Source organism: Schistocerca gregaria, chromosome 1 (assembly GCF_023897955.1).
Source record: "Schistocerca gregaria isolate iqSchGreg1 chromosome 1, iqSchGreg1.2, whole genome shotgun sequence".
In the NCBI taxonomy this organism is placed as follows: domain Eukaryota; kingdom Metazoa; phylum Arthropoda; class Insecta; order Orthoptera; family Acrididae; genus Schistocerca; species Schistocerca gregaria.
Genome location: NC_064920.1, coordinates 1,159,346,918 through 1,159,419,006, shown reverse-complemented (window position 1 = coordinate 1,159,419,006; position 72,089 = coordinate 1,159,346,918). Strand labels below are relative to the sequence as shown.

Sequence of the window (72,089 nt, the reverse complement as noted above, 5' to 3'; positions counted from 1 at the left end):
GATTAAGTTATGCTCTGTGCAAAATTCTAGCAAGCGGCTTCCTCTTTCATTTCTCTCCCCCTATCCATATCCACCTACTACATTTCCTTCTCTCCCTTTTCCTAATTGACCACTTTAATATGTGGTGAAACATAACTGTACCTATGCTAAAAGAATAGAAGCCTGTTTACGGTGAACATTACTGGTTGGCTGATGTGAATATTCAGTTCATGAATGTAGGTAACCAATTAGTTTGTATAGTGGGTGGTTAATAAAATAAAATTATAATTTTCTTTTGACTCTGAAGGGAATCTCAATTTCTTACTATGTCTAAGGGTACAATTTTGAAGTGCAGTACACCTCATTTTGAAAGTCTTCTCTTATGCTGCACAAGGAATGAATCTGAGTCTTTATGCAAATATTTTTGTCTTGTATTGTGCTGAATCACATTGAGTGTCAGTAAAGCATGGCTGTTTTCAGTGTTGTAGACGTATTACTTACTTTCATTCAATCCCACAAATTTTTGGACTGTATAAACCCTTAGAATAAAGATAAGCTCAAAGATTCAAGAAGTGATCTGTGGCATAAGTGCATACCGTTCTTACTCGAATCTAAGCCGCACCTTAAAAATGAGACTCGAAATCAGGGGGGGGGGGGGGGGGGGGGGGGGGGAAATCCCAAATCCAAGCCGCACCTGAAATTTGGGACTCTAAATTTCAAGGAGAGAGAAAAGTTTTAGGCCGCACCTCCAAATCGAAACAAAGTTGGTCCATTTTAATATGAGACATAATTTAGGTCGAATGAATGATGATACAGCTAGGTGCTCCGTCCGTATTTATACGGGTACCTTTCCTTTTTCACGTGCTTCATATGGCTTGAATTGTTTGCTTATTTTTCTTTGATTTGATAAGTGTTGTTCTCTTTGTTTTAGGTGTTTACATCACTCTAGGCTTAAAATGCATTACTGTACTGTGTCATGTATTGTTTGCCGCATTCTGATAATGTGTGTTTACAACCTGTCGCGGCTCGCGGCATGGCTTGCTTTTGTGCGTGCTACCGCCGCATACAATTAAAAAAACAAAAGAGAGGAATCGTCTCATTAGCGAAACAGTGGCAAGAGACTGCTGTTTGTTGTTACTTACACTGCTGCTTTCTTCGATAATGATCAACAAGAACCAAATAATAGACTGTGTATGATAGAAGATGTTCTGAATGAGAGTTTAGCGAAAAATTTTATCCGTTTGAAAATCTTTGCAGACGCCTCTTTAGTGCATTATATTCTGCACAGATATTGGAGTCATCTTAGATTTAAAAATCTAGTCAATTGCCGTGCTTCATTTCTGACTGTACCACTATTAGGCATAAGAATAATACAAATATAAACATGACATGATATGTATATTCTTCCTCGTTTGCTGTTGTCTCACTCAAGTTTCCTAGTTTATTAGGCAGACAGGATTTAAATGAGATAGCAGCAAACACGAAACAATACATGGTAAAATGTTTATATTCATATTATTCTTATGGTGAAGAGAATACTGCATGTGATTCACAATACATAAAAATTCCTCTTAGCAACCATCTCTTCTCACAGATAGGAAAAAATTCAGAACGTAGAGTTCTGACAAACATCCCAAACAGTCTTGCCAGTCGGATTTTCGTAGTACATTGAAATGCTGCTACATTCGAAGATGAACAATACGGAATTTGTATTTACTTCATTGGATAATGTATGAAAATGCAGTGGTCAAAACTTGGAGTGTAGAAAAAAAGCTCGTCTTCCACCTCTCTCTCTCTCTCTCTCTCTCTCTCTCTCTCTCTCTCTCTCTCTCTTTTACTGACACAGAGGTTTTGGCGCCAGTATTTATCTTTGTGTAGCGCTACATATCTTCGACGGCAGAACTTACTTGTGGCGGCACCTACCAACATTTTTCAGAACTTCTGCTTACTCTGCACTCGATTCTAAGCCGCAGGCGGTCTTTTGGATTACAAAAACCGGAAAAAAAGTGCCGCTTAGATTCGAATAAATACGGTAACATTAATTGTTAATGAACCATGTTTGTGTAACTGATAAGTATCAGAAGAAAGAGCAGTACTATCTTTTGTGTTTACTAGTTAGCAATACAGTTTTATTTCTCAATACATTTTTTTAATAATATTCTCTTGAGCTTCCAGCCGCTTCAAGTTGTTTAAAATCCATGAGCTTTTGGGTGAGTACTCCTTGGCCACTGTCAGAAGGTGACTGTTTTTTGGTTGCTACTGCTGTCATTACATAGTCCACTGATTCTGTGACATTGTTGGTGCCTGCTTCAGTGCCATATGACTTAATGTTTTCATTGCACATCCTTTCAACCTTCCAGTGGCCAGATCCCAGGCTGTGCTTATCTATAGGCCTCCATCATTATTGAGGGTGTTGTCACAAATTTTTCAGTGGAAGAGAGTTTCATTAAGAATCTCCTCCTTTGGGCACCTCGACCATCGACATTGTATGTCCTTCCACAAGTTCATAAGAACAACACACCTCTACATGCCATTGTGAGCACCATTGTTTTGCCGACTTACTGATGCCTGAAATGTGTGGCCATTTTCCTTAGTCAGCACAATGGTCACTGTGTGCACCACATCAAGAATACGACTGACTTCATCAATTGAATTAAATGCTGCATCTTGGAGAAGGAGATATTATAGTCAGCTTTGATGCGGTGTCATTATTCATGTGCATTCCATCAATGATGCCACAGTTATTTGATGACACTGTTGTGGATTAATTTCAGCATACTCTTATGTCATATTTTTTATATGATGGAGAATATTTTAATCGGACAGACTGTGTCGCATATTATTGAACAGCTCTGTATAGAACTTGAGAGATGCTTTCGCCTTCGGTCTTAGAAATCTTCAATGGCAAAGTGTGCTCTAGAAAATGGATGTTGTATTGGATTCAAAGAGACATTCATTATTCTGTGGATTAGTAGTTTCTGGGATAGCATAATTAAAGAAGTAATAGAGATAAAAATTTGTGACAGTGTGCTTGATAAAGACGGTGGCCTACAGCTAAGTACTGCTTGGGACCCGGCCGTCCGAAGTTTGAAGCGGACACACAATGAAAGCATTACCTCATATGGCATTGGGGTGGGCACCAGTGAAATCGCAGTAGGCAGTGTGGCTACATAAGGACAGTAGCAGCAAACAAAAAACAGTCACCACTTGACAATGGCTGAGGAACAATTGGCCGAAAGCTCAACATTTTAAACAACTTGATGCAGCTGGAAGCCCAAGAAAATTTTATCAGTACATATTGCCACGAAACCATACATTCATAGATAGATGCTTTTTAGCCTAAATTTCATTGTCTCCTCTTATGAGTGGGTAAGCATTTCTTTCTGCCGGTATATTAGTTACAAAACATTTTTTTCTGGATTTCTTGATATCAGGATGTAACCAAACATTTATCTATAACAGGGTAAATCCCCTGTCTATAGTTGTGCTCAATTGATTGCAAAGTTTTAATGGCACACAGCAGCTGCATCATGATTTGTCGTCAGTTCTGAGCTGCTCTGAAATATGTCCTGTGTGACATTTTCACTGCTCCATTCCGAGTCATCTATTCCTTTCTCTGTAGATTCCATTGGAGCTGTTTTCTGTATGAATTGTTTCTCACTTGCTTAATACTTGTCAGTTATTTGCATGTATACTATAAATTGGCAGGCAAAAGGTGTTCAGATTGCTTTGGGTGTGAAATGTTATTGTTTAGGTTAATGCATTCTGCTTTAAAGTTCATTATTCAGATCTAGATTTGTGCATTTTTATGGTACGTTGGCTGAGACATTAAATTTTGGGCATGCAGCTGTAGAAATTACATTTCTTAAGCTGCTGTTTCGGCCAAATACTTTTTAGCCATCTTCTAAGTGAGCTTACAAATTGAAGATAGATCAGTTCCTTAAACCCTTTCTTTGATCAACGTGCAAAGATGTTGGTACAGTGCAGTGCTTATTGATGTATTGATATCCCAGCCTGGGTCGAGTGTCTATCCAAAGATTCAGTTCATATCAAGTTCTTTGCTGCTGAAGAACATCTTTGGCCCTTGTGTAGTCTATGGTTGCGCGTGTAGTGACAAAAGTGTTGTAGTAGTTTGTTGGCTCACTCAGATGATGACGGAAATTTGTAAGGTTTGAATAACCATTTGAAGAAATGGAGTTTCTGCAGCTGCATGCCGCAGGATGTGGATCGAGGCTAGATTTGTTTTGATGTGTTGAAGCCTAATGCCACTTAAACTTACATGAACATTGTGAAGTACTTAGTATAAGAGATCATTCACCATTCTGTCACACTGAAAGTTGCAGCTCATAATGATGTTAAAATATTTAACACTTGATATTTGAATAATTTTTGAATGGAAAAAAGCATGGTTCACAGTTAGTAATAAAATTAACATCCATTGGGATATAGTCTCTTCTTTTTAAATCTGTTGCAATGCATAGATGTAAGTACAGAACCAAAGAAATAAATCTAAATTTAACAGGTAATTCTGTTTTAAAAACTTAATTTCTAAACCGATCATAAGAACTGAAAGAAGTTATATAGGTGTCTTGGCTCCTGATAAACAATGATTAGTATAATTATGATTCCATGCTCTGTACATGTAAGAAGGTGAATGGTAGAGGGATATGCATTAGCAAGAAGTATTGTACACTATGACAATACAGCCAATAGCATCATTCTGCGTATTTGTGTACAGTGTGCACTTTGGGGCATTCATTGAACATTATTGTTGATTGTTGTATTGGTCCAGGTATGATGAGAGTACTTGGTCACTGTAGTTTTCAACATGGGTGGCATAAAGCAAATACAATGAGGATTATGCCAAAAAGCAACAGTGAGAGTTTTACCTGCATATAAATTTGTCTAGAGGAGACAGGAATATTGCCAGTTGCAAGGGTGGGAAACAGCTGGAGCATGAAGCGTGGGACAGGGATAAAGGGCACATTTATGATGCAACAAACTATTCTCCATCCCACTTTGTGCAGAATGCATAACACAGCCGCCTTCTTACTTGTACACAACTATAATACAGTTACATTTTTACCTTTGCAATGTCCTGTAGTCTTCAGAGTTCCCAGTTTCATGGCAACATTTACAATTTGTGTCTATTTCATTGACGTGTGTTTCATAGAATTCATGATCTTGCTTTTTCAAACATGATGTTTATTTTCAGACTGGACTAGCAGCACTCTGGATTCAATGTCCCACACAGTACTGACTGCTCTGACAGCTTCTCATCAAGGCAAAGACTGGGCGCGACGTTCCCAGGAATATGAGCTCTCTGCTCGTAAGATGGCGTCTGTGCACCCTGTCTTAGTCCTCAGGTTTGTACAAATTGTGGTGTATGCTAGATGTCAGTAGATATGAAAACAAGGAACAACTGTAAAAAATGCAGGTACACGAAGTACACCTAAGTAGATATAATAAAAAAATATTTTTATTAAATGAAACAGTTGGCAAAGAACTTTGAGGTGTCATTAGCAGCTTCTTGTTTTTCCCTGTAAGAAAACATTTGCCGTTACATACTAAAATCGTAGAAACAGAAGATTGGTCAGCTTTGAAAGAAGCCCTTTCCACGTCGTGGGTGTGAATTTATTCACACCACTTAATCTACTAGATGCAAAATCTGTTTTCTTTGTACCCTCCTCCAATGGTCCTATAGATTTATACCAACTATTCTTGCCTCGTTTAGGTCCATTACATTTCATTAGGGCCTTATGTTACCAGTAGGACTAGCAATGTGCTTTGTGAATAATGTCCACACTCGGTTACTATTTGTATTTGTTATCACCCTGGTCCCACTTCTTATGCCTTTCAACACAGAGTCTGGTAACCGCATGCTGTTTAGTACGTATCTGTAGCATCATTATTATTATTATTATTATTATTATTATTATTATTATATCGATGGGATTCTGGAAACATCACATCTATTACCATTTGGGAAACAGTGTAATTTGAAACCGAACATTTCACAATTAGCGGTGTCGGGATGAATCGTGCAGAAGAATATCTGTCAGAGGTGGAACAGCGTGCAGGATTGATGGCGTGTTTATACTGTGTGTGCTGCACAAGCATGGGCTGCGTCCCTATCATTATGCTTTCGCTCAAGACCTGCATCCTGCAGATCGCCATCAGCAGATGCAATTCTGTGAATGGTTCCAACAACAACAACAGAAAGCCAACAATGACTTCGTGAACAACGTAATATGATCGGATGAAACTGCATTCATTTGTGATGGTGTCTTCAATATGCACAGTGCTTACCATTGGTGTGACGTTAACCCACATATCACCTGTAACTGTGGATATGAAGTTCGCTTTTGTACCAATGTGTGTGGTGGAATATCGGTTGATAGGTGTTTAGGCCCCTACATGTTGACTGACCGATTGACGGCACAAAGGTATCATACATGCCTGTCAAACTATCTGCCTGATGCACTGAAAGATGTTCCAACATGATGGTGCACCTCCACACTCTGGAATTAATGCGTTTCAGTATTTGGACAGAAAATTTCCGGGGAAGTGCTGGAAGATGTTCCATTACATGTTCGACAGAGGATATGGTTCCAACAAGATGGTGCACTCTGGAATTAATATGCGACAGTATTTGGACAGAAAATTTCCAGGGAAATGGCTTGGATGTGGAGGTCTAGTTGTATGGCCACCGCCTTCACCTGACCTAAATCCCCTGGATTTCTTCTAGTGGGTACACCTGAAGAAGCATGTGTGCTCTACTGCACCAACAAATGTGGAAGAATTGGTAGCCTGTATTCATGCTGCTCTCGTTACTGTGGACACAGCTTTGCTGCAAGGGGTCCAGAGCTGTACGATCCATTGTGTTGCACAATGTTTGGACGTGCAGGGAGGTCGCTTCGAGCATCTGCTGTTCCGAGGCCAATGTATTCATGTGGTCATTAATATGGACATTATTATTGCCACTGGTCGCTAATGTGTGACATCTGAGTGCGCTCATCTTACACGTAGTGTAAATGGCAAGTAGATGTTGTGTTATTGTATTGAGCTGTCCTCTTTAGCGTCTAGAAATTGATATTGTTTTTGTAGTTATTCTATCCTATGACAGGTCATTTGTTTCAACTGTCTGTTTCTTATTCTCTAATCATGCATTTGTTATGTTCAGTGTTACAAAGTGTAAATTAAGGATACATGTGACCTAAGAGATGGTGTATATTACAGTATGAAATGTCAGAATGAAATTAGCAAATAAAAATAGTGCGTCCCAACGTAGGATCGAACTCTTGACCTCCTGCATGCTAACCCAAAACTCTGTCCATTGCATCAATTGTACAGCATGGCTAATATATGTTGACAGAAGTAGTTATTTATCTGATCTCCCATAACAATAGAAATAATAATCCTTGGAAGGCGATATTCACCTGGTCTCCCATAAAAACAATAATAATATATAGCAAGAAGATTTGTAATTTGAGATTAATATTGTTAGCCTTATAACTATGAAGAACTTTTACAGAAAAAGGAAATAAAATCAAGAATTGCAACAATGTAGGGAAAGACAGATTGCTACTTACTGTAAAGAAGACACGTTAAGTTCCAGACAGGCACAATTAAGTGCCTTTTCCTAAATTGATATTCCTACCTGGAGTTTCCATTGTTTGAAAATGAAGAGAAGTCTATGTATAGCTTTAGTATTTTGTCCACATGCCATTAGTATCAAGAACAGCATGGATCCTTCTAGTCATAGAATTGATAAGTTTATGGAAAAAAATCCTCTTCGATGGCAGTTCTCTCCTGTTAAGAATGAACCAAATCCCATAGGGCACTCGCAGTTTCCAGAGGAGGGTCTGGTCTATTGTCTCGTGGTCGTCTTAAGTTGAGTCCTTACATACTCTGTGGGATTGAAATCAGGCAACTTTGGAGACCACGGAAGGCATGAGCAATATTCTCCCTTCATTGAAACCAGCTCTGAATCCTATTGCTAGTGTTTGATGGATGATTATCATTTCAGCAAATGAGATGTGCTTCAGTGTACCAAAGTTGAGCTCCAGGGATGACCACATTTTCAATAGGGTGCTGAATTGAATTTGCCTTGGATACTTTCTAAAGTTTCTGCACCCATGTAAGATGTCCAACCCAAAATTTCACACTTATGCGTCCGCTTCTAGCATGTGTGGTCACAAAGCGTGCATCATGTTGTTGCCCTTCTGTGCAGTAAACAACAGCAGGACCTATGCTCTTAAACTCAATTGTGCGCTCATTGGAGAAAATGACTTTCCTCCAATTGACATTTTCCCAGGACTCACACATGCTAGATTATCCACGGCTTGTTCATCAGACAACGGTTCTTTGATAAGAACATGATGGGATCTGATTCTATGGTCCTTTAATCTTCTTAGAGCAGTTCTCGATGAGCTCAGGAAATTTGAAGCTCTCCTTAGCTCACGGACGAGAGACAATGAGCATTGCTAGTCTACATTTTGTATCCTCTCTACTTCAACCATCGGCAGTTATTTTTCTTCCCAAATAGAAAACCTCATTTACTACTTTAAGTGACTTGTTTCCTAATCTGATTCCCTCAGCATCATGTGATCTAATTTGGCTACTTTTCATTATCCTCATTTTGCTTTTGTTGTTAATCATCTTGTATTCTCCTTTCAAGACACTGTCCATTCCGTTCAACTCCTCTTCCAGGTCTTTTGCTGTCTCCGACAGAATTACAGTGTCATCGGCAAACCTTAAAGTTTTTATTTCTTCTCCATGGATTTTAATTCCTACTCCAAATTTTTCTTTTGTTACTTTTGATGCTGGGCAGTAGTTACCTACTCCAGTGGTTACTTTTCCTGTCTCCCTTCTAATAACATTCCATATTGATTTAATTTTATTATCCCAGTTGTTAATTTCATCTCTGACATGTATTTTCTTGATTTTTACAACTTTTACAAGTATGTTACTACAATTTTTATAGTGTTGAATTACTTACGGGTCTTTACTAATTCTTGCTGCCTGACAAAGTTTTCTTGTTTTCTGAAGACACTTTAATACCCGTAGTAGTCCAAAGTATCTTCGAAAACTGTTTGGTGTTACATTTAGTAATTTTTTTGGGCAACAATGTTAAAAAAGGGATATAAATTTATCAAGAAATATGTTGCATTTATCGTTAGCATTTGGATCATTGTATACATCTCCCCAATTAACATTTCTTAAACTTTCTATGAAGTGCTCTACAGATACCAGGTTGAGCAACTTTACACCTTCACGTAATGGTTTCTGAACTGTACACCCTGCCAGGTCTTGTAAGTTAATCAATTGTGCATCATGGTCAGATAATCCAAGTATCACAGGGAAAGCATATGTTAGTTTTACATCCTCTTGGTGCACAAATACGTTATCTATTAGAATGCTACTGCCTTGAGCCAGATGGCTAAGGAAGTTTATCACTGATTCTAAGTTATATGCTATAATGCTTGTAGGTCACTTTTCCTATCAGACTTGCTTAGGAAGTTTTCATTGAAATCACTACAGATTAGTTTAGTAACAGCATAACAGGGAGTCAAACTTTTTTATGAATAATTCCAAATCTCCTAATGGGGACATGTACACTGTTGTTAATATCAACAATACATTATCTAGCTGTAGTTCAAATGCACAAACTTCAAACACTTTCCATTCCCACAATTACATGGTGTTGAGACGAAGTATATGAATCTCATTCTTACTTTTGAGAATGTCTAAACACACTATCAGCTCATATATTTTATTTTTTATTCCCCTGATATTTTGATGAAGTGAATTGATACTACCCTTAGCTTTATCCCATTTTCTGTGTGTGAAGTTTCTTTTGTTCTATTTTTCTTGATTGTTGTCTGTCCGGACTTCGGCTTTAACCTAAAAAACTGTCTACATGGTCCCAATAACCGCAGGGATCATCCCTTGTGTGACTGTGGCCTCCACCTTGCAGTATCTTCTAATAGAGAAGCTAATTTAGCTTCCTGCTTCCTATTTAGGTTCAGACCATGTGTAGTGTATTCCCACCTACCAATAGCGTCAACTGGAACAACACTTATGTGAGATTTTGCCAGTGTTTGGAGCATCCTGATCAGCTCAGTGTTAACAAGCCTTACGGCAGTGTTTACTCAAGGCTGATCATGGCGCTGACAGACCTCGACAAACCCCATGTTTGTGTGGCCAGTTTCTGCTCCTATTTTATCCAGGTAACTCTTAATACTGTATCTTGGATTCATAGCCAGGATGTTTCCTGCTCCTCCAACTATAATTACTCAAAGTCCCTGCATAGCTGACCCAAGTGTTTTCTGTCACCTGGCTAAGGCTAGCACTTGGTTCACAATACTTGTGACCTGTTACCCCGCACCTATTTTCTCCTGAAGCTGCTGGCCTACGGCCCTCCCTTGACTGCTACCTAGACGCAGGATTCTTCTTATCCTATTCTTATTTGATCCTGGCCTGTCTTTTTTTTCTTTAAGCTAACATTCTGCTTTGACCTTCATTCTCAACAATGTAAACACCAAGCTGAAGCTCCACAGACCACTAGAGTTGTGAACACTGGCACTTCTGAACTTGGGCATGCACAATGCTCTTTTCTTGGACCCTAAATTATTTGGGCTGGGCCTCGCATTTTACATCGAGTAATCATTCTAATTCAGCACAAATCAGAGTCCGTGTGATCAAATTTCAGTTTTCCATATCATTCTTCAGTCCCCAGTGATTACTGTGAGATGGTATCTGTGCAAACAGTTTTCGTGGCTTAGTTCCTCCACAACTGGCAAACACAAAACTGTGGTTCGTAGTCTGTCATGATCTTGTCATCAGCAGTATACCAAACTCAAAAAGGAAACTGTTTTTGTGCCGACTATCTGAGAAAAGCCAATGCCAAAGTGTGTGTTACAAATAAGGGAATAACATCTTTTTGTGTCCATAACTGCAATTATTGCAACAGTAAAATTGCACAATGAGTCTTCTGTTTTTGAAAATATTAAAATATTATATTAATTATATATTATATTATATTAATTAAAATTATGTTTTCTGTGAAGTGAGCACTCCTCCTGCCTCCCTCCCTCTGCCATTTTCCACAGTCAGATGGTGATGTTGGCATGTGACATTACTTTAGTGAGGCAGCACATGGACTTCGGTGTTTAAATTATCCCATGGAAAAAAGCAACACGAATGTGCCAAATGAAGTCGCCACACAGAGAGATTAAACTAGAGGTGTTGATCAATAATGGTTGCTGTTTTGGGATAATGTTACTTTTAAACACAATCAGAAATAATTTCATGCTATTTGATTTTCTTAAATACTTTCCTGGATAGCCTAGTGCATTTCACCACTTCCAGGATATGGGGAAGTGAGTCTGTCCCAGATCAGAACTGCCTTATGGATTAACAATGAGAACTGGTGAGCCAGCCTGCCCTGATGTTGTTTTTGGAATTTTCTCACGTCCACTTTGGTAAATACTGGGCAGATACTATGTCACACCTCAAATACACCTTATGCAAACATTTCAAAAACATTCTCACACTTGAACATAAGATTGAATCTAGATGCAACAGATGGAGTCCACTAATTCTGTCCCAGACAGAGTGATGATACCAGGAAGGGGACATCTGGCCACCAACTACCACTAAGATTTTTCACAACCTATATAACAATGCTTACCCCATCAAGAAGTAGGAAAAGGTGAAGAAGAAGTGATTTTCCCTCTTGTGTAAATACTTTAGGAGGAAAGCAGATCACTCGCCGAATAGTAGAAGCTTTGAGATGCCAATAGTCCCACAAAAATGAATGAAAATTTGGTAGCTTTGGTTTGAATCCTTTAATGGGCACTGTCAAGTTACTACCCTTAAATAGATTCAAAAACAGTAATTTCAGTGATTTAATACTAATTTTAAAAAAGGGTGTCACCGGATGGTGGTTGCATGTACTGTCATCCACAGTACCTATGGCTCAGTGAGGTAATACAGCCAGTGCTTTGTACCGAGTAGACTGCGAGCATGAAGCTTAGACTGCGAAATATAAGGGAAATTAACCACCATCAAAAACTTTTAAATGTTCATGGGGCAAGCACCCAACTGGTGTACGCCGCACAATTATGTCATTGTTGATAAACAAATTACCAAATCATTCTTTGCATAGGTTGTGTGAAAATCCTGCAAGATACAAATAAATTACCAGTCCAGGTGTCTCAGGGAGGTATAATGTAAGAAGCAATGAAAAGTAATGACTGAACATGGAAAGTGTTCTGTTATTAATGTCCAGTAACAGCATGTTGTTGACACCTCTGCTCCAGCTGTGATCCTCTGAAAACACTTAGTACAAATTAAAAATTACACAAAAGTTACATGGTTTTTAGTAGAAATAAAAGAAAGAATAACTTTAACTTCATATTATACCAAGAAAACCTGACCATTATTTACATTATAATCTTGCAATGAGAACAGCAGAATAGCATCTTACAAGAGTGAGATAGTGACAGACAAAATTCTGAAAAGATAACAAAACTTCCGAAGTACAAAAATACCAGATGAACAAAATTAGTCCAGCAATTACAAATGAGGTTTTTGGAGTCGATACACTCACACAAATGTGAAATTTAAAGTAAAAGCACCGGTGCATAATTTACAGAGTTTTTTCACAACCAGTTCATACATACAAAATAGGATGAAAAAAAGGAAAGATGTAGCTCCTCCCTTCACACACACACACACACACACACACACACACACACACACACACACACACAATGATAGGTACACAGTGGGAGGGGAGAGCCGCTGGTGGCTTGGAGGAAGGCAGAAAGTGCACAGGCTAGGAATGCGACACACAGGCACTGGGGGCAGTGAGTTCAAACAGTGCACATTGATGATACTTAGAGGTGTGGATTGGGAGGGGGTGAGACGACCGAGGAAGGGCAGACTGTTGGACAGATTGTGTGAGTGAGTAATGCGTTGCAAGGATAACTCCCATCTGTGTAGTTAAGAAAAACTGGTGCTAGAGAGATGGATGCAGATGGCAGAGATTGTGAAAAAAAGTGCTGGAGAGAAGGATGCAGATGGCATGGGTTGTGGGGCAGCCATTGAACTTGAGCATGTTGTGCATAACAGCATGTTCAGCCACTGTGTGGTCAACTCTGTTTGTGGCCACAGTCTGACAATGACCGTTCATTCTGGTGGACAGCTTATTGGGGGTCTTCTTCTTCTTCTTCTTCTTCTTCTTCTCCTTTTTTTTTTTTTACTGTGCAGAAATTGCAGCAGAGCTAGTATATGGCACAGCTGCTTTCACAGGTGCACTAGTGGCTCTGCCTCTGGTGGGATAGGAGAGGATAAATCAGTGACATGGCTGGAGTGGGATGTATTGGATGGGAGTATTGGGCAGGTCTTTTTGACCGAAATCTTCTGCAGGTTATAACCCTTATGGCAAGGGAGCTGGTCCAGGACATTGTATAGGTAGAGGGTGGCTGGAGGAGTAGCACTTTAGGAGGGATGGTGAGAGATGTGAGTAGGATATCCCTCGTTTCTGGACATGATGACAGTCAGAGTCCTGGAGAATGGCACAGTTCAGTTACTCTAGTTTGGAGTGATATTGGGTGATTATTCTTGGTGGTGGTGGTGGTGGTGGTGGTGGCAGCGGTGGGACGATTAGGAGTCTCTGAGGATATGATACAGGAAATCTGTTTGCAGACTAGGTTTGGTGTAGTGCCTGTGTGAAGGCTTTTGAGAGACCTTTGGCATACTGGGAAAGGAAATTCTCATCACTGCAGGTATGCAATGCATAGGCTAGGCTAATTGGGAGATTTTTTTAAGTGAGTGACTGCTGTCAAAATGCAGATATTGTTTGTGGGTAGTTGAGATGATATGGACAGAGGTTGAATGGAACCATCAGAGGTGGACGTCAAAATTTAGAAGGGTGACACGTTGGACTGAGGAGGATCACGTGAATTGAGTGGCAGAGAAAGTGTTGAGTTTGTGGAGAAATGAGTATGGATGTCATGGCCCTGGGCATGAAGATATCTTAATGAGGATGCCGTGGGTTAGGTGTATAAGGAATAAGGTGGTGGGTTTGGAGCCAGAAGGACGTTGGGAGAACTACTGTTCGATAAAAGAAAGACCGTGAGAATGAGGGATGTTGATGTGTGGGAGGTGGCATCAACAGTAACCAGAAGGGATTCCGGTTGTAATGGGATGGGGATAGCAGTGTCAGCAAAAGAAGTGACTGTCTTTGATATGAGGCTAGGCTATAGGTAGTTGGTTGGAGGGCTTGGTTGACAAGAGCAGAGATTCTTTCAGTCGGAACACAGTAAGCAGCTACATTGGGGATTGTTACATTTATGGATTTTGGGGAGCATGCAGAACAAGGACGACAAACTTGTAGTTCGCAGGGAAGCCTGTGGCCCTTAATGCAGCCTGTCCTTTCAATATAATAGTACGCGCAGGTGCACGAAACTGAACTAGCAGTGGATAGTTTGATACACAACTACCACATGATAGACCAAAAGAGTATAGGAGATTTCATTTGGGTGTTTCACAGGTGCCTCCCTTCAGAGGGTGCTGCAGTCAGGCTCTTTGTTCTCTTTGATCAGTATGATAGACATAGAACTGGTACCTAATCAAATGCAGATGTAGAGAATTGAGATGCAGTGCGATTCAGATTTGAAGGGAAAAAATTAGTGAAGTTGATGTACCTGAATTTCATAAATATGAATTTTATAAATATTTGCCAGGTTTGAAAATACTCAAAAATTTACACGTGAAACTATATCCATATACAGAAGTACCTGCTGACTTGAGCAACTATTTTCAATTATGAAAGAAAGTAATCTCCTGTCAGACCTAAAGTTTTTTAAGTAATTATTGTGAATAAGTTTTATTTCAAAGTAGCAAAGTAGTCACAGAACAGAGATATCAAATGTCAGGAAGAAAACATACATGTTGTTGTTGTTGTTGGTGGTGGCGGTGGTGGTGGTGGTGATGGTGGTGGTGGTGGTGGTGGTGTTTTTTTTTTTTTGTATAATATTTTTCCAGATAAATATGTGTTTCTATGAAAACTGAATTGGAAGTTCTTTTAGCCCACCCAAGCTTAAACCTCGTTTATTTGGCCCATGTCTGTTTTTGAGTCTGACACCTTTTATGTAAAGCAGTGGTGGAGTCATTGTCTGCAGGACAGGTTATTAAATCAGGGGCTACATTCTGCTAGATATTTCCCCTCCAATTTTTATGTTTCTTGCTTGATTAGATCTTTTATTGCATTTCGAAGTATGGGAGTCCTCTTATTTCTGCTGCACCTTATATAGCCAATGTTATTCAGATGTGACAAGATTAAATAACCCTGCTTTGTTTGGTACTCTGATATAATTGGCTGAGTATAAAACAATAAGACTTTCAGTTGGCACAGAAATATCTAATTGCTGATTAAAACTTAATTTTTAATGTGTTTTTCTCTTTCTTTCCAGACAATTGCCAATGCTTGCAGCTGCACTGTGTGGACGTGTCCATCTGGAGTTTCCAGTTTTCCGTTCTCGAAATCATCTCAACTTGTTCACTCAGGTTTTAGGTTTACTTGAGCTTCTGCAGCCACACCTTTTCAAGCCTGAGCATGCCCGTGGACTGGAAGATATATTAACGTCGTACTTTGCCCTTTTTAAGGTATACTTTTTATATTTATTAATCTTTTTATACTTTATTCAGTGGGTGGTATAATTTTGGAAATGGATATTTATTGTAAGAAGTGTAACCTTAGCTTCATGTTCTCAGAGTTGATGTCTTCACAGGTTTACAAAATCCTTTATTGATCCTTCAAGCCTTCCATATTAACAATGGTAATTGCACCTGCCTTTTGCATTTTCATGATATAAATGTGTTGCTATTTTCCCTTGATCCATTTGCATACAATGTGTGGTACAGCCGCCATAGCAGTGCCATGCATTGCCGTACAATGGTGTGTACAGCTTAACAGCACTGTAGATGCGACATGTGGCTCATCTGCTTTCTGCCATAGTTCTGCAGCCATATCATTAGATGGCACTAATTGTATGTTTGTGAAACTGGGACATTAATTTGAACTTAAATACATTTAGTCTGTGTTATGCGAGCTCAACAAATGACAATATGCCTGACCCACACAATGCAGAAATTGTGAGAATTTGGCGTTTTTTGGAAGAAAGTTATTCTGATGTTTAAAGTAAGGTGCTGCAAAGTATGACACTGCAAGCTATAAATGGTAGATTGATGAAAACTGTAGCGTTTTGATGACAGAGAAACTGGAAATATGCTACAAAGCATCGTGACTCAAGAAATGTGCCAATGTAACACCAAAGCATGCTGCAGACAATCCATAAGTAATTAATTGGAGTAGGATAATATAGCTACTCATCTTAAAACTAGCACTTGCACTGTGACATCTGAAATAGATGCAGTTATTCTGTGGTTGATGCACTGAAGACACACTTTTCTCTGTGCGTCCTCATGCTGTGCACATGAAAACCTTATGTACAAGACTTCTGGTCAAAAAGAAAAATGAGACTCCAGTGTGTGCTGAGGCAGTGCCACCGAGAAGATTCAAGACTATCTCCTGGTTTCTGCACTTTGTTACTGATTCACCAAAAACACAACATAATAGACCATTTGACAAATTTGAAGGAGCATATATTCCTGACACAGATGAAAGCCTGGTGAAGTTAAACGCAGACTTTCATCTGTTCAGTATAATGCTTCACAGCCATATTTGACATAAAATACATAAACTGTGCTCTTCGGAGAACGATTATTGCTACAATCAGAAAATATGTACTGGTGAAGAGGGTGAAAGTGGTGATATGGCTGTTAAATTTCCAGCAAGTGAAAAGGTTGTGCAAGGCTTTGTTTGGGGAATGGAGAACTATTTATCTCGAAACTTGTGCAGCTCTCTCAACTTGTTCAGAAAACTGTTAGACTGGAAAACTCATGCTGTCAGAACTGTAAGACCAATAAGAAAAAATATGTCACCCATGTCCAGTGGAATGAGCCAGATGATGAAGGAACTAACATTCATATCATTGAACACTATTATTGAAGTGAAATGGGATGATAAGAAAAATGTTCAGCTCTTATCAACACTTCAGGACAGACCAGAGTATGTGGAGGTACATAAACATGGAAAAACAAAGCAAAAATCTAATTGTTTTATTGACTACAGCCAAGGAATGGGTGGAGGTGCTTAAACAACCAGCATCTGTCCACATATCCACTTATGAGAAGATATGTCAAGGGGTATAAGAAGGTAGAAACATACCTCCTTGACATAACATTGCTGAATGCAAGTGTAATTTAACACACTCTGAATCAAGCGCTCAAGAGGATGATTTCAACAAAGTTGTGGCTCAGTGTGACTGAGCAACTCTTGAAGAATGTAACTCTCCCTGTCTACACTTGTAAAGGACAGCCAAACGAAGCAGCCCACTAAGGCTTTAAGCCAGAAGATGGGGACATTGTCGAGTGAAAATAATGCTGCTTCAGAAGAAAATTGCTCTCTCTAGAAGGTACGAAGTTTGTTATGATTGAGGGCATCATGGGGAAACCTGTTTTGAATGTAACATGAGTAAAGTTGCCCTCCGTGTGGACGAACATTTCACATTACACACTATGTGTGAATATTTATGAAAAATGAGAAACAGGTTCATGGTGTGCTATAAACAGTGGAACTGTGTGTGAATGATGACAATGTTAAAAGTCCCCAGAACAAGTGTACTTTTTAAGTTTCGTAAATAATTGTATGTGTATGCAAAAAAGATAGGGTAAACTTAATTATATTCTTATGACAACTGTTCCATAAAACCATGTGCAAATGGGTTAATGAAACATTGTTCTTGGGGGTAAAAAAAAGGGGGGGATAATTGACATAAAATTATACCTTGAGGCATTGGCTTTGAAGTTTTAACTTTCTTGCCCCTGAACTTCCTATTTCTAAAGTGATAGAAGCCTTTTCAAAATTGGAGTAGTTTATGCTGCTAGTGCCTGGACTCCCAATATTGCCAACCTAACCATAATTGTGTTATATGTGGTGGTGTTCATGTTGGGTTGGGCTAAGGTTTGATATTAATCCAAATGTATGGAAAGTTGACATCAGTAAACAAGAGCTGTGATAGCATTGCTTCCAGATAATGTACAAACTAGTTTTGATCTGCTGCAGATGTGGTACTTCTTACAGAACATGTATGAACTATATATTAATTCCAGAATGAATTTTTCAATACGCGATGAAATATGTGCTGATATGAAACTTCCTGGCAGATTAATATGTAAAATAAGCGAAAGGTAAACCAGTCACCTATAATCGACTAGTATGTGTTGCATAGACCCACATTACAGGAAAAGTATTCACATTAGCTTTTACGTTACTGCTATTTTTCTTTGAGTGTCTGTGTGATTTTTGCTAGAAAAAGGGTAAGTGCACGAAAGCCAGTGTGGATACTGTTTTCTGTTATGTCTCTCTTAAGTGTCACATGGCAGTCTGCTATTGTCTTTCACTTATTTTATGCCTGTTCCATCCAGGAATTTCTATTGCTGTTATTCCTCATGGATTAAAACTGGGTGCTGGACTGGAACTTGAACTGGGCAATTGCTCCATGAGTGAGCTACCAAAGCATGACTTGCAATCCTTCCTTGCAACCTTACTTCCACCAATATCGTCAAACTGATATCTTTTAATACCCGTAACTGGACATTAAGATAGGAAATGTAACAGTAACGATCATTTGAAATTCTGTAAGAACATTGTACAAATTTAAGTGCTATTAAGTATTCAACTTTGTCTGGTGCCTTCATGTCATCATGAGGTGGCAGGTGAGCAGTAGCATCACTTTAATGCAGTATGTACATTATGGACAGGTTAAACCTGCATACTGAAGTGCTGAAAATGTGGGAGAGATATTGTGAAAACAGTGTCACTCATCCAAAAATTTCAGGGTCAGAGATCAGTATCTATTTTTTGTGTTATGCACTGACCAGAACAAATCTTTCAGAATATGACTTTGATATTATTATGATCTAAAGAATAAAATGATGTATTATTTAATGAAGCAGGAGGGGAGCATTTAAGAGCAGGAGTTAGAACGAAGGAAATTTTGTTCAAAGGTTAAATATTTCTAGTATTGTTTTCATTGTGCCTTTCTGCAGCTTAACACCTGTATGTGAGGGATAGTAGTCTAGCCTTTCCATATTGTTGTTATTCCATGCTGGAAAATGAGAATTAATCTTCATTAATTAAATATGGTGAATTCTAGGTCATAAGTTATGCCATGTTTTTTACCTTTGTTAGTGATATTATTTGTGAAACTTCTAGCACCTAATTTATTTTATCTATTTGTTTTTTTTCAGTACCATGGCCACATGAAAGACTTGGTTGCACTTCTGAATAGATTTGTGGCACTGCTTCAAAATTTCATCTCCCATGATGCTCATCGTGCCCTGAAGTATTTGCAGAAGCATGTCAGCACACTCATGTGAGTATGTGTACACACAAACAGCTGACAAAAAATTTTGTAACTTGCTTGTCAGGGATGGATGAAAATTGCTTAAGATAAGCAAACTCATAACAATAGCAGGTCAGATATTTTGTTGTGTTGCAAATTAACATTTATCAGTACTCAACAGTTTTCATTTTTAAGTGTTGCTTGAGTAAAGTGGCTCTTTACAAATAAGAATTACATGCAGTGATTAGATCTCTACATCAAAGTTTAAAACAGAGAGAAAATTTTCGTGCAACAAGAAATTGTCTCTGAGGGATCATGGAAATGAGCTGATAGATTTCAACATGGGACTCCTGTCATGGACACTCTGAGAGAGTGAAAGAGGTAGCACACCGGGAAGGAGTCAATTGTAATGATTACATGTGGTTTTAATTCCAATTTCACTATCCTGTTTTAGCTTGTCTACTTCCTATGGTGATCAGAAATGCTTCAAATGAATGTTGACGTTGGGGTTGTTTAAAGTTGGGGCTAAGTTTACTAATGATCCTATTGTAAATAAGATATTACATTCCGTACCAGAAGAAAATTAGCATAATTTATTTAATGCTAACTGAAACATAGTAACATCCATCAGTGACTGATATTAACCCGTCTCTCTCTCTCTCTCTCTCTCTCTCTCTCTCTCTCTCTCTCTCTCTCTCTCTCTCTCTCTCTCTCTCTCTCTCTCTCTCTGGAGAGACATGCTTAATAACAAGACACTAGACTTGCATTGCAGAGGATACTAGTTAAAGTCACCATCCAGTAGTCCAGATTTAGGTTTTCTGTGTTTTTCCTAAATTGCTTCAGGCAAATGCCAGGATGGTTTTTGTGAAGGGGCACAGCTGATTTCCTCTTTCCCATCATTTCACAATCTGAGCTTGAACTCCTGTCTTTGACAGGACATTAAGCCTCAATTTTCCTTCCTTTTTTTTTTTTTTACTTTCATTTCTTCATTTGATCACTGTTAAAATGTAATCTGCTTATCTTGGTATACATGAAAGATACTTACTTTTTTGTCCTCCATCCATTTCCTTATCTTCAATTTTGTAAGTACATCTCTGTGAAAGCTCTTATGTATTTACCTATTTTATTTTTAGAGACCTACAGGTGTCGCACAACAATCTGAGCAGCCTCCGCTCGCTGATTTCTAGTATAGGCCGCCCACGATCTGGAGATGATGATTGTGGTGAAATAGTTTTAGCTGTTGGTGCGCCACCTCCACCTGCAGAAGCAACACCTAACTGGGGACCACTTCTGTCTACACTCCGCAAACTTCAAGGAGAAGGTATGTACATTCTTGGCCCAGATCATTGTAGTTTATATTAGCTGTACATTCAGACAAGTAATGTAGAAAATATCATTATGTGGTATATTGAGCTTCACTGACAAAACATGTTTTTCCAGGGTTTCTCTGTGATTGTTTTCTATTTACTTTAGTCCAGTATTATTCCAGAAACAATCTGTATTATCTAAACTTTATTATAACACCAAAAACAATTGGCTTTTGACAGTGTCAAATTTCGTTTGGTACAGTCCCCAACAACCAGTCCTTCCTTCCCATCCCATCCAGTAAGTCTGCCCTAATGTGTGGTTCTGGGTAACTATTCTGAAATCTACCCCTTTTTCTAGACCTCTCCAGTTCTTTTCCTTCACCCCTCTTCCTTTTTCTTCACCCCTTCTGCATGAAGGAGTAGACACTGTCTCTGGAAGCTTGCCTAATTATAACCTCCTTTGATGTGTTTGTTATGCTGTCACTTGATGACTAAGCTGTTATTAGATTTATTTGTTCAAGTGTGATTTGACCTTGTGTACCGTTTTCAAGTGATGGCGCAATATGAAATGTGTCAGTATGTAGTGAGCACCATAAAGAGGACTGCATATACATATCTGACTTCATCAGTATAAAAATAAAAAGATTCGTCATCATCAGCATCATTATTACTCCTATACAGATGAAGTAAATACCTAAATACCATTGAAATGTCAACAGTATCATGAAAAGGATCGATTTCTATTCACTCTAAAACAAAAACAAAAACACACACACACACACACACACACACACACACACACACACACACACACACACACATATTTATGAATAAAAATGATCTTTGTATTTGGAGATAATGTATCTGAAACAAATTTTAAAGTATTCACATCTCTTTGGTTTATCTTGTGTTTGTGATTATGACAATATTTGATTACAACAATAAATATAAAACGACTGTCTAACTGTTTTATTTGAAAATGTAAATAAAATAGAAAGAAACATCCACATGGGAAAAATATATTAAAAACAAAGATTCCAAGACTTACCAAGCGGGAAAGCGCTGGTAGATAGGCACAATAAATAAAACACACACACACACAAACAGAATTTCTAGCTTTCGCAACCGACGGTTGCTTCTTCTCCCTTAAAACCCACATCCTTTCGTCTTTCCCTCTTTCCTGAAGAAGCAACCGTCAGTTGCGAAAGCTAGAAATTCTGTCTGTCTGTGTGTGTGTGTGTGTGTGTGTGTGTGTGTGTGTGTGTGTGTGTGTGTGTGTGTGTGTGTGTTTTATTTATTGTGCCTATCTACCGGCGCTTTCCTGCTTGGTAAGTCTTGGAATCTTTGTTTTTAATATGTTTTATTTCAAATGTATATTTATGTTTCATATTGGTTCGGTCTTATATCTATCTTTTGTAGCCAACAGTAAATAGGATTTATTTTTTTCAGTTACAATAATTTGGCATTATTTTGTCAGTAAGAAAAATTATGTTTATGTTTATGTTTTAGATGTGATGCAAGCCCTTCAGGACTTGGACCACTTGTCAGCTCGCAAACCAGCTCTTTTGGACACATTTGGAGATGCAGTAGCAGCTCTCTTGCTGTCTCCATCATCAGGAGTTAGATCTCTGGCACATGTATTGCTAACACGACAATTGCGGCACTCCCCACAGCAATCGACTTGCGCCAGTCTCCTTCCTGCATACTTCCGTTGCCTTGACAGCCCTCAGCCAGAGATTGTTGTATCTGCACTTGATCATTTGCCAGAGGTAGTCCTTTGTGCACAAGGTTAGTGTATTAATTATTTATAATCTTGTACATGTCTCTTGCTGATTCTTCCAAAAGTAGTCAGTTGTTTTGAAAGGGTATAGAAATGTCAGTATTTCACATGTTACCATTGAATTACACCGCATGTATATTCAAAAATCCAATTTAAAATTCTTTCTTGGTAAAGCTACTAGAAATCGTTAGTAAATCTGAGCAAAACGCTTGCAGAAGTTCAGCAGGAAATCTGAAAGCAAACCATTTGTGAAACAATGGAAAAGAAAGATGATACTATAAAAGTGGAAGAATAAGAGAGATATTTGTAGTGATGGCACTGTTTTGAAAAATAGCAGGAATGTTTTACATGCTGTACTTGCCTTTTTTGATGCAGTTAGTAGCATATTCGAAGCAGTAAGATGGCTGTTCATAAAGTAACTTCCATTTTTTTAATGAAGACAATATGTGCTAGATGCCAAACCAGGGATGTAGGGAGGGTGATCCAGTACTACCCATTTGAAGTTGCACAGTTTTGTAAAAGTATGTTGTGCTGATGCAGATAGCCATTGCTTAACAGGAGAATCATTCCAGAGCTCAACGTGGTTTGACTTTTGTACCAAATGGTCCTTCTCAACTTTGATAGTGTGTTACAGTAACATTCATTGTTAATTGCAACATTTCTCTCCAAGAACTCTACAAGCAAAATTCCTTTTCTGTCCCAGAAGACAATTGCCATGAGTTTGCTGCTGGAAAGTGTTTGACTGCACTTTGTTGATTCTGTATGGCCTGGACCTTATTGTTTCTGATTTCATTCTGGTAGAGAAAAGCTTCACTTTCTCTTTTGTAACATACAAGAAACGACAGTGCTACTGCCATATGCTGGACCTTTTGTTCTTCAGAAAGAGTTTAGGCACCCACCTGGTGTTAAATTTCCAGTAGCGCAAATCTTCAGTAATTACTTTGTACAGAAGATTATGAGTAATGAGAGCAAAAGAAACACAAAGCTGGGAGATGGTGACTGCAGTTTTCTCTAACTGTTTCGCCAACCACACAAATTGGATCTGCATTCACAATACTCAGTTGACCACTTTTCTCTTCATCATAGACATTAGTTTTCCAATTGTGGAACATATGGCACCATTGGCTTACAGCTTACACCACTAGCTTTATGTTCTCGCCCCACAAGAAACCTTATTACAGAATGTACCTCAAAATTGATATGATTGCAGCACATATTTTGAAAGCCCACGGTTTTGAGAACAACGAAGATACATCCTTGATTATATGTTGCTCATAGCATATTGGTTCAAAGTGCATTGCAATGCAAGAGCAGTACCACCGTATATACTATTAAACATGCTATATGAAAGCAGAAGTTTCTTTATGAATAGTCTTCATTACACGGGGCTTACCAGCAAAAGGTTGAGAGAGAGAGAGAGAGAGAGAGAGAGAGAGAGAGAGAGAGAGAGAGAGAGAGAGAGAGACCTTGTACTGTGTGGTATGGGAATATAAACGCTGAATCCCCTAAAACTTGCACAGCAAATATTGTCAAAATGTAAAGTACTGTTCATGTGCGCTTATCACAGACTGAATTGGTAGTGAGGGACATGTATTGTTAGCCATTAAACAGATTGTAATAATACTTGTAAATTCTATTTTTTGTACAAACATGTGTTTTTCAAATGGAACAAACTAAAATTAGGGTAAATTGTCAGTGGCATTTGTTGCAGGATTCCAGTGTGAATCATTTACGAGACACCATATTTTGAACAGTTCCCGCACCAACACTTCTGCAATATCTGTGGTAGCACAAACTAAAAAACAACGAAGTGCATACACTTGTCATGTGGATTCTGATCAGTAATGAGACAGTTGACCTTCACAGGTTGCGTTCAAAATGACAGTCGGGAGCAGCAACACATGCTTCCAGTGTGGCATTAAATGACTTCTGCACACATTCTAACATTTCAGCAGAGATGTCTAAGCATTCGGCAGTAATACATCACTGCATATCATCGAGTGTTGTTGGTATGTCCTTGTAGACTGCATCTTTCAACTTTCCCCACAGAAAATAATCTACAGGCATCAAATCTGGCCCAACAGACCAGCCAATGTACAGGTCATCTGTGTTCAATCCAGCAATTTGGAAACAATTCGTGAAGACATGCTGTAGTACTTGGTGCACTGTGGGGTGGACAGCCAGCATGTTAGTACCGCAAGTTCCTCGTAGTGTGCAGCGAATGTCATTTAGCATCTGTGGAAGATGGTCAGCTAGGAGGGTGCAATACTTGTGCACATTCTGTGTTTCGTCTATGAAACATGGGCCTATGAGATGATAGATCACTATCTCACAACGCACATTTGCAGTCCATGGACAGTGACATTTCACCTGATGAAGCCAATAGGGACTGTCAACTGACCAGTAATGCATGTTTTGGTGCTTTACCTGCTCATACGTGGTAAATGTGGCTTCTTCACTAAATATGATACATGATACATCTGGAGTATCTTGCTTAATGCCCACATACAGAAGTTAACACACTACTCATAAACTTTTTCGTGCAACTCTTTATGTGATATGGATAGAACCTATGTCAATGGAGAATCTGTAGGATATTGCCTGACTCATGTCACTTCCTCACACGATTGCACAGGAGCCAACATGTGGATCAACTGCATCAGCAGCAAGGACGTTAATTTCTCTCCCTTCTGTTACGTTGTTTAGGTGTTACACCAACACTTTCATGTAACTGGTTGAATAGGTTGATAACTAACTGCCAAGATGGTTGACTGTCTTTCTATGTGCTCTCTACAAGAATAAACTACATTCTTCCTTCACTCTCTGCATACTATGAGCATGTCAGCTCACAACCTACTGCTTGGACTGTCACACACTAACAGACTAGCAAGTTGCATTGCACTCAAGGAACATGCAAGCAAACAGAACAACAACATACCTAGAGAGAAAGCAGGCTGAATGGCACAAACCAATATCAGTGTGGAAACTTTTCAAAATATGATATCTCATAAATGACTCTCACTAGAATCCTGCAACAAACACCACTGACATTCTAATTCACCCTACTTTTAGTTTGTTAATGTCAATAGACATTGTTCCACTTAAAGAGCATGTTTGCACAAAAAATTAATTTCTAAGTATTATTACACTCTTGTTTATTGGCTAACATAATGAGTCCTTGACTACCAACCCATCCTGTGAAAACTACCAACCCATCCTGTGAAAACGGCACATCAATAGCACTTTCCATTTTGGCAATATTTGTGGTGCAAGTTTTAGTGATTCTCCCAGTTTAGTAGCGAGCATTATTTTTTTCATGTTCCTATATTATAAGTTAAATATTAATAAATGCTACAAAAGTTCAAGAAAATTGTATTGGCGTGCGGGGGGAGGGAGTGAGTTAGTTAGTTAGTTCATTGCTTGTCATGTGTATGCTTGAATGAGTGCATTTTCTTTATATGTTGTAAACCTATTGTGTAGCAACAGAGCCACCGAGGACCAGTCCTAGATTATTCTACAAAATGTATCACATTGATGATAAGGCACTTGAAAGTAACCTAGAGGTACATGCAGATATGACTAGTATTGGTAAGAAGAAAGTTCTGAATCTTATCACATTGTGTGGTGTCATGGTCTCTATCATTTACAGCATCTACAGTAACCTAGAACTGGAAAATGTGGATAAATTGGCACTCTGTGACCTGACAGAGCAAACAGCTTAAAAATGTGTGCATTTATCTACTATTTTCAGAATAGGTGCATCTCAATATTGTGCAAAATAGTGACATAATAAAAAGTGGAAATTATTTGATAATCATTTCTGATATGCAAGATGATTAGTTGCTGATCAGAATTTAAGCATGTAACAAAACTGAGCCTTCATACAAGGGGGCTAATGCTTTGGTCGCTGTTTTGCCAGCATCAGCTATAATCCCTTCTTCACATTTAGTGCTGGAACACAGCTGTAGTGGTTGTGAGCTAATTTGCATAGATTACTTAACTGGAAATAAGTTTAGGAATCTGCTGTGGACATCGCGCAACAACTGCCCGGCTTGCAAGAGAAAATACTCTGCCTCCATCATGTGCACCAGCTCTCTGTTGGCTGACAACCACCTCCCTAAGCATTAGAGGATTGTGTTCAGTCCAAAGCATCCAACTTAAAGAACCCTAGTCCATTCATGTATTTGTGAGAGAATATACAGCATCAAAAATTCTATTTTAGTTAATAGGAGTTTAAGTCTATGATGTTACTGCAGTTGGGATTCATTTTTTATCCTCAGTGTTTTGTGTGTGACATGTGAATACTAGGGAAATGTTGTTTACCTGCATAATTGCATGGTTTTACTTATCTGGGGCTAAGTAGCATCATGAGTTGTGGAAGCAAATTACAGCCCAATGACCAGATAGCTGGCGGGAGTTATGAAGTTTCTCATTCAGATCCAGTTGTGTGCATTTCTTTACATTTGTATAATCACAGTTTGGGGTTCGATCAACCAGCTGATTTGAAGGTCAGCAGTGTTTTACTAGACTTGGTCCTTTTGTAGATGGCATACCCATGTCATCTCCTACTTTATTTGTAATGGCATCCACCAACATGGAATTCAAACAGCAGTGCAGCCTGGGCATTTTTCATAATTTGAATATGTAACGTGACATGTCTTCTGCCAACAAACCCACATATTACAATGGCATTTTGGTTGTATTACACTGCATGATATTTATCAGCGGCACTGCCATATGTGACAAAAATATTGTCTGAATACACTTATCACTCTGTCATTCACATGTGTTACACATAGCTTATTCTGTATGCTGACAGAACAGCACCACATGGGTGGAGTGGGTAAGAGGTTGTTAGTGCTATTGTCTGATGTCGTAAATATGGGTATGCCAGTTCAAAGGTTCTTGTGTGCAATTAAAAGTTTGGAGTAAATTAAAAGTTTGGAGTAGTGAACAGAGTTAATTTGTTAATCTGTGTACAGCCTTTGGGGTGTTGCTGCAGAATTATTGACAGTTGTGACTTTTTTGAATTGGTGGCTTAATTGTACATGTTTACTAAGGTTAAAACAAATTTTAAAGAAAATTCTTTTTTTTCCAGAGCATGCACTGTCTCTTCTCCACAAGGTTTTTGAATTGGGAATGTCATCAAATGTGAACACAGTACCTCACATCAGCAAAACAATTGCATTACTTAATGTTCAGACTGGTTGTTAAGACTTACATGCTGACAACTGAAGAAGAGAGACAACTTTTCTTGTAAACTACTTGTGTAAAAATAATTTTTGTAAGATATTATGCTATAAAAGGTGCATTTCCTGCTGTACAAAAGTATGGTTTTTAATTGGTATTTGTTGGGGGGCAGTTTTAATTACTGTCTTTCTGAATGAGCAGTATTGGAATAATAGATGTTTACTATGTAATGCTAGAAGTTTTTTTAAACACTATAAGCATAGTTATTTCAAACTATTACAGTTACTGTTGTAAGATTTGTAAATAAATCACAAATTCATACATTCATGATTATAATAGAACTAATTAATATTTTTTCCGTCTTGATTTCTTACACTTAAGTTGTTTAGTTCATGAGAATAAAAAGTGACTCAGGTGGCAAAATTACTGTTGTAAGGGTTGTTCAAAGTTGACCAGACTCTTCCTCGTTTTTTTTAGCCACACGTGGAAGTATACACACAATGATGCTACTGCTTCGTTTCACTTAATTAGTCCTTTCCTAATTTGGAATGACATTCATTTAACCATGAGGAATCGGACTAAAATGGTACTGATCGCATGCGGTAGCTGCTCGGTAGTTAATGTTGCACTGTACACCTAATGATAAGATGGTGAGTTACTATACTCGAAATTATGTATTGAAATTACTGTGCGATGAGTAGATGGGGTTGCTACCTGTCCGGATAGTTCCGATCTAACTTCAGTATGCCTAGGGATTGGGAAAACACACTACAAATGGGGCACATTAGCTGGAAGAACTCGGATTTTTAAGCATATGACCTAAGGCATGATGTTAACATGTAACACACACAATAGTAAATAACAAACAATGGAAACTCCAGGATGGAATGTAACAATATTATAAGAAGGAAAGTTGCTGCTCACCATATAGCGGAGATGCTGAGTCTCAGATAGGCCATTAAGGCCTTCGTCAACAATAGTCACACATATTCATATGCACACACACTCGTGCAAGTTGTGTGTGTGAGTTGCATTTGCTTGAGTGTGTGCACGTATGTGTGTCTATTGTTAATGAAGGCCTTAATGTCCGAAAGCTGTAATTGTGAAAGTATTTTTGTTGTGCCTATCTGCAACTCAGCATCTCCGCTATATGGTGAGTAGCAACTGTCCTTCTCATCATAATAATAATAAAGAACATTTATATAAAAATTACACAGTAAGTAAATATACGACTAACTTACATTGCATGAAAGGCACACTGTGAACTGTTGTGGCTGGTCATCTGTGTATTTGTTCGATTAACATTTCAATTTACAAATGACGGTTTTAAGTATTTCGCTTTGCAGCAATTAATGTGAAAAGCAAGAACCAACCACAAAAGAGTGCCCCCTTCGTCACCTACCCAGGACTAGAACAACAAGCATAGGGCTTTGATTACCTATCATCATGCCCTGCAATGAGTGAGATCACTCCCAATATCCTTCCTACACCACCCAACCTCCACAACATCCTAGTTCATCCCTATACCACTCCCAATCCCAGCCCCTTGGTACAAGGACCATATCTCTGTGGAAGACCCAGGTGCAAGACCTGCCCAATCCACCCACCCAGCACTTCCTATTCCAGTCCTGTCACTAGTTTGCCCTACCCATCAGGGGTCAGTCCACCTGTGAAAGCAGCTATATCATGTACGTGACCTGCTGCAATCATTGCACAGCTTTTTATATTGGTTATACCTACCAGCTAGCTGTCCACCTCAAAACTGTGGATAAGAGCACAGTAAACCGCCCTGTGGCACAACATGCTTCACTACCCGAGCCATCTGGATCCTCTCCTTCTCCACCAGCTTTTCCGAACTGAGTAGATTGGAGTTATCCATCCAATACTTTCTTCACTCCGATAATTATCCCGGCCTCGAGCTATGGTAACACATTTTCCTCACACTCTCCAACGAACATTGTTGATGCACTCTTCCCTATCATTTCCTCTTTATTCGCGGCCCTCTGCCAGTGTACCTCCCCATCTTTCCCTGCCCTTCTGTGCCACAGCCTCCTGACAATGTGCCTGTTGACGTTCTAGTCCATGCACATTGTGCCAAACAGTATTCGCCTCTCCCTCCACCAGTACACTACTATCCCTTACATGCCCCCACGTGATAGATGCATTCTAGTCTGAGCTAATGGAAGTGGTTCACCTGTGAATAAAGTGTGCTTGCTTGCGTGTATGAATGGTGTGTGTTTCTCTTCCCCTGATGAAGGCTGTGGCTGAACGCTTTACACAAGTGTCCTTTAATTGTGCCTGTCTGCAACTTAACATGGCTTCTTTATGGTAAGTGGCAATCTTATGTTTTCCTACATTATTGATATTCTACCTGTGGTTTCCATTGTTTCATTACGTTTAAGGTTCAAATAAGACTTTGGATGATAAAATACTTCTGATGTTCTCAAGAAAAGAAGAAACCACATTCTCCAGATTCAGATTCTTTATTATTCATTGACCACATGTACTGGAATAGCCTTTACATTGTTGGTGTAATACAACAGCAATTACAATATTGATTAATGTTGACATTACCTCTACAAATAATTTTTCCTATATTAACCAGTTGTATAGATTAGCAGTCTTAATCTTAAAATTCAATTTCTACACTAATAGTATCCAAGAATTCTAACTGAAGAGTTTATTGTTTATTAAGCAGTTATACAACTTTTAAAATTATTAAGGTATAGAATGTGGCAGTTTATTAAAAAAATTTGAAACAGTTCAGTTTGTGATCACTGTCTCTCTTTTGTCAGCTTATGCTGTGGAATGTCAATACTGCTGGTGGCATAACTGTGTACGTTCTCTCTGATATCTTTTTGCAGAAATGAGGTTGCCAATTTAATTTGGAATCAATATGTATTCCAAGCAGTTTTACAGATTTTTCATCTTTGTATTTAGATAGTCCCAGTTGCAGGTGTTGAGTTTGCTCTCAATTGCACTGTAGTTCGTTAGATGAGAACCAGTTTTGTATTAAGAAGTGTGTCTCCTGTGATATCTTGTGCAATGTTGACATATCTCAAGCTGTGGTGATTAAAGTTGTGTGGAGCCCAACAAATGTGGCAAATCGTTAACTGCAACAATGAACAACAATAGAGTACAAAGCCCTGAGGCACACCACATGTGACTTTCTTCAGGGAAGAATACATATTTTGAACTGACACCGATTTCTTCTAGTTATTTGGATAAGAATTAATTATGTATAATGTTGAATTAGTTATTCCATAATACTGTAGTTTGGCTAGTAAGATGCCAAGATGGATACAGTCAAATGCCTTACGAGGGTGTATACATGGACAAGAAAAAATCCCTAGTTTTTCTCCAAATTTCCCAATTAAAAATACACTCTCACAAATTTTTTCTTGGGTGAAAGTACATTTTTTCATGTTAAGTGACGATATACTTTTCCTCGGAGCTGGAAACAAAACTCAGCAAAATACAAAATACATAATTCTACCACAATAGCTTCTGAAACACTGAAATCCAAATGACGACGTACTTTAGTCAGGATCTATGTTTGTCAGCAAATCATAGGCCATGTCACATGATCTCGGCAGCAGATATTCAGAGCATAGGAAATGTGATGTAGTCAGCCAATAGCAACATCATTGTTAAGCAGCACAAACACACAAGTAGAAAAGTTCATGGTTTAAATTGATATACAGTCGGTATAACCACAATAAAAGCTAAGCTTTCACATGTAATATTGATTGCCAACAATTTTGTGCTGTTCTTTCCTAGGATGTGGTTAGGCAGAATCACAAAGAGTACCAGCTTAAATTGCAGCAGCTGAATATTTCTCACAAGCGCGATTATAAATTTCACAGCTGTGTACCAGATATGGTGAGTCCAGTTATGTTTCAAATTTCTAAACTCGTGTCCCACTTTTGAAAGATAACTATACTTTCTGCCGTAGTTACTGAACAATTTGCAATCTGTGAAAGACCTAAAATAAACATGGAAAAACTAATCTTTAAACTTGGTCTTTTTTTGCGTGTGTTATCTTCTTAAGATATATCAAACATAGACATGCCAGTGAAATTTTAAACAAGGGCATAAATGACTGGCCTTCTGGGCCTGAAATTGTTCTAAATGGTTGATCCTCAGCGTTAAGTTTTGAATGAGATTTAAGAAATTAATCGCACATTCTGACACGTAACATATATAGTCTAAAATGGAATTTACTTTGAAAGTAATGCTTCTGAAACCACCATTCGCAATATTTTCCAGCAACCCGTTAGAAAAATAAACAATTGTGAAATCACGCTCAACATGAGGTCCAGGAGGAAGACACATCGAAAGCAGTTTGTTGTTACAAAGTAGTGCATAGCCTCTGACACATTTTGCCCAGCAGGCAATCGTGTTTACTGTGTTTTGTTGTAAACAGCTCATTTGCTGTGCAATTAAAGTTTTATTTTAGTGTTATTCTCTTGTTTATGTTTTATTGCTGCAGTATTATTCTGCAGTAGCAGGCTAAAGTGGTTTTTGTCAGAGTATCAGTTTTTACCAATAAAAATTAAAAAAAATTGAAAATTAATGCTCCTCGGGTTCTTCCCAGTTGTCGTGGGCTGTATACATACACCCTCCACACTCAAATTGCATAGCACAAGAGAGACTGTGTTATTTCCAAATGCAGTTAAAATTTTCAGGGACTGCAGAAGTGGTATGTATTTCCTGTCAAATCAGGCTATCAGCCGCAACACAGGTTTCTTTTCCAAAGCAATTACTACGCTGTATGTGAAAATTGCTTCAAATATTTTGAACAAGATTGTAACAACAGAGAACCTGTAGTTCACAGGGAGCTACTTTTCCCCCTCTTTGTACATAGGTATAACTTTTGAAATGTTGAACTGATCAGAGAAAGCTCCAAATTCCAGGCATTTATTCATAATGAAAGGAAGTGGTTTCCAAATAAAGTGTGTTAACATTTTACTATGTAGTTAGATAGCTATCAGCAGTCCATTGTTTTCCAGTTGCAAAATTTTGAAACAGTATTTACTGTATCTGTAGGTGTGACAAAATCCCAATGGAATTCATCTGATCTAGGAAGCCGATCAGCAATTATTATCCGCAATTTAGTTATATTTTTGTTTAGTCTGGTAGTACTGTCGTTCCACGTTGATGACACCTACTTTGTTTATTTGTTGTTATATCTTTGCAATTTTTAAGCTGCTAGGTTAGTTTCGTTATTACTCCCATGCTGTTAACCATGGCTTCTCTGCTGTCTATTTGCACCAAAGAAGAGCAAGTTCAGTGATCCGTTTTTTGTGGTCAGAAGCCGTATCAGGGGCCGAAATTCATTAAAGACTTTTGGCACAGTACAGGAACAGTGTTTTGCCAAAGTGGAGTGTCTATGAATGGATTGAAAAATTCCGAAATGGTCGCACAAGTGTTATGCACGATGAAGGAGTCGAATGACCTTTTACTGCCACAAATGAAGAAACCATTGAGCGGTCAGGTGAAATGATTCTCTTAGACTGCCTACGAAATCATACACAACAGACTTGGGTTTCATAAAGTACAAACGTGCTTGGACATCTGCAAAAAAACATTTGGATCGCTATGGTAACGAAGAGGACAACTTCTTAAGACAGGATCATTACTGGTGACGAAACGCGGATCCATCTTTATGAGCAGGAGAGTAAACGGCATAGTATGGAATGGAAACATCCAAATTTGCCGTGCAAGAAAAAGTTCAAAACCCAACCATCCGAAGGAAAACTGATGCTTACGGTTTTGTGGGACACACAAGGTCCAGTACTGGAACATTATGGGGAAATGGTCACAACAATAAACAGTGTACGTTATAGTGAGATGCTTACTGTCAGGCTAAAGCGTGCAATTCGAAGCAAATGCCGAGGATTGCTGTCAAAGGGTATTGTGTTGTTGCACGACAATGCCCATCCACGTACTGCTGCCCACATTGCTGAAACGCTCCAGAAACTCAAGTACTGGACTATCCTCCATATAGTCCTGATCTTGCCCCTTCTGGCCATCACTTGTTTGGTCCACTCAAACAGGCATTACAGGGCCGTCATTTTGCCTCGGACCAAGCAGTGAAAGAAACAATGCATTCCTGGCTCGCTTCTCAATTGAGAACCTTTTGTTATGAGGGAATTAGGAAGCTTGTACAACGATAGACAAAGTGCGTTGACATGCAAGGAGACTATGTCGAAAAATGATGTTTCTGTAAGTTTCCTGTTTGATTTCAATAAAATTTTGTAACTATTTTGCGGATAATAATTGACTTACCCTCATATATCAGTTGCTGATGTGTTTGACTGGTTAATTTTAGTTCTTATTCATTTACTACAGTAATAAAGTACTGAGCTCTTCCGGCTCAAGCAGAATGTTGTGAGTTTGGGTAGAAGTGAATTCTTGTGTTACAATATCCCTGACAGCCTTACATTTGTTTGGGGCTCGTTCTACATAATTTCATAGGCAATTTGTTTGGAAAATTTGTGAGAAATGTACTTGTCTGTGCCACATTTGAATTAATATGATACATTTTGTACAGCGAAAGCTTCTTTTCAGTGATAAACAAGAGTGCCATAAATCAACATATGTCCTAAAGAAATTATTAAATAGAGTTATAAAAGTTGATTTATCAACATAATAAAGGAGGTCCCAATCTACATTTCTAAGGCAATCTGTGAATAACTTAGTACATTCCTCTTTCTGACCTCTAATCCACGTCACACTTTGCTTCTTATTTGCAGCCACATAATCACTGTCTGACTGTGTATAGTACTATGTGATGAGTAATGGATCATGATCTACAACACATTCATCTGCTAAGCTAACAGTGTAGGTCTCTTGAGAAACTAACTATAATATTGTCCTAACAGCCATCCCTATATGTAGGCTCTTGTCAGTACAATAAAAATTTAATGATCTGAGCATGTTCAAAAATGTTTTTAGACCACATCACATCTTACAAAAATGTTCCAATTCTAACAATTTATACCTAAAAATTAGAATGTTGACTTCCAAGAGAGTAAGTAATTTGCATTTGTTTTGCATTCTCTCTAAGCAATTAGGAACATGTATTTTACAGGACGTGTTTGTACTATGTGATGACTCTGGAACTAAACACAACTTTCTCTTCGAGAGAGAGAGAGAGACTGGATCCTCATTTACTGTACAATTTGTTGAACCTAGAAATGATCTGAGAAAGTGGATTTACTGGTTTCATGAGAGGAAAAATAAGTTACAGGCAAAATACCCACTACCATGACTAGTTACTTAACACTCATGGTTAAGCTGCAACTGGGATAGACTCAGTGAAAAAACTGCAATGATTCAATGACCACCATTTCTTCCTCATCAATGCTGTCATGCATCGGTTGTTAGGAGTGTTAAAATAAGCACAACATATGTTAATGATGCATGTCAACAACTGGCTTCTCCTTATTACGAGTATACTATTTTCATATTACTGGTGCTGTCACTTATGGGTATAATAATACACTAATACAAAATAATTGAAAACTAATTTCTTGTATCACAATAACAAGCTTATGTGGATAATAGCGTAACCATCAACGTGATGAACTTCATAAACTGAAATAAAATGCTAATGCAGATAATTTAGAAAAAGTGTTGGAAATACACAAACATTGGATACAAATAATGAAATGTTTTCCTTGGGAGGTGTCCCACAATGTCTACTGAAAGTCATTTTGAACAACTGCTATGATACATCACTTTATTTTGCAACCAGTTTCAACAAAACATGCCACAATTTTTATAATCATGTTTATGGATACAACCATGACATCCAAAACCAACTCATACAGTGTCAAATAACTTGTTAAAAACTTTACAATTTGATGCAAATACATTTACACAATACCTGACAATTGTAATCTTGACAGTCAATGCAGAAATATTTTAATAAGTTATTTGACATTCTGTAGGTTATTTTTGGACATTGCAGTTGTTACCCTACACAAATTCTGAAAAAATAAAAAATTTTCCCCATGTGGAGTTTGCTAGTGCCCCATCGGGTGCCTCCCCAGGTGGCATATTAGGAATGCCTACCATATATGGGTGGTACCAGAGGATTGAAATACCCAGGGTGGACCAAAACTAGCACAAAGGGAAACGTCTGACTCCAAAGGAGTCACTTACCAGCAGCATCTTTCCTCTATGTTAAGAGTGGCTGTTTACCACACAGGGAGGAAGGCAATGGGAAACAACCACCGACAATTATTCGGAAGAGAATCACACAGGCCAAAATGATAAGTACGCATAACTCAAAATTTTCTGGAGGTATAAATAGTTCCCCAATCGGAACTCCAGAGGAGGGGAGGAGGGGGGGGGGGCAACTGTGTTAAATGATGCTAAGAGAAGGAAGATGAACCACTAAAAGAAAGTAAGGATTGATACCTGGAACATACAGAGTCTGTATGATGCTGGGAAATTAGCTAACATAATACAGAAATGGAACGGTTGACGGTAGACATTCTAGGAGTAGCGGACATGGTGGCCAAAAGCTGGAATATGTGAGGCTCAGGGAGGAACAATGCATTATAAAGGGAATTAAGGTAAGAGACACAGAAAAGGCATTGGACTATGTCACAGAAAAATTATCCAAATCTGTAATAAATTTCTTCCCACATTCTGACCAAATGGCTTTACTTATACTTAATGCCATTCCAAATAATGTCAACATCAACCAAGTATAAGCACCCAAATCAGATTCAGCTGAAATTCAGGTATTCCATGAGGAACTAAAACGACAGCTTGGACTGGTAAAAGAACATGAAATAAACTTAATACTGGGAGGGGCAATTTTAACTCAAAAATTGGAGAAGAAAGATATCAAGAACTAATCGGTCCATATGAACTAGGAATACGTAATGATTAAGGTGAACAGCTTTATCAGTTTTGTCAAGAAGAAAAGATGAAGGTAACAAACACTTGGTTTAACTCACTACTTAGACATCTGTAGACATTGAGAGCTCCAGCTGATCACCCTGACAGTGTAGGGCAGAATATTATAGATTACACACTGTTTAATAAGTGCTTTGAAACGTTGGTAATGCGAGGGTATGCACCTATCCGGGAGCCTGTATTCCCTCAGACCATGTCATACAAGTAGCAGAAATACAAATAAAAATTACAAATGACAAGAGACATACACAACAGAAAATGCTTGACTTAAAAATGAAAGTATCAAAAAAAGGGTTAGCAACATAAATCAGTGGAAGAATTACAGGTACAGTCAAGCTGCAACTAGAAGAGGGAACAGACATAAGCAATGTGTGAGAGGAAATAGAAAAAAAATTATGACAGATATTGCAGAGAGTGAAATAGGTTACAAGCAGAAAGCGTGAAAGAAAATTTGGTTCACAGACAAAATTTTGGCATTATTTGAAGAAAGAAGACAATATAAAAACAAAAGATATCCAGACACGCAGAAAAGAGATAAAAGCAGAAAAAATTAACTGGCTGAAACAACAAAGTGAAGAGTTGGAGCCACTGCAGCAAATACATGACGACTTCAGTTTACACAGGAAGGTACAGGATATGGCTAGTATGTTTAAAAAATAAATAATAATAATAATAAAAATAAAAAACCTTCTCAACTTCTCAAATATAGAAAACAACCAAGGAGAAATAGCACAGGACAATCAGCAAAAGAAAATTATCTGGAAGGACTACATTAACAATTTCTTTGCAAATTAAAGAGCTGAAATAGAAAATAAAGTTGACGAGAGTCTTTCGGGTCCTGCCATCCCAATTGTCGAAATTGGAAGAGCAATAGGAACAATGAAGGATAGGGAAACAGTCAGTCCAGATCAAATGCTGAATCAGATGATAACAGTGTCCTAGTTCTCCTAATCACATTTATAATACAGTTAAATTTCCTGACAAATGGCTGTTGTCACACTTTGAAAAGAAGAGCAAGTAACAAAATACAGAAATTACAGACTAATTAGCCTAATAAGCCATACCCTAAAACAATTTCTATAGATCATTTAATATAGAATCACTGTGAAGTGTGAAAGGGGGGTGGGATCTTCACAGTGTCTAGGTATGAGGGAAGCATTGCTCTCAATTCAAGTATTGGTTGATAAGTGCTACAATCAGAGGAAGGAGATAATGCTGTGCTTCATAGATTTTAAAAAAAAAAAAAGCATTCGACAGAGTGAAACACCATAAACTTGTACAAATCTTGAGACGACTTGACATCGATGAGAAAGATATTTGCGGCATAGAAAATCTTTATTGGAATCAAAATCTGAGGTTAAAATTAGAAAGAAGCCCCAAGATTCTGTAGAGGAGTCAGACATGGATGCGTGCTCTCACCACTCCTCTTTAATCTGTACTCAGAACATATATTCCAGGAGACACTTGAAGACCGTGAGATAGTTATCAAAGCAAATGGAGTATGGGATATGCGGTGACACAGTTGTAATTGCTGATTAGATGAACACAACCTACAAGACCTTATTACTGCAGTGGGAGATTGCAGTAGAACTATGGGCTTCAGTACAAACACCAAAAGGACAAAATTTATGATTGTCTCTCATGATTCAAATGAACACAGAAATGTATGACTAAAGCATAAAAACTAGCCCATAGAAAGGGAGAATAGATTCATCTATTTAGAGCTGTGGTTATGCGAAAATTGGTTGTCGACATGGAAATCATATGCAGAATAGAAAATGCCCGCAGTGCATTCATGAAATTTAGCAAAGTGTTTACAAGCACTGACTTTGATCTTAATCTGAGAATTAGATTTATAAAGAGCTGTGTGTGGTCGATACTTTTTTGTGATGTGGAAAGGTGGATGCTGAAGATAAAAAACACTATGAACAAGTAGGAAGCATTCGAGAGATGTGATTATATCAAAGAATCCTTAAAATTCCATAGACAGCAAGGAAAAGAAATGAAGGGATCTTGAGAATAGTAAAAAGAGACAGAGAACTGCTAAACACAAACAAATATACAAAAACAGCTTACTTAGGTCATGTGACATGAAGTGAAAGGTATCACTTTCTTCAAATGATAATCAAGGGGAAGATTGAAGGCAAGAGAGGAATTGTTAGGAGGACGATGTGACGGCTCCACAATGTCACACAGTTGACAGGAATAAGAAATGTGGAGGGGGGGGACTTGATAATACTGGAAGAGAGAAGACTGGGAAAATGTGATCGCATGATTGCAAACATCCATTAATGGATTTGCCACACAGGAAGAAGAAAAAATTTTCATGTACAATTATGATCTTTTACAACCAAGGTGGTACCCCACAGCTCAGAAATATTAAAAAAAAAAGTCATTATTCACCACTAAGAGCTGATAATACATACATCTTTATTACAACCAATTTCAGTCATCAGCTACCTTAAGACATGTAAAATAGCTTACAAGGTAGCACAAAACATATGGTGTCCAATAGCATAAAATCCATCTAAGTCACTGTCCACATCTACATGGATACTCTGCAAATCACATTTAAGTGCCTAGCAGACGGTTCATCAAACCACCTTCACAATTTTCTATTATTCCAATTTCATATAACACATAGAGTTTTGATTTCCCTATTTTATAGTGGTGATCGTTTTTCCCTCTGTAGGCTGGTGTCAACAAAATATTTTCACATTCGGAGAAGAAAGTTGGTGATTGGAATTTCGTGAGAAGATTCCATTGCATCAAAAAACGCCTTTCTTTTAATGCTGTCCAGCTCAAATCCTGTATCATTTCTGTGTCACTCTCTCCCATATTTCAACTGTTAATGACTATTTTATTTTTGAAAGTGTTATATATTTAACTACTAGACAACAGTGACTTATAATGGATTTTTATGCTATCTAACACCATATATTTTATACCACCATGTAAACTTTTTAAATGTCTTATGAAAACTGATGAAAAATGCTGACTGAACCCAGTGGTCATAAAGTAGTATTTGTTATCAGCTCTGGACAATGAAGTGCAGAGTTTTTCAAAAAAAAAAAAAAAAAAAAAAAAAAAAAAAAAAAAAAAACAACGAAGGACATTTCTGTGTCAAGCTATATGTAGCAACTTCATTATTGATCAAATTAAAACCTGTAATTGGCACACAACTGGTTTCGCACTGCACATTATTCCATTCACATTTATTACAGTAATATGTCGTCCAAAAACACTCGCACTGTTAAAAAAAGTGCCAGAAGAAAGCAATGAAGATAGTTAAAGCACTGCAAGATGAAAACCTTGTAGGCCGTATTTCAAATAACTTATGGTTTTAGCAGGACACTCTTTAACTAAAGTCTTCACCATTTCAGTGAAAAAGCTAGGACAGATTTAACCAAGATTGCAACTCATTCACTTTGGCTAAACCAAAATTCATAAATTTTTCATTCACAGCTGCAAAATTCTGATAATCACTGTGTGGCATTCAAGGAAAAATACAATTATCAAATGTAAAATGACACAAAATGTCTGTACAGCAATATGAAAAACCCAGCAGCTAACAACAGCATACATTATTTATTTAGGCGTAATGTACAAGAATTATTCTCCCAATACACAACAAATACTGCTACTGTATGCATTGTTTTTCAGAGGAAAATGAAGTTTACAACAGTATCATAATTAACTTGTAAGTATTAACATTTTTTTAATGCAGTATTTCTCAGAATACTGTCATGCTAGACTGTTACGCACAAATACATAATCTGAAACACAGCACAAGATCAACTATTTGAAGCATACGTTTTTGTTTTTCTGTTCATAAATCTATACAAGTATTGTATTCTTTTCTCCAATTCATACCACTTTGTTGGTCTTGCAATTGGAAAAATACCATGCTGCAGCATTTTCCTCTTTCGAAGCAAAATCCGATATTCATTTCCACTAACACCACGGAGCCAAGACGGAACATTGTACAAGATCCTTGTTGGATGAAGTTTCTCATTTCCAAGAATATCTATATAATCATTTTGACCAAATAATGCTCGTCTCTCGCTCCAGGCATTTTTTGGTTTGTATTCAGGCATTGGAAGCCTCCTGCCATCAACATGAGGTAATGTTCCTTTCTGCAGGATTTTGTCTTTATATCCGTATCTTCTTTTCAGTGGACCCTGAGCTACCTTCTCTGCATGGTATCTATATCTGACAACTGTCAGCTGCAAAGCTGGGTAGAGTTGTTGTACAGGTTGAATCAATCTTCTCTGAAGCCAGTTCATTTTAATTTCAGATCTAGAAAGAAAGAAGACAAATTACAAATAATTTGGTTGCCCATATATGTTAAAAATGAGTAAACTGATTTTGGACAATATATACTTTAGCTATTGTTTTAGGTTTTGTTTCTGGTGCAAAATAAAATGTTTCACTGAAAGAAAAAATTGTCATTTATCATCATGGCTAAGTTTTTCCCTGTTTTCCCCCTCCCAAGAAGATGACTTGTCTAGATGCACATTTCACAGCCACTTCCGCATTTAGCTTTGATTTTTCTGACCAAGAAAAATGAGAACTACTACAAGCCTCCAGTGGGTTGAAATAAATCAGTCCTGAAATGTATGCAACAATGTTTGCTCCAAATGTTGAGCATACAATAGAATCAGGGATTTTCTGGCAATAAAATGAAATTCATATTGCAACAAATGTGTGCATTCCACACTAATTGTTGCAAAAAATTAAACATAAAAAGGTATTGTGGAGGACAAAATATATTCCCATAGTTAACATTCAAGACAGTTCATTCATAATCACAACTATGTGTGAATAGCTTCACAATGGTGAAGAAGAGTATTTGTTTGCGTGCAGTTAACATGCCAATACTCGGTAAACAGTAAAGTACACAACATTATACGATAATCTGAGCAATGACGATACCGCACTGCTGACGAAAATGTCAATATTGGTAGCTGAAGCTCTTGGAATGAGAACAGTGGGCCTGAATGAAGCTTCTGCCTCTCCTGACAAGTTTTACCATTGTACCCTGACAAATTTTGAGATTTCAAGGGTAAGTAAAGACATAAGTGGACACAAAAGTGTAAGGACTTCTGCATTTGTCCCCTGTGTGAGCAAAAAAGAAAAAAAGTTGGTGTCTTGAAAGAAATGTATAAGGCACGGAAGAGTTGTGTTAAACCAACACTATAGGTGACTTCCAATAAAATGTTGGTTCTACTATGTTCACGGTTATTACCCACTGTGTTATGTCCATTATTTTACAGGATTTTTCTTTCGAGAAATATATGCGTGCATAGCATACAAATTGCCAGGGACTGCCATAATTTTTGTGCACTTATTGTCCATACTTTCTAACATACAAACTACTTTTGAAGTGCCAAAATGTACTACAAGAAATTAAATGTCTATAAAGTGCCGCACTTGCAATGAGACAGTTGCAATACCTGAAACTCATCGCCTGTGGCCTCTGGCCTGCCGCAGAGCACCGCAGTCATGGGTCCACGGATAAACTGAAAATCCGCCGCATCATGCCACACACAAACAGACCCAGCCTGAGGGCAGATAAGTGAGACTAGATCTGACGGGCAGGGGCCGCACATTAGTGGAAAACAATGGGCTTCAGACTGGCAGGCCCAATCAGTTACAGATACCCATAGAAATGGCCTGTGGTTCTGACCCCTCACAGCAATCTACTCACGGAGGCAGCTATTCACATGTCACAGACATCATGTTGTTGAAATTAGACTGTGGTGATCAATCTATGCAATAGATAACTTGCGTAAATACTCTGAGAATCAATACTAATGATGATAGGTAGCAACTCACCATAAAGATGATAGCTGAGCCACAGACAGATACGTAGAAAAGAATCACAATGTCACAACTAAATTTTCGGCCATAGCCTTTGTCACAAAACGAGAGCACATACACATTCATACAACCACTCAGGCACAACTCATGCACACATGACTATCGTCTCCAGCCACTGCGTCAACAATCTCTGAGAATCAGATTCAAACAAACCACTCCTCACACCTCTCTGCTCTCGTCGGCAGCTGCTAGGATAGTGGTAAGAAGTGGTGGCAGCACTCCTGCAAGCTAAGTGGAGTGGTAGGAAGGGGAGAGGCAGTATGAATGAGGGAGTAGGGAAGCAGTGCGCATATTCAGCTGCGTCCAGCCAGCAACAATGCACGACATCTCAGTAAACAAACTTTCATCTGGTGAGACAAAAATGGGATTTTTTCCAGTGTTCTTTTTTTTTCAAATTTCCCTGACAAATTTAAAATTACCATATTTCCAGAACTTGTGGCAACCCTGGGCATGCAACTCATTGATGCAGTACTGGTTTTTCATTGACACTAGACTACTTTAGGACTGCTCTATCAAATGTGCACATAAAAAATCCACGTTAAAAATCAATATTGGAGGAAAATATTGACTGCTAATTACCATAAAGAAGACATGTTTAAGTTGCAGACAGGAACAGTTAAAAGACACTTGCATAAAGCTTTTGGCCACAGCCTTCATCAGCAAGAGAGAAACACACACACCATACATCTGCACAAGCAAGCACATCTCCTGCACACATGACTGCCAACTCCAGCAGCTTGGACGGGAATGCCTGAGCTGATATGTTTAACCAGTAATCCAGCAGTGACTGAGCAGTGCTGCTGCAGGACAATAGCAATCAGTGCAGGATTTATCCAAGTGTCTTAATTGTGCCTGTCTGCAATGTACCATGTCTTATTTACGGTAAGTAGCAATCTATCTTTTCCTACGTTGTTGATTTTCCTACCTAGAGTTTCTATTGTTTCACTTCAAGAATCCTTTTGTTCACTACAGGAAACAAAATGAAGCTTTCCACTGATGCTGGCCACTGCATAAAATATATACCACACATTTCTCCATCCACCTTGGTACATGTGTGCTGTGCTATTGATGTAATAGTTTTTATCAAGCAAAATGGCTGCAAGCCTCACCCCACCTGAGGAGGATATTTGGGGCTTCCCTGTAATTTTAGTATTGACCCAATTCTGTTATGTCAATCATTAGTATTCCATCAATAGTAAGCCCTTTCACTTCTAAAGATTAGGTCCGATTCAGTCATATTCACGTATGCCATGTTTCAGGGACAATGTTCTCGTTCAAGAGGAGGAATGGGAGGAGAAAGAAATAAATAAATAAAGAGAGGAATAAGAAGAAGACATCTACATTGTCGCACAGCGACCAGCATGAGGGTGATCAGATAAAGTCTGGAATATCTTTTTTGTGCTATCACGGTTGTTAAGCTTGATTATTCCAAGGATTGTATAAAGAATTTCATCAATATGCATCATACAGTTCACTGTTGACAACCATCTGAATTGGTTAGTGTGTTGACGGCGATTGAAAATGGAGAAAACAGAGTTTTGTGCTGTTATTAAACATTTTCATTTGAAGGGTTTGGCTGCCACACAAATCTAAAGGTAACTGGATGCAGTTCACACGTGGTCTCTGCACCATCACTGAAGACAATTTACTTATCTACTTTTGGATTAATGAATTTAAATGTGATCAGACAAGCACTGAAGATGAAGAGCACTCCAGCCATCCAACCGACGTCACCAAAAGGGAAACTGTTGACAAAATCCATGATATGATAATGCAAGACTGACAAATAAACATTGGTGAGATTGTAGGAATCTCAACTGAGTGATGCTTAATATCCTGCACAGAGAAATGGCTATGAAGAACCTATGTGCAAGGTGGGTGCTGCAATTGCTCAGTCGACCAAATGTGCATCCAGCACAACATTTCAACACAATCTCTGGCAATGTTTAATCACAGTTTGCAAGACTGTTGATGAAACTTGGTTTCATTATTACACACCTGAGTCAAAACAATGGAGACAAAAGCTGGCGAAAGCACACCAAAGAACACAACGACCATTTTATTACCAGGTAAGGTGATGGCCTCTGTTCTTTGGGATTCCCCATGGATAATTCTCATAGATTATATGGAAAAAGGCAAAACTAAAACTGGGCCCTATCATACTTTATTGTTGGTTGGTTGAAACTTGCATTAGCTGAAAAAAGAACAAGGTTGGAGATGCTGAGTCGCGATAGGCACAAGAAAAAGATTCACACAATATAGCTTTCTGCCATTCAGGCCTTTGTCAGCATTAGACACACATATACACACACTCATGCAAACGCAACTTGCACACACTCCTGCAGTCTCAGAGAGCTGAAACTACACTGCGAGCAGCACCAGTGCATGATGGGAGTGGGACTTGGTTGGGGGGGGGGGGGGGGGGGGGAGATAGTATGGTGGGAGTGGCGGACAGTGAGGTGTTGAAGTTTAGACGGAGGGCAGGAGAGAAGGTGTGGAGGGGGGAAGGGGTAAGTAGCGGAAAGGAAAGAAATAAAAATAAATTAAAAGACTGGGTGTGGCAGTGAAATGACAACTGTGTAGTGCTGGAATGGGAACAGGGAGGACAGTGACTAACGAAGGTTGAGGCCAGGAGGTTCGGGAATGTAGGATGTATTGCAGGGAAAGTTCCCACCTGCACAATTCAGAAAAACTGGTGTTGGTGGGAAGGATCCACATGGCACAGGCTATGAAGCAGTCATTGAGATGAGAGGTATCATGTTTGGCAGTGTGTTCAGCAACAGGATGGTCCACTTGTCTTTTGGTTGCAGTTTGTCGGTGGCCGTTCATGCGAACAGACAGCTTGTTGGTTGTTGAAGTTCTGGAGGAAGGTGAATAAGGTGTCCTCACCTTCAATCCAGATAGCAAAGATGTCATCAATAAATCTGAACCAGTTGAGGCATTTAGGATTCTGGATTTTTAGCCGTACAGCCTAGCCACTGGTGGTCGTCGCATCCGCAGTGACGAGCAGTCCTTCTCTAAATATAATGAGGGTCTCACTGAAGCCGTCACTGACAGTAATTATCCTCCCATCCTTGTACAAAAACAAATCTCCCGTGCATTGTCTCTCCAGTCTCCCACCACCTCCCAAGTCGCACAGTCTGGCCACAGAGGAGAATTCCCCTCACAACTCAGTACCATCCAGGACTGGAGGAACTGAATTACATTCTCCGCCAGGGTTTCGATTATCTCGCATTGTGCCCTGAAATGAGAAATGTCCTAACCACTGTACTTCCCACTCGTCCTACCGTGGTATTCTGCCGTCCACTGAACATACACAATATACTCGTCCATTCTTACACAAGCCCTGCTCCCAATCCCTTACCTCCTGCCTCATACCCCTGTAATAGACCTACATGCAAGACCTGTCCCATACATCCTCCTACCACCACCTATTCCAGTCTGGTCACTAACATCACCTATCCCATCAAAGGCAGGACTACCTGTGAAACCAGTCATGTGATTTACAAGCTAAGATGTAACCACTGTGCTGCATTCTATGTAGGACTACCAACAAGCTGTCTGTCTGCATGAATGACCACAGACAAACTGTGGCCAAAAAACAAGTGGACCTCCCAGTTGCAGAACACACTGCCAAACATGATACCCCTCATCTCAGTGACTGCTACACAGTCTGTGCCATATGGAGCCTTCCCATCAACACCAGCATTTCTGAATTGTGCAGGTGGGAAATTTCCCTGCAATACATCCTACGTTCCAGTAACCCTCCTGACCTCAACCTTCATTAGTCATTGTCCTCACCCATCCAGCCCCTCCCTGTTCCCATTCCAGCACTACACAGCTGTCATTGCACTGCTTCCAGTCTTTTAATTTCTTTTTATTTTTATTCATCTCCTTTCAACTACTTACCCCCTCCCACGTCCTCTCCTGCCCTCTGTCTAAACTGCAACACTTCAAAGTCGACCACTCCAACTATACTATCCCTCCCCCATCCATGTCCCAGCCTCCTCCTTACCCCCACCCAGTCGCCACTCCCATCATGCACTGGTGCTGCTGCTCACGGTGTAGTTTCAGCTCTCTGAGACTGCAGACATGTGTGCAAGTTGTGTTTGCGTGAGTGTGTGTGTAAGCATGTGTGTCTACTGCTGACAAAGGCCTTAATGGCCAAAAGCTATGATCGTGTGAATCTTTTTCTTGTGCCTATCGCAACTCAGCATCTCTGCTATATCGTGAGTAGCAACTTTCCTTCTCTGGTATTGTTACATTCCATCCTGGATTTTCCGTTGTTTGAAAAGAACAAGGTTGGCATGCAAAAAAACTGCCTTTTCATCAGGATAATGCATCATCCCACGCATTATCGATGACATGGCAAAAGTGCAGAGATTGGGCTTTGAACCAATTCCTCAACCACTCTATTCACCAGCCTCTAAGTGACTTCTTTCTGTTCCCTAACTTGAAACTCCTCCCTCCCCCCCCCTCAATGAATGATGAGCAATGCTAATGGTGGGGAAGCTAGTGTGCCTCGCTGGTACAGATAGCTGTACTGTAGGTGCAACCACAATGGAGGAGTATCTGTTCAGAGGCCAGACATACATGTGGTTCCTGAAGAGAGGCAGTAGCCATTTCAGTAGTTGCAGGGTCAACAGTCCCAATGATTGACTGATATGGCTTCGTAACATCAACCAAAGCAGCCTCGCCGTGCTGGTACTCCAAACGGCTCAAAGCAAGAGGAACATACAGTAGTAATTTTTCCTGAAGGCATGCAGCTCTACTGTATGATTAAATGATGATGGCGTCCTCTTGGGTAAAATAGTCACCCGTTCAGATCTCTGGACTATGCAGGATACCATTAACAGAAGAGACAAAACTGGAGTCCTGAGGATCGGAGCATTGAATGTCAGATCACTTACTCGGGCAGGTATGTTAGAAAATTTAAAAAGAGAAACAGATAGGTAGAACAACAAAATGGTTCAAATGGCTCTACACACTATGGGACTTAAGGTACAACAACTTGAAACTTTGACTTGCTGGGAAAAAAAATTCATCAATTGAGAAAGAGATAGTTGCAGTCTAGTATTTTAAAAGTTTGACAGAACCTATTTTGCAGATGGGAAGAAGAAGCTGGAGGATTGCTGAGCAAAGTGTATGCTCCTCAAAGAACACTATGTTACAAAACATTTCTTTTCTTTTTCTTTTCTTAAGAAGATTTATCAAACCACCCTCGCAGTACTAGGGCAATATGTTTTTCGTGACTTAAATCTGAAGGACACTTGGCAAACCAGAAATGCTTTTTATCTTCTTTTGGTACATGGCAACCACTCAACAATACGGTGAGTGGTTACCTGGATTCCTGCCACTATTTGTACTCCACCCAAGACTTTCCAGAGTAACTGTAGAATTTGATGCAACGTCACATACTCTTGAAAAAACAATCACCTTTTAACTTCAGCTAGATCTTGGGCTGCATTACAGATCCATCCACCACCAAATCTAAAATTTCATTTTCACAATTGTTGGCTTCCCAAACTTAAAACCAAACTGTCACCTTCCAATTTCCCCTATACCTAAGGTAACACAGCAAATCAGTCAGTCATCGCCAAGTACATTCAAAGAAATTAAAACAGCTGCAAAAGAAATATTATTATCAGAGTTCTAGTCTCCTCCTGTCTGCATGTACGACATTACATAACATGTCCTCATTACATCAAAGAGTGCAGCTGATCAATCTGAATCTGATACCTTTGGCCAACAAGGGTCATTAATAAACTACTATGCTCACTCATGCACTTATCTGTCTGTCCATCCAGAAACGCATCATCAGAAGTTTGGTCTAATAAATCTGACTAATAAACAGTGGATGTGCTACACATTACTCAATTTATAATTAGACTGTACTGGACTAAACAATGTAGCTGCTGTTCAGCAATAGGATGCACAAAAAGGTACATGTTTACAATAAATAGCCTACAATAATTTGAACTGCTGCAGTATGTATTGGCATGTTGCAGTTAAAAACTTACATTAGAATATAATACATATTTTGTACACTCAATGAAGACTCATTTACATTAAGAACTTGAGACCTATGTGTAAGGAATAACCGACTTATCACCACAATGACATCAAACACAGCACTACATTACCGACATAATATGTGATGTTTTATGTTAAAATGCAGATATTAGTACAACAATTTTATAATTATATTCCACAGTCACTGTTGATTTTATCATGCTAATCACAGAAACTGATATAGAGCAAACACTAATATCATATCCAAAAATAAAAATGCAGTAGTAAACTCTGAACGAATGTGAGTAGACACACAACCGTGTGAACCTACGAGTAATACAACAAAAATAACTTTGTACACAAATATGTAAATAGGGCCTTTTTCACAATACGTGGAAGCAAACAAACCTAATTTTCAATTGCAAAATTATTGTTACTAACAAAATGACTGAAAAGAAAATATGCAATGTAACGTTATCACTGTGTTATACTCTTTTTTAAGTTTTGGTGTACAAATTCGATACATCGTTTACAGTTATACTATTTACAGAATACTTCGTAGACCTCAGTTTACTAAAGATCAACCTCTTATCACAACTTTTATTTTGACGTTAGATTCGTCGACCTTGCCTCGCAACTCACAACCAAATTACCACTTTCCGAGAAAGGCGGTTCCATCAGGTTACGTATTTTGTATACTGTGTATACCATTTTGCTTTCTTCTTCCCTCATATAGATATTCTGAACCATATATCATATCTCGACGGGAACCTTTTCTGTTCTACCTAGCTAATTGTGATGATGCAACAACTGGAACTTCCATAGTGTTCAATATGCAATAAAAAGCAGCTGTACTAACAAATGACAGCAACAATTAGAAAACTTACCAAATAATGTCCGCCACTATCACTTAACATTCGATAAACTGTATACCATCCACTATCCTCCCACACACCACATAACTTCAAAACACGCTTGTTTTGGAAGCACATGCAAAGATGACAACCACGAAGACAAACTAGTTGTTGAAATACGACCACTAACCGAAATCAAACAGCTCGATGGAGTTTCAGCGAAAGTCTTACCCGTAGACATAAAATTAGTTTTACCAGACTTAAAATGCATATGTTAGACTATAGTTTTATCCACTGAGCTCACTGGTCGTACTGCGGCCGCATCTCTAGTCATTCGGTCGACTGAATTGTTTCTGATGTGGTAATAAATAAATAAATAAATTTGATCCATTATAAATGGATTGTCGTTCAGCTGTTACAGCAATAGACAACGTCAAGTTACAAATGTGTATAAATGTACAGTATACATACAAACAGGATTAGTTCATGAAAGCTAAAACTACAACAGATTACAACAAATTTCCAATAAAGTACAATATTTGAGCTAAAACAATTTGAACAATGTTGACAATGTTAAAGAAATTTTTGTATGCTCTCCAAATAATGACTACCCTTCTGTCAAATATTCACATTCACATTAACTGAGTAAAACGGATTAATGGATAATCAGCTGTAAAGTCTGTGCTTAAATAAAGCCCAATTCAACCGGCCGTAATTTAGGGAGACGATAAGTGTATGTGAGCCCTTATATTTTATGAAGTAGGAGCTTTTTCATGAGATTAGAAAACATTTTATTTTTTAAGCACAGATCAAAAACTAACAAGAATAAACAACTCGTAACCAAGCCGACTACGCCAAAGATAAATATCTATCAGCTGCAGCTTTCACCCGCTGTTTTTGGCGCAGTATATAAATGACGTCGCCACATCAGCCCCCCTCCTTTTGAAACCGGATGCACCAGGTATGTGGGGAAACTTGCACTTGATTTTTCTACCAGTTCTCGTGAAAACATCTGGTGCAGGCAATGGCTGCTCCTGTTCTGCACTTGCTGCTTCATTGTCCTCTTCTGAAACCGAGGGCTCGGCGAGACTATCTGCTGTTTCTTTGGCCTCCACGTTTGGGGGGTGATTTTGCAGACCGAGGAAGGAGTGTTCCCTCTTCGGTGTAAGCAGGTTTAAGTCGCTCAATTGAGACTGTCTCTTCTTTACCATCCTTATCGATTTGGAAGCTGTGGCTTCCTCTTGTGATTACCGTGTATGGTCCAGAGTAAGGCGAAACAAGCGGCGGGCGCACCGTACCATCCCTAAGCCACACGTGGGACGTTGCTTGCAGGTCTTTATGTAAAAACACTCTCTGGTCTCCATGTCTGACAGGGTTAGTGGGTTTGATGTTTCTCATTCTAACGCTGAGTTGTCTCGCGAATTGCGTGCATAGCTCAGGGGCGAACGGCTGTGTAGATGCTGGAACGATAAATTCTCCAGGAACCCTCAATTGCTCGCCATAAACCAATTCTGCGGAAGAGCATTGTAAGGTAAGTGCTTCAGGCCATGAAGTCGAACTACACATTAATGCAGCTTTGAGCGTGCGGTGTAATCGTTCCACCATTCCATTACTAGATGGATGACATTGAAAAGTTGGCTTTCAAACTGCCTTCCGCGATCTGTTGTTATGTTTTGCAGAACGCCAAACCTGGAGAACCATGAATGCAACAGTGCTTTTGCAACCGACTCCGCAGAAATGTCTTGTATTACAACTACTTCTGGCCACCTGGTAAAACAATCAATGATTGTGAGCAAATAGCGTTGTTATGAAGAGCATGATAGCGGGCCCACAATGTCCACATGTATATGTGAAAATCTTGCAGATAGCGTCGGGAAGACAGCAATAGGGGCAAAGACATGTCTGCTGATTTTATTACGCTGGCATGTTAGGCATGCACGCGCCCATGCACGACAATCTTTTTGTACTCTAGGTCACACTACTTTGGAGGAAACTAACTTGGCTGTAGCTTGTACTCCTGGATGTGATAGGTTATGCAGTGCATTATAAATATCGCGACGATATTGTTCTGGTATGTAAGGTCGCTCCTTTCCTTTTGCTACATCACACCAAATTCTGTCTGGAACATTTGGGACAGCCACACGTCTGAACTGCAGCGCAGTTCTCTGTTCCTCTATGAGACGGCGCAAGAAAGGATCTTCTCGTTGTTTAGACGCAAACTCGGTCCAACGAACTGAATTTAAACTGGCACAATTCCTAGACAGGCAATCTGCGACCAGGTTGTCTTTTCCTGAAATGTGACGCACGTCAGTTGTGAACTGTGCAATGTACTCGACTTGCCTGCACTGACGTGATGAATTGAGCTCTGTGTCTCGTTGAAATATAGCTACTAACGGCTTGTGATCGGTAAAAATTGAAAGTACCTCCCTTCGACAGACGTGCGAAAATGCTTTATGGCTAAGTAAATAGCAAGCAACTCACGGTCAATAGCACTCCATTTTTGCTGCTGTCGAGTCAGATTTTTAGAGAAAAATGAGAGCGGCTGCCATCTGCCATCAACTTCTTGCTGTAGCGCTGCACCCACTGCTGTTTGGCTCGCATCAACCATGAGGGCTAAAGGAGCGCTCAATCTTGGATGTCCCAGTAGTGTTGCCCGAGACAGACATTTCTTTAAGTCATGGAAAGCTGCTTCAGCATCTGGACTCCATGGGATTTTACGATTTCCTGTTGCATTTTTGCCTGCAAGTAACGTTGTGAGTGGCTCTTGGGCGGCAGCTAATTTAGGTAAGTGACGTCTGTAATAGTTGAGCATGCCTAAAAATCTGCTAAGTCCTTTGTAAGTTGTGGGAAGGTGCATCTGTTGTACTGCTTCAACCCACTCAGGCAAAGGTGACAGGCCTGCTGCTGAAACCAAATATCCCAGGAACTTAACCTCGCGTTTTCCAAACGTGCACTTTGTTTCGTTAATAATTATGCCATACTCTGTCAGACGGCGGAAAAGCTGCCGCAGATGTTCGACATGCTGATATACAGAACCAGAGAATACTAAAATGTCGTCCATATAACAAAATACGAATGGTAATTTCTCGAAGCACTTCATGCATGAATCTTTGCCATGTTTGGGCAGCGTTTCTGAGGCCAAATGGCATAAAATTGTACTCAAACAAACCGAATGATGTGATAACTGCTGTTTTTTAATGTCAGATGGAGCCATGGGAATCTGGGAAAATGCTTTGTCGCAATCAATCACACTAAATATTTTGGCATCGCTAATCGTACTGTTAAAATCAGTCACATTGGGTACTGGGTAGCGGTGGGGAATCGTGTGGGCATTGAGCGCCCTGTAGTCTGCACATACTCTCCATGAATTGTCTTTTTTACGGACCATGTGAATTGGAGATGCCCATGAACTATCAGACCTACATACAATACCTGGTTTTAGAAGTCTGTCGAACTCAGCTCGCGCCGCGAGCAGCTTCTCTGGAGGCAGACGCCGCGGGCGGAAGGCAACGGGTTGACCTTGTGTCGTGCTGATGTGGTGCTGAGTATTGTGTCTGCATTTCCTGGTTGCGTTGACGGGTTCGGTAAGTGCTGGAAAGTGTTGAAGCAGTTTACGAAAAAGTGATTCCTCCGACAGTGCTCTGATATTGCCTACAGTATACGAATCGTTACGACTGTCGGGTGTCTTCTCGCGTGACGCACATGTGTGCGCCCCGCTTAGTTGCGGGTACGAAATCGTATCACAATATCCCGACGCGGATGACGCGGTAGAGGAGCCGGAAATCTTAGTGCGGAAAGACACGGGCACATCGCACTGCACTTGAACCGACGCGGAAGACGCAGTAGGCAATATCCCTTCTGTGGGAACTGTCACCAAACGACGGTTAACCAGGTCGGGCATAAGTCGGTAGTTCCGTAAAAAGTCCGCTCCAATTATAGGAATCGGCACATCAGCAACCACAAAAGTCCATTTTGGATGGAAGTTAGAATTCAGATGTAATGCCAACTGTTTCTCACCATAGGTAGATATTCTGGAATTGTTTGCCGCAGTCAGCACATGTTGCGTTGTTGTCGTGAGTATATCACCTCTCTTTCTTGGATAAACACTGACTTCTGAACCTGTGTCAGTCAGAAACTTCTCACCTGAAGAGAGGTCCAACACGAACAATCGGTGTGGTTGGTTGACTGCAGATACCGTGGCTTTTTAACCTCTTTGAATCACGCTATGACTCGGGCGCTTATGTTGTTGTTGACGAACATTAGCGCCCTTTAACGCCCGCCTTTTAAGTTTGGGTAGCTGCAGGGTTGAATACATTGACGGGCAGTATTACCGAAGCGTCTGTGGTACCAGCACCGTTGATCTGTCAAATCCTGTTGGATAGCATTTCTTCGTCTTTTCCAACTGCGACTTCGTAGCTGGTGGTGGTGTGAAGTTACTTGCACGTTGAGTTTTGCCACTTGTGCTGCCAGTTGCTGTATGGTGGGCTCAGTCGATGAGCACTGCTGTTGGGAAGTATTATTGCATGTTCCTGGCTCACTGGCGTTAGATTCCATCACACTACACGTTCTTGGGCCTCTATCCTGGCTGTAGTTGAATTCGGAACACGCAGAAACTTCGGTTAAGGTGTTTGCGATGGTGTCTGCCTTTTTTGCTAAGGCTTGCAACGGTAAGTCTGTTTCTGCTGCAATGACGGCACGGATGTTGGCAGGAAGTTTACGAAGCCATATTAGACGTAAAGACTCTTCAGGTAGGAGTTCCGGGCCGGCTAACGTAAGTAAGGCTTTGAGTACTTGTGACGGAGTCTTGTCGCCCAAATCTTCGTATGCGAAAATTTTTTGTAGTCGCAAAATCTGGTGACAACGTATAATGCTGTATGAGAGCTTCCTTTAGCACAAAGTAATTTTGTTGCGACAAGGTTTCTTCTACTTGCTCTATCACTTCTAAATTTAGATGTGAAACCACTCTATTAAATTTGTCAATGTTGTTAGACACCCCACGCTGCCGAAATATGCATTCAGCCTGCGTAAACCAAAGCTGGGGGCGCGTCGTCCAGAACGCGGAAAGCTTAACATTACCGTGTCACGCACAGGTACTCCCATCTTTTGCGTTAACATCTGTCGTTCCATTTTGTGGCGAATCAATGGGCGTGGACCGCGATCCTTGGTCGAACAGACTGTAGTCTTCAATCTTGATTTCACTGCCCCATGCTTTTGTCTCTGAATTCATTATTCTCGTCGGTGTATATATTTTCTTTATGCTTCTGCTACGATTTTTCGGGGTCACCACTATGGGAGCCTTTATATTTTATGAAGTAACAGCTTTTTCATGAGATTAGAAAACATTTTATTTTTTAAGCACAGATCAAAAACTAACAAGAAGAAACAACTCGTAACCAAGCCGACTACGCAAAGATAAGTATCTATCAGCTGCAGCTTTCACCCGCTGTTTTTTGCGCAGTGGATAAATGACGTCGCCACAAGAGCATGGGGAATCAATCTCACTCTACTAATTGTAACAACTCTCAACAAAATAACAGTTGTAGTGCAATAATGGTAATAGTAAAACGAAAGACAATAGAAAGGGTCACTATGTTAATTGAAATCAGAATAATAAGCATAACAAAAAGGATAATGATGTTCAGTCTGAAGATAAAAATTATAAACAGAATATTTCTGATAACAGTTACGTAGGTAATAGACAAAATCGTAGTAATAATGCTGAATATACCGATAGAAATCAGCAGAATCAGAATGCACACAATTCAAACAGTTTTAACAGAAAACGAATGTAGAAAGAGCAATTGGGACAGCAAGGACAAGTGTAAGACAGACGCATTCATTTGGGTAATGGACTGAGTATTCAGTGGATGTCTCCCACTAATTTTATTACAGGTAACAGGCAATTTGTCTGTGTCTTAGAATATGTCTACTAGCAGCGACAATGAATGAAATGGTCGGGATTTTGGGGTTCGAGTGGTATTACTCGATGAAAAGGGTAACCACCAAATAGATGCTACAAATTAAAAACAGCTGTCCTGAGCCTTCCCAATATAGCAGGCGAAGAGATGGGAGGCAATAAAATCTTAAAGGTGTGTGTTTTGAGGTATAATGATGCTATGGGTATTAGAGAAGAACTCTTAGATAATCCAGGAAAATAAGAAAATCCTATTGACGTGGTGCAAGCCATTGTTACAGTTAAAAAGTTAGCTGAAGATGTTAGCATCCTGTTTGACTCTGGCGCAACTTTTAATGTGATGAATGTATTACCAGTAGCCAACTTAGTTAGTCTGGAGCATTGGGAATCCAATCTGACCCATAAATGCCCAAGTACACGTAGAAACAGTAGCGCAAGAGGAACGACTTATTAGCACCTTCTTGTTGGCTTCTAATTTAACTTACCCATGTATTTGGGGATGGGATTTTATGTGTGAACAAGACATAACGCTCAACACTGCGAAGGATGTGTGTTCCTTAAACAATCAGGGACTGGTTGTTGAGAGTTATTCTTAGTATGGAAACTGGAATGTAAAAAAAAACAACATGTAATCAAATTAAAATAGAAGTAACAAGGCTAAAATACTCTACTTCAACAATAGGGATCCCATATATTTGATAACTGATCAAGGAGCGTCAAGTATCAATGAACTTATAAAAGTTAAAATGCTAGAATCAGAATATCTAACTAATGAGCAAAGTAAAATTATAAACAGCCGACCAGTTGCAATGGATAACGAAATTCTTTACCTAGGTTTCGACAAATATAAATTTGTCTTCTTAAAAAGGCAACCTAAGGGCAATGAACATCATAGCCTACATTAGAAAAGTATGAAACTTATAAGCCAAGATTAAATTTTAAGACAAATTAGAGAACTCTTGCGTTACAGAAGTTTGATAAGGATGACTGTTACTTACAATTTTACATTAGTAAGGACTAATGTATCGTCGCCGTTTTTACAATTGTCGGCATAGATCCAAATAAACAATTTTAAAATTAAAGATTCTTTCATATTTGAAAATAATTTTTCGGTGAAAAACAACAAGGAATTGATCAACAATATTCAAATTATAAGATGTACACCGACACTAGACTGGTTTCCTTTGACATAGTCAGTCTTTATACAAATGTCCCTGTCGATGTAACCATAGCCCTTGTAAAAAAGAATCTACTAAAACATAAAAAACTAAGTGAAATTCAGATTGCGGAACTGATTAGTTTGCTTAAAGTCCTTTTGAAATACAATTACTTCACGTAAAATGGGAAAATGTATATACAACCAGATGGTTGGTATTATGGCAGATGTTTTCCTCAGTGCTCTGGAAATAACGTTCTTCAATTCAAGTTCAGAATTACGCCACAAGATCCGTTATTATGCACGTTATGTTGACGACATTATCATTGCCTTTGACGATACTGATCATGAGTTGGAGCTTCTCTTCAATACTTTCAATGGTTTACATGAAAAAATTTCCTTCACAAAAGAACTTCAGAATAAAAAGGTGAACTTAACTTTCTTGATTTAACAATTTCTATACAGAACAGTTCCTTCAATTTCAACATTTTCTGTAAGGAAACGTATTCAGATAATGTCATCCCTGGTGACTCAACTCATCCAAAAGCTCATAAACTGGCGTTTTTTCATTCTGCCATTCACTGTATGGTAACTACTCCTTTATCACCTGCTGATGAACAAAAAGAATTGAATGTCATCAAAGCGATTGTGGTTAATAATTGGTACAATCAGAATATGATTGATTACATGTACACTAAGAAAACTTCCCAAAACTGTTCGATGTTGAGCAACAACCTCCACACTGATAGCAAAGAATCTAAAATATTTATTTCTATTCCTTACTTGGGCAATATATCATATAGGATGAAACGCCTTCTAATGGAAAATTATAACTGTAACGTCTCCTTCTCTACAGATAACAGTTTAAAGAGAAAATTTGTACATTCAGGAGAGATCGCCAGCGATTGGTTTTCCAATTCAGGGGTTCACAAACTAACCTGTAACAACTGTCCTTCATATTATATTGGTCAAACAGGCAGAGTTGTGAAAACAAGATATAAAGAACATCTATTAGATAAAAAAGGAGCGAATATACACAACTCTACTTTTGCTGAACACCTCCTGATAGCCTGTCATACGCAAAAACATTTAGAAGACACTGTTATCTTACACAGAGAAGACAAAGGGCGTAGATTAGATCTGTGGGAAGAGTTACAAATTTTCAAACATCTTGAGCTCAAGGACGGTAATACACTGAACGACCAGTTGAACCTTGGTTGTTGAGAATTTTTCGAAGGCTTTAAACCTGTACTGTTTACGATATAACATTAATGCTGGTAACGTTAGTGGTTCATTTCCTCAGGAAGCTACGATGCACCTTCAATGCTTTAAGTTCACTACCCCTTATGTAATGGTGGTTTTGTCATGGTGTATGTTTGCTACTACATTGGTCCTTATGTGATTTTGCCTGGTTCTAAAATTTTGTTTTTCCTGTGAATGTGTATTAACATGATTGTGTACCAGTGTTCGTAATTCTTTCTTGACAAGAGCCGTTACCAAGTTCTGACATTTATACCGTTTGTGGGCTTCACTAATATAGTAATGTAATTTTTTATATTTTGGCTGTATATACCATTGGGCGTTAGTTTCTCAGCGTAAGCGCCACTTGCCTTTTTTGATGTATAACTACATTATTTGTACCAATACACCCATACTGTCATAATGGGAGTGTTAATTTCCTTCCTTTTTTATAGTTATTCTACCTAAGGACGTTATTAATACTGATAATTTACACGTTACCTTTGTATGCCAATTGGCACATGTTTCCCGGCATGAGCGCCACCTGCCTTGTTTTCAGAGTAACTACGCTCGCCGATTACACTCAGTTGGTTGTGAGCTTTGCAAGATCCATGACCCATGACCTATTTTATATTAACGTGACAAACCCTAATTCTAGGGCTATATTTTATTTCTGACACATGGATCTATGCCGATAATTGTAAAAATGGCGATGGTAAATTAGTCCTTACTAATGTAAAATTGTAAGTACCAGTTGTCATTATCATACTTCTGTAATGCAAGAGTTCTCTAATTTGTCTTAAAATGTATTATTGGCTTATAAGTTTCATACTTTTCTAATGTAAGCTATAATGTTCATTGCCCTTAGGTTACCTTCTGAAGAAGACAAGTTTATATTTGTCGAAACCTAGGTAAAGAATTTCTTTATCCATTACAACTGGTCGACTGTGTATAATTTTATTACGTGAAACCGTTGCTGTTGTGCAGCTATGTTTAAAATATTAATGAGCGAAGATACGAACTTGCTAAAGTACTTTGGAATCATCCTAATGTTTTTGATAAGAAACTTGGTCTTATAATGGATTATAAGAACGAGACGGACATATACCCCCATCAGAAATTAAGTAAACTGGTAAATGACTACATTCCAAATGTAGCCAAACCCACAGCTACACTGACCAATAATACTTCATATTATTCTAGTAAAAGCAGGGGTGAATGTATGAATGATATAAATATAAGACACATCTTTGTATCTCGTTACCATACCAAGCTATCGCCTGTGGAGTGGGTATCCCGTGACTTCAACTGGTTTCTTAGAACACATATAAAGAACAACGAGTATAGGTTGATAGAATAAGTAGATATGTTTGAAAAAATCCATAACAAACTGCCTCATTCATCCACCTTATGTAGTCCTGTAGAAATAATTTTGCACAAATGAGCATTTTGGGAATGAATTAAGAATTTACTTAGAATAGCTGTCCCTGTAGCAGACAGAAATGTACTTATTAGTGAAGTTCAGCTACCCTTGCACAAAACTGGGAAAGTATGATAGAAAACTAATTAAAGCAAATACATATAATCAGAATGATAAAGTACTGTTATGGAAACACGCCAAGTCATCTGTAGTGAAGAAGATGAATAAAAATGGCAACACTTGTATACTGGACTGTATAAGATAATCAAGATTCCACATCTGGGCAGTTATGTATTGGGAGATATCCATAATGGCGAGCTCGCCAAAGGATTGTTTCCTCATAAAGACCTGAAGAAATATTGCTAATGCAAAGAGAATGAGAAAGAAGAGTTGAGATATATTTTTTGTATGATTCCAAGTAAGTTTAAGGAAACTATCTTAGTGAACGTTTTACGTATGATTATTTGCATTGTTATGGATTTATGTTCTAGTATTAAGTTGAATAATTGTCTCAGATGTACAGTCAGCTTCATGAGGCCAGTACACGTAAAAGAACAATGAGTACTGAAGCAGTAATTCAGTACATAGTGCAAGGACAATTGTCCTAAAATTTAAGAATCAATAATTGCTTTCTGTTTAATGGGGGTTGATCTTAGCTCAATGGAACAAACTCTGTTAGTTTTTGCAATATGCAATATATGATCACAAACTGTGACTGCCTGGTATCAAGAACTGTCATTAGGGCAGAATCTTGGTACTATACTTAGTGATTTGATGATGTGTAACTGTGTGTTTAAAGATAAACGTAACTGAATCATAACGTGTGAGACAGAAGCTTGGTCAGTCGTTATCATGCGTGTTATGTGTTGAGAACTGAATAAAAGACAGAACCTGTGCTCGTGATGCATAGGAAGTGGTTAATTGAACATCATGTCGTTATGTGTTTGGAACTGAAAGGACAAAATCTGAGCTCATGATGGGGAATGCTGATGGATCATGTGTTGTGACTCTACATGGGCAGAATTGAAAGGATGGAATCTGTTTATTTAACTAGTTGCACAATTATTAAATGTAATTCATGTCAGTGTTACTATAAAATTAACCCAATGTGATTATGTGTTTAATGGATGACGGTCTAGAATCTCTGTTAAGGAGAGTATCATGAGTGATTTGGTGAAAGAGAACTATGATTTAGTTTATTTCATGAAGCTCACGAGCGTTTAAGGAGATAACTATTTTAGATGATACTAATTATCATTCTTTAGCTTGAACCGAGGCAATTGTTGCTATCATATATATGCACAAATTTTATGTTCTATATCCACAATATCTACGAGACTGAGTTGTGCGGAACCGCTTGTATCGCCAGAAATGCATATCCTCCTATTTCTATCTAATGTACTTGAATTTTTTCCTTATTTTGTTACCTGAAGATATGATATTTCTGTGTCTTTATATATTGTAATTGTTTTACTATATATATATATATATATATATATATATATATATATATATATATGTGTGTGTGTGTGTGTGTGTGTGTGTGTGTGTGTGTGTGTGTGTGTGTGTGTGTGTGTATGTATGTATGTCGATGTATAATTGGTTTGTTTTGTAAATTGTATTTGAATTTTTACGCTGGGTCTTGCCTAGGGAAAACTATGCAATCGAACCATTACATCGATAGGTCGTGTGGAGAACCAAAGTGTTTACGATCTTAGAGAGTATTAACTCTGCCGCGTGGAGCGCAAGCAGCGAGAGTCTGGCTGGAGGAGGGCAGTGGAGCAGGTGTGTTGTGTGATGCTCCCGCGAGTTGCCGCGCTTTCGGGGTTTTGCAGCATGTAATTGCGCTCGACTTGCTACGTTTGTTTCTGACATGGTGTCGAGGATGGGAAGCGTTAGCTGGCACACATCAAGAGCCTGTTTCGGCTGGAGACTGTGTCGAGAAGAAGGCATGCCAACATCCAGCTTCTGCAACAGTGACGGCCAACAATGAGTGACTGTCGCCACCTCCTCGATCGACGACTTCAAACCTTCAATCAACCAACAAGGAAGACTAAAAGCACGTAAAGTCTTACAACTGTATACCAGGCCACAGCCTTTCAAACGGTTAAATTTTTCTCACTTAATTACAGCAACATAGCATGAACCTTTGTTGCTCATTGTCCCAATTGCATTACCAAGCAGGGTCCCTTCCTTTTCCGGAATGAACCCGAGTGTCGTTGAAATTCAAACGCCAGCATTAAAGTAATATCATTCGATTTCACTGCTTTAATTTCGAAGTTCAGTTAAGGTATTCATAGCTGGCTACAATATTTAGATTATACAAGCACAAATTAAGAGTGTGAGTTTTGTTACCGTATTTTAACTTACCTGTGACTGCAGCTCAGTTCGGTACATACTAAATTTTACTATTGTTAATTGTTCAGAATCATTTAATTGAAGTTCAAAGTTAAATCTCTTATTTCTAAATTGCGTAGATTCAAGTAGCTTTTGAAATGATTGTTGAGGTAGCCCAAGACTAAAATTATTTTACTGAATTTCGTAGTGCTTCAGAAACAAAGCTCACTATTAATTTCAGTCACTAAATTAACTTTCAATTTTCCAGATTTATTAATTCTTTTGCTAAATTAAGTGTGAGTGTAGCGAAATTTATTACTTCTTACAAACTCAAATATCTAATTAACGCCAATTAATACTACACATTTACTTTCTTTATTAATTTTACCCTTTTCTCAAAATTAATTTCCACCAATTTCATTTGCATTTTTCCTTTCATTGAGATGTAATCCTTTCCTCCCTCTTTACCGACAGATTAACCTCGGTGGCGATTGCTTTTCCCAAATTTCCATTCGGTACACGCGGTATAATTTTTCACTGTGATTAAGGTCGATAAGTGAGGAGGTTACACACTACCTTCTAGAGTCAGCTCGGTGCAGCGTGTCAGCTCTGAATAACCTACCTGACAGGGCGAGAATATACACTGATGCTGAATGCAACATCTTATGGGGTGACTTCTACACGAAACAAGATTCAAGATGCTGTCCTGTTGGACGAAATTGCACGCAGCTAGAGATGTTAAGAAGATTGCAACAATGAAAACATAACAATCAGCTGGTCGATTAAAGCTGTTTATGTCAAGATAGATGATGATGCCAAGAAAGGAACATGTGGGGGGCAACAACTACAAAATAAAACCCCACACAAGAAAGCTGTGACACATTAAAACACAATGGAAGATAAGAAGGTGTTAATAAGTACTTTGTCAATCAGCAAGAAGAAATCAGAGCATCAATGATCAAGATATTATGTCTATTGCTGATTAATAATTATAAGAAGAGACATATCAAGAAAAATAGTCAGTTGAACTAACGTATTCTGCAAGTCATATGGGATTATTTTTTGGGGCAATTCATCAAGCCAAGCTAAAGTTTTCCAAGCACTAAAACGTGCAGTAAGGTTATATGTGGTGTGAACTCAAGAACATCTTGCAGAAGCCTATTTAGGTAACTAGGGATACTAACTACTGCTTCCCAATATATTTATTCCTTAATGAAATTTGTCATTAAAAATATATCAAGTTTTCAAACCAACAGCTCAATTCATGGAATCAATACTAGAAATAAGAATAATCTTCACAAGGCTTGAAAGTCACTTAGTCTTGTACGAAAAGGGTGCATTATTCAGGAACACACATTTTCAATAACTTGCCAACAGCCATAATATGCTTAACAGCCAATGAAATTCAGTTTAAGAGAAGCCTAAAGGATTTATTGGCGTCCAACTCCTTCTACTCTATTGATGAATTTCTCAAAAAATGGTTCAAATGGCTGTGAGCACTATGGGACTTAACACGAAAGGTCTCTGTTGGATTCCTTTCATGTTAATTTCTTAAATCTGTTGTCATTTACGGCATAAATTCCTTTCCTAAATTCACTGTGGTGTTTCTGACTATCTGGGAGGAGACTGAGCAGTGAAACGTGTTACTTTTACACATAAAAAAGAACGATCTGTCACACTACTACACTTTAAAAAACAGTTTATATGTAATTCATGTCACACAGTCTCATACGGAACCTACATCCGCTTCCTTTTATATACTGTATATGATAAGACACTGTCATCCCCCTTCCCTTCTGTGTGAGAGGATGAATGAGCAAATGTATTTCTAGTTGCATGCTTGAGGGTAGCAGACAAGCCTGTCTGCTAGAGAACAGTAGGACCAACATCGGAACAGGTAGCTAAGCTTTCTAAAAGCAGAGAGGTTTCTATTCTTAGTATGGTCCTGTCCATCCCTTGTCATGTTGGTATAGGAAGCTGTCTCTCTGGTCACTTCCGTTTGTATCTGTTAAGCACGCTCGGTAGGAGCCCAGGGCAGTCGGTCTGCGGCGAGTGTCTGAAGTGGTAAGATCTCCTGCTAAGCGCGTGTCTGCTAAGTCAGTAGGACAATGGATTTCTTAAGTTCAGCCTAACTGAAAATTTAATCACCTTTATTTCAGTTTTAGCTCTAAAATATCTAATGTTGTCTTAAATTGCAACACAGTGTAATTCGAGTGTGAAATTCAGAATATTTTCCAGTAGTTGCTTTGTCACTACTTTGTGAGTGGAGTGGAACCACGTGTTGATCATGAACTCAAACTAAGATCATCAATTTTAAATGTGAATGTGTGTGAGATTATAACGTCTCGTCTTGACAATATTTTTCAATATAGCAACTTTTCTTTATGTTCAACCCACATGGGGTGTACTTGTGAGACTAGTACCACGTGCTTATACAATTGTTTGACCCATCAGGTTAATAGTAAGACCATATTAACCAGTTCGAGGTTTTTCTTTTGTAAATTCCGTTTCGATGCAATTTATTTTAATTATCAAAATTATTGTGGAGTTACACTCTTTGTGTAAACCAAGTTGACCACGTGAAGCATGTGGTGTAAGCATCAAAGTAGCCCTCAGCTATTCCTTTTGGGAAGATTTCACAGAGAGTTAGTACGAATTTAGTACACCAGTATGTGGTAATTTCATGACAGACAGGATTGCGCTACGAATGTAACTTCTTTGGGTGGAAATTGAATTGGTTGGTTGTGGTTAATTTCCTCTTGGATATGTTTCAACGTTTTTCATGTGTTATTTTATGAATGCAGTGTTGTATGTAGTCTCCCAATCTTGGCTCCCTATTTGATGTGTTCTGTAAGATATCAAACTCACATTTTCACAATTCTAAATAAGGCACCAGTTTAGTTAGGAATCAAGTTTGGTATGCTGAAATTTTAATGGAACAATGATCAATGTTAATATATCGCCAGTTATCGTAAGATGAGTGCTAAAAGATTATAATTAATGTTAGTCTGGTTGGGAATTTGATAAGCTAGACTGTATACCTGGTGAAAAAGTTGCGCAGTAATCCAAGATTAACTTCCTCAGATAGCTCACAGCTTTTACTCCACTTTTGTCGTCTTGAATATCAGCACCACTGTCAGAACAAATTAATGCAACAACATCACACTCGGGGCGACCCTGTTCTGTGATTCCGCTAGACTCTGGAATCTCTGAAACGTTAGATTGCGAGCGTTGTATAATCTTAATTCTTTTTAGCTGCAGTGGTCAAACAACTTCTGCATTGTTTCTGAGCAGACTTTCAAAAGATTCACGGCGTTATTGAGCGGTGTTGTGTTGTTTGTCTTGTTTTGTTTTTTATATTTGTGTGTTTTATGTGTGTGTGCGTATTTTTTTCGATTGTAAATTGCACTGACTTCGATCAAAGACATAAATTTGTTTAGCATGTGAAAAAGTGCGTACTAGTTTGGGTACCTTTCTTGTGACTGCCGCAATTTGTGGGGGATATATTTATTCTGATTAGTGTGTTGCGTACCGGGTATAAATTGAACTAATGCAGACACGTAGCCAAGCTAAAAGGAGGCAGTCCAACAACTTAAGCAACATGGACCAAGGGCATAATTTGATTTCGAATATTAACGCGTCGGACTGTTCCGAAAATGCAATGGGGAATACTTCAGAGGAAATGCAAAACAGGACGAACGGGCTCACATCAGAACCAGAAATTAATTTGCCTCCAACTAACCAAACTGATTTGGCAGAACTCATCAAAGCCTTATTCCAACAAAATCAAGAAACCGCAGAGAAATCTGAAAAATCGATCCGAGAACTTGTTGATCAAATGAAGCAAATATCTGAAAAATCGATCCGAGAGCTAGGCGAACAAATGTCAGAGAAATCTGAAAAATCGATCCACGAGCTAGGCGAACAAATAGACGAAAAACTAATCCAGCAGACAAATAAAGTCGACAAGTCGATGCAGAGAGTGTCCGATGATATCTCACAAAGAATAAACAATCTGGCAAGTGAAATAAAAAGTGATATTATGAAAGAATTAGGCCATACATTTGAACAAATTGATGATCGTCTGCAAGCCTTAGAACAGGGTAAGCGGAGGCGCGATGCGGAATCGAAGGAGAGCGAGGAACAGCTACTTATGAATTTCCAAGCGCTGAGAGAAGAATGCCAAAGGGAACGCCAGCAGGTACTCTCGAGGGTCCAGGAGGCGGAAACGCATTGTCCCGCGCCCGTTAGCAACACAGTAGCGGACAACAGTCACGCGATTCACGCACTCCAACAGCAAGTAGAACAATAGAAGCAGACTGGGGCGGAGGACAACAGACAAATACACTTCTGGAAATGGAAAAAAGAACACATTGACACCGGTGTGTCAGACCCACCATACTTGCTCCGGACACTGCGAGAGGGCTGTACAAGCAATGATCACACGCACGGCACAGCGGACACACCAGGAACCACGGTGTTGGCCGTCGAATGGCGCTAGCTGCGCAGCATTTGTGCACCGCCGCCGTCAGTGTCAGCCAGTTTGCCGTGGCATACGGAGCTCCATCGCAGTCTTTAACACTGGTAGCATGCCGCGACAGCGTGGACGTGAACCGTATGCGCAGTTGACGGACTTTGAGCGAGGGCGTATAGTGGGCATGCGGGAGGCCGGGTGGACGTACCGCCGAATTGCTCAACACGTGGGGCGTGAGGTCTCCACAGTACATCGATGTTGTCGCCAGTGGTCGGCGGAAGGTGCACGTGCCAATCGACCTGGGACCGGACCGCAGCGACGCACGGATGCACGCCAAGACCGTAGAATCCTACGCAGCGCCGTAGGGGACCGCACCTCCACTTCCCAGCAAATTAGGGACACTGTTGCTCCTTGGGTATCGGCGAGGACCATTCGCAACCGTCTCCATGAAGCTGGGCTACGGTCCCGCACACCGTTAGGCCGTCTTGCGCTCACGCCCCAACATCGTGCAGCCCGCCTCCAGTGGTGTCGCGACAGGCGTGAATGGAGGGACGAATGGAAACGTGTCGTCTTCAGCGATGAGAGTCGCTTCTGCCTTGGTGCCAATGATGGTTGTATGCGTGTTTGGCGCCGTGCAGGTGAGCGCCACAATCAGGACTGCATACGACCGAGGCACACAGGGCCAACACCCGGCATCATGGTGTGGGGAGCGATCTCCTACACTGGGGTACACCTCTGGTGATCGTCGAGGGGACACTGAATAGTGCACGGTACATCCAAACCATCATCGAACCCATCGTTCTACCATTCCTAGACCGGCAAGAGAACTTGCTGTTCCAACAGGACAATGCACGTCCGCATGTATCCCGTGCCACCAGACGTGCTCTAGAAGGTGTAAGTCAACTACCCTGGCCAGCAAGATCTCCGGATCTGTCCCCCATTGAGCATGTTTGGGACTGGATGAAGCGTCGTCTCACGCGGTCTGCTCGTCCAGCACGTACGCTGGTCCAACTGAGGCGCCAGGTGGAAATGTAATGGCACTCCGTTCCACAGGACTACATCCAGCATCTCTACGATCGTCTCCATGGGAGAATAGCAGCCTGCATTGCTGCGAAAGGTGGATATACACTGTACTAGTGCCGACATTGTGCATGCTCTGTTGCGTGTGTCTATGTGCCTGTGGTGCTGTCAGTGTGATCATGTGATGTATCTGACCCCAGGAATGTGTCAATAAAGTTTCCTCTTCCTGGGACAATGAATTCACGGTGTTCTTATTTCAATTTCCAGTAGTGTACATGGTAAGATTGCGGCATTAGCGGACATCGGTAGGCACGATGAAGGTGAGGGAGAGCGATAAAAATACTACACCGGCAGCGATCGCAGAGACTGAAGAAGTGCGTTCGCTTCCTAGATTTCAGAAGGGACAGTTCGAAGTGAACAGGCGACACAAAGCTGTAACAGGCGAATTACAAGAACGCGTGGCGCATCTGGAAAGCCGCATGGGGTGTGATTCCGAACTCGCCAATAGCACTAAAAATAGCCATACGAACAGTGCATAGAGGGACTGCGGCCACGAGGGACATTTTGACGACAGGGAAGAATGTATTTTGAGGGGCAGACATGAGAAAAATAGAAACATTCAAGGGCCTCGCCGGGAGGAAATGCAGGGATTTGATTTCAAGCATTTCCTTACCTCGAGAAAGTTTAAGATATTTCGAAATTCACAAAAAGGAATACACCCACGAACCAGTCTTGTTTCGGCAGCCCAACACGCGTATTTGACCACATGCTGCAGGCAAATCAATTTCTGTACGACCGACACGGGCCTGCGGAACTAATTAGGATATGCATCACCAAATTGCCGATGCACTTGCGCCACGTCATTCTTGCGGGATGATGCAAAGAGAACGTGGAAACGTTTAAGACACTTCTCCAAGAGTTGGAATATAATACAGCAGAATGCCCGCCTAATCAGGCACAAAGTTATGACGGGGCACAGCACCGCGATCGCAGTCGTGGCCGTAGTACTAATCAACGGCGTGACTGGTCGTCGCGACGCGAACGGAACAATAATCGGGACCGGCCGTATAGAAACTGGGGTAACAGTCGCTAACACAGGTGGAACAACGGAAATGATCGAGGACGTGGACAGGATCGTGAACGCAACAGTTACGGCAACCAGAATCGACACTACGGTGAACACGGTGGGAATAGGACTGTCGGCGGAGCACCTCATGATGTTGAAATTCGGCCTTATAATCTTAGACATAATCCAGCAAATGGAAATGAACAAAACCGGCAATGACAAACGATCAGCGCAGAAGGCGCCCAATCGGAACAAATGAGCGACATGGCAAATGAGTGCATAGGGTATATAGAGAGGGAAGATATTAGAAAGGATTTGTTGCAAGAAACTACGAGTACTAAAATTTCGGGAATAAATCCAGTCGTGACATTTGCAGTAAACGAGATATGTTTTAAGTGTGTCATTGACACTGGAAGCCCTTTCGCGATAGTGAGCGAGGCAGCATTTCAAAAATGCGAAGGGACTGGGACTTGGCCCGTTTTTCAAGTGCGAGGAATAAAGGTGAAGGGCGCAATCTACGGTAAGAGCGTAGAAATCCGAAGGCAGATTCGGCTTAATTTTACCTGCCAGGGAAGAGAGTACAATTTCTTTGTGCTCCCAATGCTGAATGTGGCAATGATTTTAGGAAATTACTTCATGAATGCCCACCATGCAGTAATTGAGATGGGTGGAGGAGTAATGACAGTTCAAGTTGGGGATCAACCAATTAATTTAGTATTTGATGAATGCATATTACGTGCTGAGTCAGAAATTAGTTTCCTAAAATTTCAAGCTCAAACCGAGTCGCAACCCAGACTGGAGCCACTCGTGAACTATGTAAGTGAGTCGTGCTCTACGTCTGGTGAGCAGGGGAAAGATGTAATTTTTGGTGATGCACTGAGAAAGAGCATCGCGGGTGTCAGAACCACGGACAGGGAAAAGGAGAAATTGTATTGGCTACTTAGGAATGATGAACAGGTATTTTCTGCAACTCCAGAGCCGATTAAGGGTTTTACTTACCAATTAAGAGTACGTGACCATCAGAAGTTTTCTGTTAGACCATACCCTATTCCTGTGGCGTATAAAGCCCAGGGGGAGAAGGAAATAAACAAGATGTTAGAACAAGGAATAATTGAGTGGGCAGTAAGCTCGTACAACTCACCCTTGCTTGTCGTACAAAACGCGACAACTCGGTTCGTTTGGTACTAGACTCGAGACAGATAAACACAATTATTATGTCGGAAACGGACAGTCCTGAGAGCCTTGAGGAACTCTTACAACGTTTCCACGGGGTAAAGGTACCATCATCTGTCGACCTCCGTTCGAGTTTTTGGCAAATTGTGCTACACCCATCTTGCAGATTGTATACAGCGTTCCTGTGTTATGGAAATTGTTTCCAATTCCGGCGTCTCTCGTTCGGACTAAACGTCTCATCAGCTGCTTTTATAAGGGGATTAAGTAGCATTTTGCCTGATGATTTGAAACAGCGAGTGATAATTTACGTGGACGACATATTAATTGCGGAAAAGTCGTGACGTTCTGAACAGACTACTGGATGTTTTTGAGAAGGCAGGTGTAACAGTCAACTTAGATAAGTCACAGTTCGGACGAGAAAACATAAAATTCTTAGGCCATATTGTCTCACCAAATGGAATACAACGTGACCCAGAGAAAATGGCAGCGATAGCGGAGTGTGCAATGCCGAAAAATAAAAAACAGTTGTGAGTATTCTTAGGCCTGTTTAATTTTTATAAGCGATTTATAAATTTTAGTGTACTTGGTACACCCCGTCTATATGGACTAACAGAGAAGGAAGCTTTGTGGGTCTGGGATCAAGAGGCACAGGATGAATTTTATAAATTGAAAAAGGCATTGGTAGAGGCTCCCATCCTCGTGCATCCCGACCTGACACAAGAATTCTGTTTAAAGACGGACAGTTCCTTGTCAGGATTAGGTGTGGTACTGTTTCAAATGGAAGGAAATGATGATATTACAACTTGGAAAACAATCTCGTTTGGGAGCAGGGTGCTCTCTCGATGTGAAAAAAATTTTTTCAGAGACAGTACTCGAAGCAGCCGCGATAGTTTGGGCATTCTCAAAATTAGGGATTTCTTATTTGGGAGGACCACCAGGATGTACACTGACCATCGTGCACTCCAATTTCTTGTGAGCACCAAAATCACGCATGGGAGACTAGGACGCTGGGCACTATACCTACAGGAATATAATTTCACTGTAGAATACATTCGGGGACAGAAAAATGTAATTGCTGACGCTTTATCGCGCACTCCTATAGGCTTGGTTCACACAGAAGAAGGAGAACACGGTGAAAATAATTTTAGCATCCTATACTTACAGAATGTAGCGTTCGAGAACTTTGTTACCACCTCTTTAGGGAGTATAGCGGATGAACAGGATAAGGACGCAGTATTGAAGATATAAAGAAGAAGTGGGAGGACAAGGAGAATGTAGGAATACGCCAGCACTGTTTAGTGCGCAATAGAATACTATGCAAGAAACGAGCCCCGGACGACTCCAGATGGGTGTTGGTGATTCCGGAGGAACTCGTAAACAAAATTATATGGTACATACATTTAAGTTATGGTCACTTCGGAGCACAGAAATATTGTGAAAAACTGAAGGAGACATGCTATTTTAATAACATGCTACGGCGTATTCGTTGTGTACTTAGAGTGTGCGGACCTTGTCAGAGAGCAAAGGCGGCCACAGTGACGTATGCTGCATCATTGCACCCGATAATACCAAGTAAACTGTGTGACCTCGCGGCCGTGGATCTATCTGGGCCACTAATACGATCTAAAGCAGGTTTTGTATATGTTTTCTTAGCGGTAGAGCTAACCTCCAAGTTTGTGTGTCTGACTCTGTTGAGGCGAGCCACAGGAGGGGCAGTGGCAACTGCATTTGCAAAGCAGTTTCTGCATGAAGTTGGGCGTGTGAAGCAGCATTGAAGTAGCTTGTTGGATTAACTAGTAGTGGGTTGAAGTATAATTTTGAGTAATACATGTTTATGGGTAGTTAGTTTGTAGTATAGACAACAGGTGTGAATGTGTATGTGTATAAATAACATGTGAACCCTATGCCACCTTGACCTATACTTGCACAAGGCATAATCCTATTCATTTCAGTGAATTAATAAGTAGCATTTGATTTATTAAAACGCAAGTGAACCACATTAGTGATGTGGATTTAGATATTATATTGTCAGTTCATTTAATTTTTATTTTTATACTGTCAAGGCATTTCACTTTCATTTTTTTATATTGTCAAGTCATTTAACTTTTATTTTTATATTGTCGATTCATCTAATTTTTTTATTTAAAAAAAATTAAGTCTCACTTTTGTTCTTAAAAATTGTGAAAAACAATACTAAGTGGTATTGTGTATGACTTTTATGGTCACATAACTATGATGAACAATTTCTGTGAATGCAGTTGAGAACGTGAAAGCGAACCGGCTAAACTCTTACGAGACAGCGGGAGCAGCGAGGAGGAGGAGTAGTTGTAAACAGGTGGGTTTCCCAGCAGGACACACTGTCAACCGGACCACTTCAGGAGCGCAGGGCGTGGGGCCTTTTGACACATACTGTCCAGAGAAATTGGCAGACTTCAACGACGCCTATCAACATTTCCTGGCGGATGCTCACTGTCAAGCGACAGTAAATCATAGTTCGATGTTCTCTGGTCGCTAAGGGTGGCACAAAGAAGAGCCATTAAGTGTCATCCTTGCCCAGGAATATCAACCCAGCGAGTCAAATGAGGATACCGCACGAATTTGACAACACAAACATGCAACCAAATCGACAATGTTTGTGACACAGGCCACCAAGAGAAACTTCATGAGAGGGCAGAGACAGCTGGATTGTACGCAACAGATGGAGAAAAATCCCTACTGATATCTGTGGCGAACCCCCCCCCCCTCTTATATTGTGCCACAGAACAGTGCAACTACTGAGTGTGCCAGTAAACAGTGATTATACAGTTCTTAGTCCAATGCATATACGTGTGTTATGTCAGAGAAACTTTGATCATGTATTTAGCAGG

General features: G+C 39.5%; 1 protein-coding gene and 1 long non-coding RNA gene across 5 annotated transcripts in view; one reads left to right on the top strand and one right to left on the bottom strand.

Annotated features, from left to right (window-relative positions):
* Window positions 1–28,062, top strand: part of LOC126284091 (integrator complex subunit 1) — a 292,520-nt gene extending 264,458 nt beyond the window's left edge. For all 4 annotated transcript variants that reach the window (XM_049982751.1, XM_049982744.1, XM_049982760.1 and 1 more), the window contains 6 exons: window positions 5,195–5,345; window positions 15,465–15,657; window positions 19,366–19,490; window positions 20,594–20,781; window positions 22,277–22,555; window positions 27,646–28,062. In XM_049982751.1, coding sequence (XP_049838708.1) covers window positions 5,195–5,345; window positions 15,465–15,657; window positions 19,366–19,490; window positions 20,594–20,781; window positions 22,277–22,555; window positions 27,646–27,761 — 1,052 coding nt within the window. In that variant the 3' untranslated portion in view covers window positions 27,762–28,062. The remainder of the gene's footprint in view (window positions 1–5,194; window positions 5,346–15,464; window positions 15,658–19,365; window positions 19,491–20,593; window positions 20,782–22,276; window positions 22,556–27,645) is intronic.
* A 12,181-nt stretch (window positions 28,063–40,243) lies between these two features.
* Window positions 40,244–49,686, bottom strand: LOC126284084 (uncharacterized). Its single transcript, XR_007551435.1, has 2 exons — window positions 49,457–49,686; window positions 40,244–40,973 (listed from the first exon to the last, which is right to left on the bottom strand). It is a non-coding gene; the product is annotated as an uncharacterized LOC126284084 (long non-coding RNA).
* Window positions 49,687–72,089: the final 22,403 nt, after the last annotated feature.